Consider the following 72,089-nt stretch of genomic DNA (forward strand, 5'->3'; position numbering starts at 1 on the left):
ATGTCATATTTTCGGTAGCACTAGCCAATACATTTTCTGTCCTTACCTTGCAAATAATCCCATAGAAGAAGGCACCTAGTAGTGTTGTCAATCTCTTTAACCTTCTTAAGACTAAGACCACTTCCTTTCTTGGAAGAGAGACAGTTGATCGGTTCAGATTGGTTCTAATGTTGTTGGAAACATGATAATTGGAATGGCTCCAAGTTTTCTAAAAATCGATTCAATCTGAATATTATGCACCTCTAGCTTTTTTAGTTTTGTATAATAGTTTCATGCACTTTTCAGGAATTGAGCTACTTAATTATTTTCTACCCAGTTAAGTCATGCCAATTTTGGTAGCTCGCTAATTTTCAGAAGATTGTTACCTGAAAGTCTTTTGTTGTTTAGAGCAATGTCGAACAAATTGGCCAGATATTTAATTTTCGAACATATCCAAGTCGAAGAGCTTGATCAAGTTACCAATAGCAGATGGAATGGATTCGAAGATTTTGGGTATGTTTGTGTCGTAGGACAGATGGCTAAAGATTATGGAACCCGTTTTGACCATCAAAAGGTTAAACGGGCAGGTTGACTAGTTTTTTTTTGGATGATTTTGACGAATCCGTTTTTGACTTAGAAAGAGCCCAGTTTGAGCATAAACGGCCCAACTCGCAAAATCGGAGCCAAGTTGTCGAGGTAGAGTGCCTTTTGGCTGAATTCAATCATTTAGGGCTCGGGAATTATGTTTTCCCAATTTTAATATTTCAAGATTTTCGTTAGAAGACTGAATGGATTCAATTCACTTTCCTTTTTTGTATTTAGCTTTCTTTAGTAATTATGTAGGTTTTTTTTCCTTATTTTTTATAGAATTGCGTTGCAAGCTTCCTTACGTTTTTAGGGTTTGTTTTATGTTGTTAGGATTTTTATGTATTTATAAATACATGTATAATAGAAATCTTTGCGAATTCTCTTTTTCTTTGTGGATTCAAGGTACCACCTTGTGGATTTAAGGTAACCCTCGTTCCTTGTGAACATTTATCGTTTTCGCTTTCGTCAGTTTGGTATAGTTTTTTAATTACAGTATTAGGAGCAGGCACAATGTTAGACTAAACAGACAAATGAATCTCTTTCTGCCCAATGCTCTACATTTCGTAACGTTCTAAGTTCGTTTTCCAAAGAATGACAACAAATACTGATGAGCGCTGAAAAGTGCGCATTTAAACCCCTTAAGCTCAGGTATTCTAGGACCTTAATCTATCTTACTTTCCCGTTTTAGACTAATTTCATGTTATTGCCCTTTTTAGGTGGTTATCCCAAAAATAAGCTAATTCAGCCAAATAAGAGCTTAAAAGAAGCTAACTCAAGCTGGATGGAAGAAAGGAGCAAAGTGGAAGCAGATTAAAGCAAAGTGTGAAAATTCAACATGTTCGATTGATCTCAAGAATACTTCGATCGATCGAACTTTGTGGGATCCTTGGATAAGGACAAAAGAGCTTGGATCCATCTTAAAATGTCTAGATCGATAAACTTTCGATTGATTAAAGAATAATTCGATCAATCGAAAATTCATCGATCTAGACATTTCAAGATGGATCCAAGCTCTTTTGTCCTTATCCAAAGATCCCACAAAGTTCGATCGATCCAACAACTCTTAGATCGATCGAAAAGATTCCATCTTATCCTGTTGTACCACCCCACCTACCACTTTTGTCTCTTTCCCCAAAATATCTCAGATCTGTCCTTATCCAAAAAGGCGCCATCATGGGAGGATCGATCCAACCAAAGTTCGATAGATCTCAGCCAAGTTCGATCGATCTTAGCATAAGTTTGATCGATCGAACCCTCTCAAGTGCGAATTAAATCAATTTCCAGCTCATTAAAAGTTGTCTCATGGTGCAATCATTGGAGGAGCCCTTGTGTACGAGCCTAGACCATTGGGTGTGATATTTGAGCTACCTATATAAGGATTATGAGCCACTTTTATGAGGAGTTCTTGGAGAATCCCTAGATACAACATTTGATATAGTCTTATAGAGGAAGAAAAGAGAAGAGGAGGAGCTTAGAGACACATTCTTAGAAGGTTTTCCATCTACTTCAAGAAGAAGAACACTTCTACCATGGAGATAGCCCTTGAGGGTTAGAGGACACCATCCATAAGTGGCTAAACATCCTCTTGAGGCTAGAGTTAACCCTAAGCATGCTTTATTTACCTTGATTTATGTATTTTTTAGGGGATTTGGGTTGTAATACATGTTTTGATATCTTTATATACATAAATCTTATTTATTCAATGATTTGTGTGGTTTAATTCTTCCAATTGATCATTTCATTCTATCCATATGTCTATGTATGCTAGAATAGATGTTCATGTATTTATCTCTATCTCTTGTGTTGTTGATGCATGTCTATGTGTGTTGATGCTATAGATCTAGAGATTGTCAAGACATAGTGCTTAATAGAATGCTCTTGTGGTTTATTTGATGGTTCATACTCATTTCTTGATGGATTGTGCCTCTCCTTTATTTAATTAGTTTAATTTTCATGTCATTAGTTTAGATGTAGTGTCGTTACCTTAGTTGTTAAATGGGAGGACATTCTATGTTTGTTGTTTGATGTTCCATACTTATGAATGCAAGTATTATATATCTCTAATTATGTGATGTGTTTGGATTGTGAGCTTAAAGGAAGGATTAAAGGCATAGTTTGATATATTGTGCTGTTCATTGTGTTGTGTAGATAATATATACTTAATTGGTCATACATGCTTGTTAAAACAACCACACACACTCACTATTGTTACAACATATGTTTTTCCCCTCATTAATTGTGAATTGAGTGTATAAAAAGGTGATGCTTAGTGGTGATCTCTAAGTCCTAAGACCTCTTTATCTTGTTTTCTCTATCCTTTAATTACTTGTTTTATATTGAGCTTGTTTAATCGTAATTGTAGTTTAATCAACCAAACAACCTACCTTTGATCACTCGACCTACTAACCCTAAACATTATTTCCATTACTAGTAGCCCTATAATCCCTTGGGACGATCCCTATTCACCTTTGCTACATTTGTAGAAGTAGTAGTGGTGGTTTTTATAAATTTAAACTTGACCCAAAAGGGTTTTCTTGAACCGTACATTCACTACATTAGTTTGGCGTATAGGAACGGCCACCGTCAAACACATTAAATTTCAGCAACACACTTATTTATGCCCTATATTGTCTTCTTGCTATTATGAAATGAGGTACACATGGTGGCACTTCAATTTGTCTTATGATATGTAATATAATGCAACATATCTTACAATCTATGAAGCACCGGCCGACACGTGGGAATGGGCTATCGTACCGGTGTCAGACACGTGTCCGACACTAACACGAATGTTCGAAGCTTGGGCACGTGTCCAACACCTCAGAGGTGTCTTATTTTTAATTTTTTTTTTTAATGCTGGACATGGCAAAGGACACGCAGGTGACACGGGGTTTAGATTTTTTGTCAAAAAAAAAAAAAAGAAAAAAAAAAAGAGAATGTGTATAGTTGTGTATAATCATAGAAAGACAGATTAAGGAACAAAGATAGAGGAGATGAAAAAGTCGGTTCCAAGAGAAGAGAGAACTTGCATTTTCAGACTTTTGGCCGATGAAAAGTTCTAAAATAGCCAGCTGCTTTACGATTAATTCCTGTTGGAAGCATATGTTTCCCCTCTGCCGTCTCATTCCCCAAAATTTATCCACTTAAAAAAGGTAATAAAAACCCTAGGGAAGAGAGAAGTGATAAGATTGCAATCTTATGTTTTAGAACCAGTTTGGTTATAAGAATAATAATTCTACTTTTAGATACAAATATGTACCTCCTCCTTTATTTATTTATTTTTATATTTTCAAGGTATTTGGGCCTAAACTTTTCAAGAGAATGATAGGCCTAAAAGTTATGTTTATTAAATATAAATTAGAAATTGAGTAAAAATAATATATATATATATATATATATAGATATATATATATATTATAATGTATATTATTATTTTATTACTGTATCATTATCGTGTCTATATCCGTGATCGTGTCCTGATATTTTGAAATTTGCTGTATCGCTGTATCCGTATCGTATCGTATACGTGTCCCGTGTTCGTGCTTTATAGCTTATAATAATCTTGATATCATCCTCACAACACAAGATAAGCAGGGCAATAAAAACTAAAAAGATACAAAAAAGCTCAAGAAACTGATATCAAATAGTTGCCCTATTGTAATCATGTCGAATGGATTTCACAGAGTTGGCCTTCGTTGTGATACCTCTGTGGAGACTTTTCCCATTGTTGGCCATGCAAAAGCTAGCTTAGTGATTGTACACACAAATTTCGTAGTCTGCAAATAAAGAACGAAAGATAGGGCAAATAGTAATTTATTTATTTATAAAAATTGAGTACAATCCTTTGAAATATTCTTTACAAAATAAAGAAAATAACCTCTGATTCGATCACCTATATTGGTTGGATTCAAGGGCTGCTAGAGCTTGATCTTGAATCAGTTTGTTGATAATCTTCTTTAAGTATTTGTAGTTGAGGAAGACCGCCGATGATTTCTAATCGAGGGCTGATGAAGCTTGATCTTGAATAGTATTGTTTGGTGATTCTTCAAACTTGTTAAATCGCAAGAAAAGAACGGCACGATTTTGATGTGTTTATTGTTCTTTGTTAAATTTGAGGAAGAACAACACAATTTGATGTGTTTGTTGTTCTTTGTTGAATTTGAGGAAGAACGACACGACTTTGGATTATATGTGCTTGTTGTTCTTCGTCTTCAGAGAATTTGTGGAAGAAGGGCACGACTTTGGTTGTACTTGTTGTTCTTTGTTGTTAAATTTGGTGAAGAACGGCATGACTTTGGATGTTCTTCTTGTTCTTCACCTTTAGAGAGAATTTATTGAATTTGGTGAAGAATAACACGACTTTGGATGTGCTTGTTGTTTTTCACCTTTAGAGAGAATTTGTTGAATTTGATGAAGAACGGCACGGCTATGTATGTGCTTGTTATTGATCATCATGGAATTTTAATTAAAAATGACTTGATTTGATGTGCTTATTGCTCTTCGTCTCCAGGTTTGGATGTTAGGGATGATTATTGGTAGAATTTATGTATTTCTCTCTGGAATTTTGGATTTTTAGAATTTTCAATTTGTGTCCCTCCGGATTTCTGGCCTTTTGGATTTCTGAGTCTCTCAATTTCTCGACCTTCTAAATTTCTGAGCCTCTAAATTTCTCTCAATTTCTGCCCCCTTCCTCCTTCTCCATGCCTTTATTTATAGGCTTCTTGGATTAATAGGATGATGACATGTGTCCTTTATTGATAAGGACATAATTATAATTAGGCTGTGCTGGTTATATTGTGATAATTATCCGTAAAATAATTATTCCAAATATATTTTATTAAGAATAATTATCTTTTTATTTAATCAGTTGGGCTGGGCTAATTAAATAATTTAAGTTGACCAAATTTTGGCCAATTAAATAATTTAATTAAACATGAGACTCATATTTGATTGGTCAATTTACCAAAACAAAAGTCCATGAAATTTTAGTGTCTACAATGATAAAGACTAATTCCTCAGCCATTTGTTCCATTAGAGGTGAAAGACGTTGATCCAACACATCTTTAAAATTTTAAAAGTATATCCCGGACATGCAATGTCGGTGGTGGTGGTGGTGATGATGGTGATGGTGATGATGTTACTGATGAAGATGATTGAGAGGAGATGAACTCACCCGGATGCTTTCCCATAGTCACTTTCAGCATTAGCACTCCAAAGCTATAAACATCGTCTTTCTCATTCACTTTCATTGTGTAAGCAAGCTCTACAAATCAATAAAAATGGATAAGAAATGTAAAAAGAAACCTGCCAATACTTTTTTTTCTTTCTTTCTTTCTAATAATCATTATTTAAACTGCATAACTATTGAATATAAAAAAGTGAGGATGAAGTTAAGATTAAGGATCAAGAGGTTATTTAGACTCAATTATCTGTTATGAAGGAGAAATTGAAGACAGGAAGGGTGGTTAAATAGAGGAGTGCATCTAGTATATTGTGTGATAAGGAAGGTTCTATAGAACAATTATTAGAATAGTCATTCTTTATTGAACAAAATGTTAAGCAGTAATGAAACAACAGATGCATAAAGTGAATGTGGCAAAAATGTGTTAAGATGGATGTGCATTAAGATAAGAAAGTAGCACCAACTAGAGATGAAATCGGTTATGATGGTTTCGACATGTTCATAAAAGACCTTTTAAGTGCTTCATTAAAAAGAGTGCATGACATGGTTCATATTGAGGGTAATGCTAGCAGAATGGGAAGAGGAAAGTTAACATGGGTAGAGTTAGGCAAGAAGGATATGATAACAGGTGGTTTGGTTTAAGCTTTGTAGTTGCATAGAGTGGAAAGAAAAAAAATTATTCATGTAGTTGAACCCAAATAATTGGCATAAAGGCTATGTTTGTTGTTGCTGTTGTTGTTATTGTTTAACTTTAAAACACAATATTCATTATTGTACATCTAACAAGTGATAAAAGTATACAGAATTAGGACATCGAGAAACTATATAGTACATGTTTAAGCTAAAACAAAATTTCCAGTTTAAAAATATGACGATTATAAACATCTAATGTAAGGCCTTGGTTCATTTAATTAGCTATTTAAAATGAATAGTTTTAACAGAAGATAAAAAAATAAAAAATACCTGGAGCAGCGTACCCAAAGGTCCCCCACAAATGAAGTCCAATTGGAAAAGTATGGATTTAGAAGCCTAGTAGTGTCAAAGTCAAAGATGTGAGCTTCATATTAAGAATCTAATAAAACATTCTTTCTTGATACGTCTCGGTGAACTATAAGAGATAAACAATAATGATGCATATAACACAAAGCATCTGCCACATCTTTAACCACATTCACACTATTAATCCAACCACACTCCTATAAGGTTTATTCTCAGAATGTTTTGCAAACTTCCCCCTTCAAAGTACTTGCATACAAAAAACGAGTATCATGGGTAAACCAGTAAACGGATCAGATTCGGACTGGATCAGGCTTGATCCGACCCGAATCCGATAAGCATTTTAGTCGGTCTGATCCGATCCGATAATCCGACGGATATTTTGTAAGTTAATTTGAATTCAATTTGTAAATAAATCAATATTCGATCCGATAAACTGACCCAATTCGATAAAAATGTAGGTTTTTTATAATAAAAAAAAAAAGAAAAAAAATATAAATTAATGTCAAAAGAGAATAAAAAATACGAGGGTTAAGTGCATTAAACCCCATTCAACTATGAGGTAATTGCAAGAAACCCTCCCAAACTAAAAAATACCCCCAAACTATAAGAGTGTTGCAAGTAGCCCCATAACATCAAAGAATCGTTAGCTACAAAATGAAGTTACCATTCTGCAAATTAACTAACCTACTATCCAAGTCATCATATCTTAATCCAATAATTTTGCTGACATAGCAAAATATATATACATATATATATATATATATATATATATATATTCCCCTCAACACAGCGTATATAGGTAATTAAAGAGGCGCGTGCCCCACCTTCGCTCCCTGTCTCGTACACAGGTACACAATGACTCTATTTTTACTCCCGACGGTCGTCACAACCAGCTGCGGCAACCAGCTGCAGTTTACCTGCGTACGCGTCTAAACTACAACCATGGAATTTACCGGTGAGGACAAACAGCTGTCTTAAAGCTATTTTATTGGTGAGAAGCGGTGAGCTACTTTTACTGGTTAGAAATGGTGAGTTTTATTTCCAACGGATGAGACTGAATTGATCGGCGATGAAACTACTAAATGGTGGGGAAGAGGACGGCGAGATTGTTCAGCCTGAATGGAACGTCCAGTGTGAGGCGGGTTGTGACTGTCGCCATGCTCAGGGGCGGGTCAAGCCTTAGACGAGTTAGGCGGTCGCCTAAGGCCCCAATCAATAAAAAGGCCCCAAAATATTTTAGTTGCCTTATATATATAATATATTGTAATTATTTCCTTATTGAATACTAATTTTAAAAAATTTATCCCCTAAAATAACTCCTTTTTTTTTTCTTTTTTTTTCTTTTTCTCTCTCCTTATCATCATTCACGCATTTTCATTAAATTTTAACCAAGAGAGAAATTATTTATCTCCTAAAATATCTCATTTTTTTTTTTTATCTGCTAAAATATCTCATTAATATTTTATTTCTTTGTCTATCTTATACACGTTTTTTTTTTTTTTTTTTTTTTTTTTTTTTTTTACACCAGCACTATATATATTTAATATTTTTTAGGTAAGTTGAACGATAATAAATATTTAGCTATTGTTTGGGGAAGCCAAAAAACTCTCCATATTCTCTTTTTCTAGATTTTTATTTTATTTATTTATTTTCTTATTCCTATTCCTTACGTTCATTCTGATTTCTCTCCTCTCTTAGCAAGCTCAATAAGTTCCTTATAAGATACCAAACTAAATAAGTTCCTTATAAGATACAAGTCATCTCCCTTCTCAGTCCTCTCTCATTACATCTTTACAATTTTCTTTCTTCTCGACTCAATATTCATTAGTCTCGAATCTCAATTTGAATGCACTCTTCTTTTATTGAAGAATTTGCAACAGCATTGAATTGGGGCTTTCTAAACCAGGTTATATTGTTCTTTTTTCTTTAATTATTTTTTAGTTTTACTAACTTTTGTTATTATAAATTTGTATATATCTATATTTTTCATATATTTGTATATTTGTTTGTGAGTTGTGAGTCTTGTGATTATTTTTACCCATATTTCTTAATATGTCTACTAGAAAGTAAGAATCCGGATTTGAAAAACTTAAAAAAAAAAAAAAAAAAAAAAGCAAAGAAAAAAAAAGAAGAAGAGAAGAATAGATAAACTAATTTAATCTCAAAAGGGAGCTATTGATAAATTTGTTGCAACTAATAATTAAAACCTAGCAAAAATTTAGGTGAAAGTTCAGCAAATGAACAGTCAAATCATCTAAAAGAATTAAAAGATTATACAATAGTGAAAGAAAAAAATACTAGTGACTTGATTCACAATAATAATCAAGAACAACAAAAAGAATTGGAAGAAAGTGAAACAAGTAAACGAAAATCATATCCTAAGACTATTTCCCACAAATATATATGATCCTGGGAAAAATATTGATACAAAGGTAAGAGATTTATTAGCAAAAAAATGGTCCAATTAGATTTAACCACACTTGAATATAAGAATTAGTAAGTTTTCATCGCAAAAAGTAAGAAGGATAATTTTTAATTAATTATTATTTAATAATTAATATATTACATATTATAATATGAAAAGGCCACTTTTTATTTTTCGCCTAAGGCCCTGAGTTACATCGAGCCGCCCCTGGCCATGCTTTAATAGTTCAATGGAGGACGACAGGTTAGCTAACACCTAGTCTCCGGTCACCTCCAACAATCAGCCGCCCTTCTTTTTAGCGAAGGGTGGGCCGTGGATCGTTAACACTAATGTCCATAACGAAGGTGGAGAAGATGGCGGTGGCGGCCTTGAGGTGGTGCATAAACATGTGGCTGTTTTGTTGCTTAATCAATCCAAAACATTTATCTCTCCAGCGCACGCACTTTGGTGACCAATCACGAGTATCGACAACCCAATCACAACACCCTAAATTCTATACTTAAGACCCTATAAAAATCTACAAATTCGGTAGCAAAGTTCGAAAATCCAGTTGTCGTCATGGACAGACGGTGGTGCCATGGACGGATGGTGAAGGTAGTTAGGGAGAAAGGGCGGAAGATGCAGGGAACGTGTGTTTATATATATATATATACACGGAAGAGAGGAACGCTTGTATATATATATATATATTTCTATATAATATTTATTTAATGGTTATAAGGCTATTTTTGTCTTTTAAAATTTTTGTCAAGTTAGAGCATCTCTAACCCACCTCTTATTTGGGCTGCTAATTTAAAATATGGCAGGTGGGCTTAAAGCTAGGCTCTCCAATGCAATGCTATTTGGGCCACTATTTTTTAACTTTGGTATTTTTATGCCAATTGTAGCAAAACAAATAGCAATTGCTAGTTGGGCTGGGCTACAGAAAAGAAGGGACAGCTCCAATTTCGCCTATCTTTGTCTAGGGCAACACAGAGAGAGAGAGAGAGAGAGAGAGAAAGAGAGGAGAACGGTGGCAACAGAAACGGAAGAGACCGACCACCAGCGACAAAAAGTTAATCTCTTCCTCATCGTTGTCTCTTCGATTCGTCGTCGGGTCTCTTCCTCATCGTTGTTAGACTCATAAACCCCCTTTATGGTTAGACTCATTAATCCACCGAAATTGGGGAAACGCAGACCACTCGCCGAACCCCCTCGTGTGCATTTGCAGCGGCAGATCGAGAATAGATAGAAAGCGTTGCTCAACGAATTAGAGGTACCTCTCTCTCTCTCTCTCTCTCTCTCTCTCTCTATACATATACGTGTATATTCCCTAATGTTATTAAACAACGCTCTCTACTTCTGCACATCTTCTACGTTCATTCAATTTCACTGAACCACCATATTGTTATCATTATGTATACTTTATATCAAAATGTTATCTGATATGGGTTGATATCTTTTGGCTCTTCTTATCTTCAGTTTTGTATTTTTTTTTTTAAAGCTTCAAGATTGGCTAGAATAAAAGAGAGAATTTGAAATGATAAGTGATCAGGGGCTAAACCGAATCATAAAGTTTTTAAATTTGCTATTTTCGAGTAACAGATTTGGATTACTTATAACTCAGAAGTTTGATTAGAAATTGTTTATTTTATTTTTTTGTAGTCATGTACTATGAATCTTGGTTTGGTTTTTGGTTTCTGAGATGGGTGTGCTTTTTATAATGGGAAGGTCTGAAACCAATTGCATGAATAATTATAATGGTCAATGTCTTCTCTATATGATGAGGATAGAGAAGAAGAGCATAAGCAAATATAATTTAAATAAAAGCATTTGCATTAGCAATTTAATTTTTGTTTCTTTTAAAATGTTCTTTACAACTTGAAGCTTCCAACACACTATCAACAACTCAGTGATATTAACTGATGGTATGGTGGGAATGGCAGTTGAAAAAGAATAGTGATTGTGTCAAAAAATAGCATTTTGCATGAAATACACCATTGGAGCAGAATTGCTAAAATGTAACATTTTGACACTGTAGCACTGTCAAAATATAAATTTGGCATTCGAATTTAGCATTTTAGGGTTGGAGATGCTCTTAGCCCTTTCTTGGCTGTTAAATTTTGGATGGCCAATTAATAAATTGCAACAAATGAAATAGTTTAGGGGGTTAAGTGTTTTCTTGGGGGTTTTTTGAAAGAGAGGAGCAAGTTTAGGGAAGTTTAATGCACTTAACCCAAAAAATAATGATTATAAGAAAAAGATATAAAACAAAAAATAAGTAAAATATGAAAGTAAAAGAAAAAAAATATATTTACTGTAATATGAAAGGAAAAGAAAAGAAAAACTATTTACTCTGTGTTAATGAATAAAGTGTATGATATTTTTAGTATGTATATTAAGAGAATTATTAGCATGTGGATGATAACACGACACTATTGTATATATAACATGATGATTTTTTTTAGATTTTAGGGTTACCTCTAATACAATTCTAATAGGAGTATTGATATATATATATATATATATATATATATATATATATATATATAATTATTGTTAAATAATTATATATATATAATTTTAAACGGATCGGATTATTATCGGATCAAATCGGATCAGCATAATTCATATCCCGGATCGTAATCGAGTTATCAAATTTTTTGTTTAATCCATATCCGACTAATCGGATCAGATTCAGAATGAATCAGTATTTGGATCCACTCCATTGATAGGTCTAGTCATGGGTGTGAACAAAAACCATAAAGTTTCACAATATTTCGATGGCGTATCTCTGTTAATGTTTAGATTTCACTTGAAAAACCATTCTAATTGATCATTAACTTGTTGACCATCTTTCGGGGCATAAAGTTTCTTTACAACAACAACTTAACCACTAGACAATTGAGCTTTATAAACACTTGCTGATCTTTCTACCCCAACTCAATGATCAAAGATGAAGTCCCTTATCGCTTCAATGATGTTCTCATACACCATTTTTCCATCGTAGCTTTATATTGCAAACAAATTCTCATTTTCAACGCTGCCTACTTTTGGGTAAAGAAGATAGAAAATCCAAACAACCATGAATGGAAGAAGCAAAATGCCTGAAAGAAGAATTATAATCAAAATCATAAGTTTGTTCCCATTCTCTTCCTTATTAACATCATTGTTCATTGTGGTGGCACAAGCCTTCAAACCAGTGGCATTGCCGCACAAACCTTTATTATTTGTGAATGCACTAAATGTACGGAGCCTTTTGGAAAGCTTTATTTTTCGGAACAGGACCTTCTAATTGATTATATGATACATTAACAAAAGTCAAACTTAACATACCATAAAAAAATGAATGGAATAGAACCAGAGAGCTAGATTATTATGGGAGAGATTCAATGCTTCTAACTTCCAATTGTCCAAGTTGGTGTGGTATTGCCCATTTTAGTAAATTATGGTTGAAGTTAAGATTTTCAAGAGAGTGTAAATTGCATATGCGAAAAGAAAATTCAGGTACAAGAGTTTGACGCACTCCCCTAATCGTTAAGACGTCTCAAGGATGAAGGCGTATATTACCAATTGAGATGGGTAGCTGAATTAGGGATGTGTGTGCTCTGGTAGAAGGAGGACTCGTGACCACCTTTGTGTGCGATTTACATGAGATACCCACTACACGGTTGAGTCTGCTTTAATTCGATGAGAGTCTTTAGTGAGTATATTTATATATACTTATCAACTATGTAGCTATTGCATGAGTTAGCTATACATGTGTAGCTTCTTCAAGTCTCTATTTGGGTTGTCGTAGAAACGACTTGCTGTGGGTTTTGACCCATCATTGTTATATTTTTCAGGTTCTCGTTAGTAGCAGGATTAGCAGTTGTTCGTGTAGATCAAAGACTTGACATGATCACTCTTTCGGTGTAATCGACGTATGATTTTATCTTCTGAATAGTTATTTCAGTTTTTAGACATTTATTATTTTCAGTTCTGGGATTTTATTAGGGGTTTATGTTTGAGGAATCCCGAGTTATATTCTATGGATTTTATTATTTTTCTTTGAGGATTAAAAGATTTTATTCACAGAGGATTTATTCATTTAATTATTTAGTTTCCGTTCAACGATATTATTTCTTTATTTACTTATCTTTTTGTATTCCGTGTTCATTTATTACTTTAATTGTTTGATATCCCTTGGTCTCATGCGCGGACCTGATCAACCAGTGTCCCGGAATCGGGGGAAATCACAGTTGATATCAGAGCACTCCAGATTCAAGTATCTCTAGGATTCTTTTGTTATAAGACTTTCCCATTTTGTACTCTTTTACTTAGAGCTTAAGTTTATAATTCATTGTATTCCTTTATAGTTCGTTATAATTGTATTAACTTCTATCTTTCTATGTTAATATAATGGTTAACGCTGGAAGTAGACGAGAAATGCAAAGAACAAGGCTGCAAAGGAGAGCGACACGTAGGCAATGAAATCTCCTACGACGTTAGTGGGTTGTAGAGGAATGACAACGACCCTTGTTTTGGGAGGAAGAGGAAGAGGAAGAGGTTCCTATAATTCAGGAGGAGGAACAACAGACTCAGGAGTCTTAGGATCAAGGCTATAACGAAAGAAGGGATCCAGAGTATTCTCCTTAGATGGCTGATATCATTGCTCAGTCTATAGAAGCAGGTGTAGCAGCTACACTTCAGAATCAGCTACATATTAAGCAGGCACCTGTACCAGTACCAGTGGTTCAGACTAATAATTGGGAGAAGGCTATGAGTTATTTCACAAAGGGGAGCCCACCTAAATTTTCAGGCTCCACTGATGTGCAAGTAGCTCATCGTTCATCTACACCTCGTGCAAAAATAATAAAAACCTGCAAATTCTTAATAAAAATGATATAGTAATTAGCAGGGTCGAATCACTCTCAAACTAGATTCCGAACATAGTTTCAAAACATCAATTAAAAGGGATGGCAAAGAATTTTTTTAAAACAATTTTTGAATGCTTGAATAATGAAAATAAAATAAAACAAATAATAATAAGATTAAATAATTTTTTTTTTTCAAATAATGGGAAATGCCTCGAGGAATGAGAATCCATCGCCACAAATCCATAAAAACAAATTTCTTTTATTCTTGTCAATTTTCCTTTTATAACCAATTCACTTCATCAATCCAATTACAACTTGGAAAGATAAAGGAAAATATAAAATTAAACAATACTTGCTTATATAAGAGAGAACATTTTTATTTAATCTGGTAAATGTTTAGTAAATAGAAGTAGACATTCTCCAAATTACCATTAATTGGCAAACACAAAGAATCTTCCCTTTGATGTTTTTTCATAAATCGTTGGAAACCATTTTACAAAACCTTTTCGAATAAAATCTTTCAAAACTTTCACATCAATTTTTTTTCGTTAGTCATTGGAAACCATTTTAAACATCCTTTCTAACCCACGAACCCAACCAATCATTAACATATTTGAAGGAAATTAATATATAACATCATCATCATAACATGCTTTAAAGCAAATACATCAAATCATTACATTTATTGCATGAATTATGTAAGGCACAATCATTTCAAGAACATCAAATTGGAAATAACAAAACCTTAACATATATCATGCTTTTCAACAAATACACAAAATAGAAAACTCACAAAAATTAAAGAAATTGCAATTTATACTTCCCTACCTCAAAAGACGAAATCCAAGCTCAAGATTCATATCCAAAATCCCACCAAAATGATGCACGTAGGTTTTTTTTTTTTTTTTTATTTATTAATTTTTTTTATGGGTTTTCACATAAAGCGATTTTTATATCTTTTCTTGTTCTTGAGAGGGGCCTCTTGCTTGAATTTATATTTTAATTTTTACAAATCCTAAGAACCTTTTTCCAATTCCAAAACATCATATAAATTTAATAACAAATCCAACACAATAAATCTGAACATTTACTATACTATTTTTTTCCCCTTAAAGTGAAAATTTTTATTAAACAAAAACAATAAAAATACATCAAGGCAAGACTAATAACTCTAAAAAACAAAATAAAGGAAAAAAAAAAAAAGAGAGAAAACAATTTTTTAGATAGTCAATCTCAACGTTTTTTGGTTCTTAGATATTGGTGATTTAAAGTCATTTTTTTAGTTGATTTTTTTTGGTTCTTCAATGCTTGAGTTTGAATATTAATGATTTGTTCTCTTTTTGCAATCTTTACTACTTGTCTTAGATATCGAAAATTTAGAGTCAATTTTTTAGTTGAGTTTTTTTGGTTGGCTGGGCTTCTACGAAATTGTCCTCTCTCTTTTTTTATTTTTCATTTTTTCTTTTTTCATTTGTGTTGTTTTTTAGAGTTCTGTTGCTCTTCCCTTATTGTACTTTATTGTCTTTGTTTAATAAAAATTTTCCCATTTAGGGGGGAAAAAATTAGCAGAGTAAAAGATCAGATTAATTGTGTTGGATTTGTTATTAAATTTATATGATGTTTTTGAATTGAAATAACATTTTGAGGATTTGTAAAAATTAAAATATAAATTCTGGATGGGTGGATTTTAATTTTATTGAAGAAGATGCGTAAGACTTAAAGAGGCAACATGGTTATGGGGGTATTATTGGCATTAATTTAACAAGGGGCCGTACAATCATTGCAAGTTTGTAACAATCTATAAAGGAGAAGAAGTTGGCTTTCTCAGCCAATAGGAGACTCGACTGTCAAACAACAGTTGCTTGGGCGGTTAGCAAAACCCATAATATTATTTATCCTACATCTTTGGATATGATGGTATGTAATCACCATCTTATCCAGTTACGATTTTACGCAAAATAAAAGATGAGACATATATTTAAAAACATGACATTTTTTTCTCTCTTTTTTTTTTTTTTTTTTTTTTTTTTTTTTTTTTTTTTTTGGTAAGCTCTATTTCACTCGTCCAAAAATATTTCGAATTTAGTGTCATGTTGATTAAAAATTTTAAGTTGGTTTATCAATCTCATCTTCTCATATAATATAACACAGAACTATTCCGTAGCAACATAGGACATGGATATATAAACTTGGCTAAAGTAGAAAGGGTAACACCAAACATTCATGTTTCAAAAATAATATTGAGAAGAAAAATGAAAGTTCTCCAAATAATAAAGAAATATTCCAATTTTGAGAAAATACGATTAGAATGCAGTGACTGAACTAAATAAGTGGTGTTACTATTTCTAGCATTCTTTTCATTTTAAATACTAATTGAATTTTCAACAATGAGTATGTGACACATAAGTGAAAAAAAGGTGATTGACAATAACTTAAAGTTGACACATTTACTTATGTGTTGTTTTATGATTGACCTGAGATCAATAGTTCCGAAATCATGTAATAACTTCTTAACTCGTTGAGTTTGAAAAATTAACTAATGATTCAATCTCAACTTGAGAAAACAAGATTATGTGCCACTTTGTGATTGATCGGGATAGTTGAGTCTCGTGTTTTTTTTTTTTTTTTTTTTTTCCTTCTTCAAGTCGGGGAAGTTTAGAGAGTGAAAAATGAGAGTTTTAGAAAGAGATAGTGAGAGGAAGAAGACCTAAGAAGTATTTTTATAATTTTATAATAATTATATATTTTTAATTTAGCATTAATAATAAGGTCAATTTTTTTTTTTTTTTTTTTTCACAATTTAATTAACGGATATGGGCCAAGGTGATGAAAATTTTTAATTTAGCGAGAGATTTAATTTTAGTTGGATATTTTAGTCAATTTTTTATTTTAAATTTTACAGGAACGTGCTTGGCACACGCCTAAAGGAAGTACGAGTTAAGGATTCTGTTGGGTAAGGGGTTTATGTTGAATGTGCCAGCTCAGCACAAGTACTCATTTTGACCGTTGGGGGAAAGGTGAAGCTAGAGTGAGAAACAAAATATAGAGAGAGAAAGTAAAGAAATAAAAGTACTCCGTACGTAAGAAACAGATAGAGAGAGAGAGAGAGAGACGGACAGAGACAAGCAAGGTTTATCTCTGATGTGAATTCGAAGCTAGGGTTTTAGAATTGAATTTCGATTCGGATAGTTTCTACTTCTTCTCAAGAACCGGGTTTTGCGATGAGAGTAGCGGAGAGAGGATTTTATGTCTTCGGCGTTACGATTTTGTGCCCGATTTGAATTATTGTTGACTGGGGGCTCTCTCTCTTCGGCGTTCTTCGCTCTCTGAAGATTTTGGGGTTTATGCCTTTTTGTTGGGGGTTTTGATTCCAGGACGGATTTGGGTTTTTTGGGGGTTTCCACATCAAGCGATTTTGATATCTTTTCGTGTTCTTGAGAGGGGCTTCTTGCCTGACAAATCCCTGATCGGTCTGCTTTCCTTTCCTTTCTTGTGTTCCAAAGTCGATATTTTGAGATGGTGTTTTCTGAGATTTCTGATAATCGAAGACTGAAATCGAGGAAAAGGAAAATAAGGGTTTTTTGTTACGATGAGGATGGCACCGACTCTTCTAATGATGAAAGTCTTGACGAGCCCAAGCGTTTTATTAGAGAAATTTATCTCCCACTTGGTGGTATTCAGCAGAAAACAGATGGCTGCAAAAACCCTAAAAAGAGGGTTTTGATCAATACTTCGAACCAACAGGGACAATCTGGCTTGAAATACAGAGGCGTACGACGGCGGAAATGGGGCCGATGGGCTGCTGAAATCCGGGATCCCTTCCAAGGAAAGAAGGTTTGGTTGGGTACTTTTAATACTGCTGAAGAAGCTTCAAATGCTTATGATAAGAAGCGGCTTGAATTTGATTCTTTAAAGGCCATTTCTTTCCCCAAGAAGAGTTGCAATCAATCTTCTTCGATGGCCTTCTCAAATTATCAAAAGCCCACTTTTTCTGAGGAGTCTTATAGTACAATGTCGCAGACAACTTCTCCGTTGTCTGTCCTTGAGATGGAGTCTTCAAGTACAGCCCCTGCAGTGAAAGATGCTTGTGTTAGCACCATTCTTGCTGAACAGAAAGATTTGGCTTCGCACATCAACGGTATTGGCACCAATGTTCAGCAAGAAGAGAAAGCTTTGGCTTTGAATATGAATGGCAGATGCTGCAATGATACATCGAAATATGTTGGAATTGGCACCATAGCTGGTGAGCAGCAAGTGCCCAATTTGGTTTCTGAGGATGCCCCATTGATGTCTCTTCCAATTGGGGAGGGCCTGGACTTAGCACTGGAGCTAGAGTCAATCTTTGCTGACAACGGTTTTGGCCAGTATTTAAGTGACAATCTTGACTATATTGGAGGACCCATTGAACTTCCAGATTGTTATTTCGAGTTGGACGGTGACCAGCTGGATCAAGAAAAGTTTGCTTGGGTGGATGGATTTTTTGATATGGAGAAACCCCTCAATATGCCATGTCCACAACTTTGGCAGCAAGTAGGGAGCTAGTGTATTTACAGTATCATTAGAATAGTCCCAAGTTTTGCAGATTCTGTCTTTGTTTAGAAGGGTGTGTGTATGGATAGTGAGTGATTCCCTTGGTTTTCCTGTGCTATTAGAGCCGTCCAAGGGTTTGATTATAAGAGGCAATTACTGTGATTGAAGCGATTGAAGGAAACCGCCTGATCAACGTGATTGAAGTGCTAATTCATCGGAGTCCTCCTCCTGTCACCAGAATGTATGGTAGTATTAACGGTTACCATTTGTAACGTTGAGCTCATCAATTGGGCTATTTCTGAGGCCTGTACCTTGGGCTGTTGTACGTTCTTATACTATGGGCCCATTGGTTAGCTATTGCTAGCCTTGTATTTTCTCATTTTTTAATCAAATTTAACTTTCAAAACAAATGAGGCAATTACTGTTGCAGTGTCTTTATATCACCCCTTTATTGTTTCAAGCTTATTATGTGATTTGGCCAAAAGTGTGTGCGCATGAATGTGACAATTGACCCCCAAAAAAAATAATGTATGAATGTGGCATGTCTTTTGGGTTGATTATGTGCTCTGTTTAGAATGAATAGCACATGATTGTTTCTGCTTTGTTCATACATATGATTTTTTTACATTACTTGATCTAATATTCATTGCACTCACATTGGACACTGTCTTAGTCTATCCACATATAATTAAATTCAAATCGAAAATATTGATGGAAAATATTCACGACAGCTAATAAGAATTGTAATTCTACCACATTAATATGAACTCTGCCCTATAATATTCCCTCGCAAGTTGTGACAGATGTTAGAAAATCTGTAGTTAGAAACCCCTAATAACATATAATATAAGTATTTCTTGAAATGCGGCTGGAAATATAAAATCACTGTTGACAGTATTTTCGACAAAATGTCTCTATAATGTTTCACTTTGGTATTTCTGTATTGCTTGGCACTTGATATAATATATGTAATATATGTTTTGTTATTTTTTCAATTTTTTCATTTTTTTGCACACCAATCTGCTTTGTCACCGTTGGCTATTGATTCTTGAATTGGATATCTATGTCTCAAAATGTATGGAGATTGGATTGCCACAGCTCATATTTCTAGTTATTTTTTCCTAGGTAATGTTTAATTGTGTATTGCTTTTCATTGCAATAGTCTAGGTTTCGATCTTTATACTTCTTTTTTTTTCTCCTACATTAGAATCCTAAATCATCTTAAGCAGATTGGTGTTGTATCTCATCAGTGTCACACATCTTAATGTTTTCAGTTTATACCTCATCTAATGAGTGGGGAGAGGCATGTCTTTGACCGCTTTGCTGTTATATTCTCGGTGGTGAATGTTTGTATTTATGCTCACCTACTTACTGTGGGTGGGGCATGTAAGAACGCACCTATGAAAACTCAATTAAGCTGCCGAACAGATCGTGTGGACTTATAGGTGCTGCTCCATGGTAAGGCTAGTTGTTTATCTTCTAATTGATGTTTATGATTCCTGTTATGATGCTTTATGTGATCATGTGTTCAAGACACATTCTTGTAGAGGTATTGTGCTTGTTAGTTGAAGCCTGAGATACATCATTAGACATTTGGATTGTTTCTCAGGGAACCATCAACTAGTCACTTCATATTGTTGTCTCCTGTTTTGTATCCGTTGCCGTATTTATGTGCTTGTGTCATGTTTAGTTTCTCTTCTTATGTAGCCGGTCCCATTCCCTAGATTGGAGGTTGGTTACGTTAGGTAGCTTGATAGTTAGCATGAAGCAGTAAAACTTTTGTTTATGGGTTGAGTTGTTTCTGCAAAATTTGTATGAAATATCTTATCCAAAGTTGTATTGACTTTTGAAGTAGGCACTCTATTACAGAATCTTTTTGATATTTCTATTGCAACACTTTCCGCCCTATTAATGGCATAAACCCTCACTTTTCTACATCTATCTTCTAACCTTATTACGAACCTAAGTAATATAATACTTGTATTCTATCTCCATGCAATTTTTTGTGTTTCTTAACCATTCTCCAAGTAGAGTTCACATTGCCTAGTTCATTTCCGGATTCTTTTACTTACACATATAAATATTTTCATTGTTGTTTTAAGTATGAAGAGTTTGATGCTTTCATAATTGGCATTTTGTACTTTGCATAGCCACATCGATTCACTGGTTTCTTTGGCAGTTTTTAATGTGGATAGCTTCGCAAATTTATTGATCTCTTATGTACTTTTGAAATGTCAACAGTCCACTGGTGCCTTCATTGCTGTGTCAAGGCATGCAAGTGCAAGTCCTTTGCCCCCTTCTATTCTTAGTCGCGGTGTTGGTTGGCAGGTAAAATTGACTTAGTGATAATTTTGCCTGTATAAGCCCTCATTAACACCTCAATGGTAAGCCTAAAAAACTCTAGATATGGCACAATTTTCCACTCAATTTTTACATGGGCTGCTTCCAAAATGAATAATTAGAATTAATGGCCTACTCAATATCGTTGAACCTCCCCCCAACTAAAAAGAATGGCATCATCTGGCATAGTAGTGGCATTTAACTAAAAAGATGGTTTTTTGTCTTGAAATGATGGGAAACTAATCTGCCATGTCACTTTGAATGCGATTCTTTTGGTCATGAATTCTGTTCATAAAGTACTTCTCCAAATTTGACTCTGTAATTGTTAATGTCCTGTGTGTTCTAATCATCTTAATTCAGTTCTTTATCGAAGGGAGTGGCGGGCATATTGTTCTCTGGAATAATTGGAACTGGGATTGGATCCTCAGTATCAGTGTAAGATTCTTGTGCAATAAATTTGTAAATTGTGTTGCAAATTTTCTTTCTTAATCAGCAGGGGAATAAAACTTGATTTTTCCTCCCATTCTATAGTGAAAATGCTGGTTTGTTAGCATTGACACGTGTCGGCAGCGGAAGAGTTATGAAGATATCCACTGGTTTCATGATTTTCTTTTCCATACTTTCTTAAGTTAGGTGTTATGATGTCCGAATAATGCTAATAATCCATAGTTTAAGTGTTTAACCCATAGTAAATAAACCTTCATTTCCAAGTACATTTGTTAACCATAATTTACTATTCAGGGAAATTAAAAGATGTCTTTGCCTCAATCCCAGCACCAATCATTGCAGCTCTGTATTGCATTTTCTTCGCCTACGTGGGTACGTGTTACCAAATGAAGAAGTCCCTATTTTATTCTAAATTTTCTTCTCAAATCATGAAGCAGTTCAAGTTCAATAATTTTTCTTTAATTGTGAATGAGTAAGTTAGTTTCCTCCCGTTTTGCAATTTAAACAGCTTTAGAACGAAGTTCATTTTAGGCTTCTCGGTTTTCATGGGCTTATCAATACCAATGTATTTCAACGAGTATATAGCAGTTAACAGTTATGGTCCTGTCCACACCAGAGCAAGATGGGTATATGCAACTACCTCTGTCCTCTCCATAACCTTAAATCAGCTTCTTATTTCTCTATTAATTTGGTCCCATCTAAGGTTAGACTTCTTATTTGACAGTTCAATGACATGATCAATGTGCCTTTCTTGTCGGAAGCATTTGTTGCCGGCATGTTGGCACTTTTCCTAGATATCATACTACATCGCAAAGACACTGCTACTAGGAAAGACCGGGGCATGCATTGGTGGGACAGGTTCTGGTCATTCAAGATGGATACGAGGAGCGAAGAGTTCTATTCCCTGCCCTTCAATCTCAGCAAGTTTTTCCCATCAATGTGATTCTTGGGTTGTAGTTTTTGAGGCAGTGTGATCCAAGTCATGAGCTAGCCGCCAATAGCTCATTCTGGGTAATTTTACTTTGATCATCAATTTCTTTACTATATTACTTCACCTCTTTTTCATTTTAGTCTTAATACAAAAAAACCATGTTTAGTATAGATGAATCTCTTGTTCTCACAGCATTATTTGGTGAGCAGTTTTTTTTCTGATATTCCCCTTTTAATCTCCTGAAACAAACAGAAACAAAGACATATATCTATCTATCTATATATGCTAATACTTTTTCTTAGGAATCTGGAAATGGATGATTTCGTTTATGTACCAGCATTTTCGAGAAGGTACATCCTGCTTTTACTGTTTGGCCAGAACCTGAAACTCCATGAAGTTTCTCTTTCTTCTAATCACTTCCTGATGCTCCAACTTTTTGGCTTTTCTGATGAGTCTTTATAATGTCATATTTTCTTTAGCACTAGCCAATACATTTTCTGTCCTTACCTTGCAAATAATCTCATAGAAGAAGGCACCTAGTAGTGTCGTCAATCTCTTTAACCTTCTTAAGACCAAAACCACTTCCTTCTTGGAAGAGAGACAGTTGATCGGTTCAGATTGGTTCTAATGTTGTTGGAAACATGATAATTGGAATGGCTCCAAGTTTTCTAAAAATCGATTCAATCTGAATATTGTGCACCTCTAGCTTTTTTAGTTTTGTATAATAGTTTCATGCACTTTTTAGGAACTGAGCTACTTAATTATTTTCTGCCAAGTTAAGTCATGCCAATTTTGGTAGCTCGCTAATTTTCAGAAGATTGTTACCTGAAAGTCTTTTGTTGTTTAGAGCAATGTCGAACAAATTGGCCAGATATTTAATTTTCGAACATATCTAAGTCGAAGAGCTTGATCAAGTTACCAATCGCGGATGGAATGGATTCGAAGATTTTGGGTATGTTTGTGTCGTAGGACAGATGGCTAAAGATTTTGGAACCCGTTTTGACCATCAAAAGGTTAAATGGGCAGGTTGACTAGTTTTTTTTTGGATGATTTTGACGAATCCGTTTTTGACCTAGAAAGAGCCCAGTTTGAGCATAAACGGCCCAACTCGCAAAATCGGCGGCAAAGTTGTCGAGGTAGAGTGCTTTTTGGCCGAATTCAATCATTTAGGGCTCGGGAATTGTGTTTTCCCAATTTTTAATATTTCAAGATTTTCGTTAGAAGACTGAATGGATTCAATTCACTTTCCTTTTTGTATTTAGCTTTCTTTAGTAATTATGTAGGTTTTTTTTTCCTTATTTTTTACAGAATTGCGTTGCAAGCTTCCTTACGTTTTTAGGGTTTGTTTTATGTTGTTCGGATTTTTATGTATTTATAAATACATGTATAATAGAAATCTCTGTGAATTCTCTTTTTCTTTGTGGATTCAAGGTACCACCTTGTGCATTTAAGGTAACCCTCATTCCTTGTGAACATTTATCGTTTTCGCTTTCGTCAGTTTGGTATAGTTTTTTAATTACAGTATTAGGAGCAGGCACAATGTTAGACTAAACAGACAAATGAATCTCTTTTTGCCCAATACTCTACATTTCGTAACGTTCTAAGTTCGTTTTCCAAGAATAACAACAAATACTGATGAGCGCTGAAAAGTGCGCATTTAAACCCCTTAAGTTCAGGTATTCTAGGACCTTAATCTATCTTACTTTCCCGTTTTAGAATAATTTCATGTTATTGACCCTTTTAGGTGGTTATCCCAAATATAAGCTAATTTAGCCCAATAAGAGCTTAAAAGAATCTAACTCAAGCTGGATGGAAGAAAGGAGCAAAGTGGAAGCAGATTAAAGCAAAGTGTGGAAATTCAACATGTTCGATTGATCTCAAGAATACTTCGATCGATCGAACTTTGTGGGATCCTTGGATAAGGACAAAAGAGCTTGGATCCATCTTGAAATGTCAAGATCGATAAACTTTCGATTGATCAAAGAATACTTCGATCAATCGAAAATTCATCGATCTAGACATTTCAAGATGGATCCAAGCTCTTTTGTCCTTATCCAAAGATCCCACAATGTTCGATCGATCCAACAATTCTCAGATCGATCGAAAAGATTCCATCTTATCCTATTGTACCACCCCACCTACCACTTTTGTCTCTTTCTGTAATAACCCTTATTTTAAAAAGGATAAAATTGGATAAAATTAGAATTTCAATTATTTTTATTACATTTTTTTTTTATGTGACTAGTTATTTAGGTGTGTAATTGTTTTACTTTGTTAATTGATTTAATTGTAGTTATGTGTGTTTTGTTTGTTTAATGTTTAAATTGTTTTAAATTGAATATGTATTTATATATGTTTTTATTTGGATTAATGTTAATTGAATTATTTGTAAATTTAAGTTTTATTGATTAATGGAAGTTGGGTTTGGATAGTAGTGATGGACCAACCGTTTGGGTCTCATGGATTATTCGGATAAGAGGGGGATGGGTACAGTATTACCCATGGAAGTATATACATGTATATTTGAGTATATCTGTATATAGGGTTAGTTTAATTGTTAGTATTTATTAATAATTAAACTGGTGTTATCAATCCTAATTTAATATGTATTATAATTTTAGGGTTTTGTTTTATTCTCACGAGTTTTTCCGGCTCCTTTCAGAATTTCAGAATTCTATTTAGTTTTTCCTTAAACCTCTATAAATACATCATTATATTTTCTTAGGGTTTTTGGAAAAATAAACACAAACCCTATTTTCAAACCCTATTCACGTACAGTGAAAATATAGAGAGTTGTAGAGTGCAAACAGAGAGAGGGTTTGAGGAAAACAGAGTAACCTAGGTGAGGGTTTTGGTTGCGGTTTAGGGTTTGAACTTAGGGGAAGGGAAGGCTGAGCAATAGAGGGTGGAGTTGACAGTACTCGGACATCGTCGGAAAGCTTAGGAGACGGCGACATGGTTTTGAATCCAAAACTGTAAAGGCAAGTTCTATCTTCCTCTTTCCCTTTGGGCCGTGTTCTGTGCACCTAGATGATCTCTAGGGAATAACTAATCAATGATTGAAACCTACATGTTTATTATATGCTTGGGTGATAGTCTGTTTTTTTTAAAATCCAATATATTTACAGTTCGTGTATATTTGTTTCAGTATCCTGTACGTTAAGTATATTGATTCTGTTGTAAATTTAGTCTCTATATTTGATTGCAACTTTTGTAAACACAATATAGGAACACTACTGGGGTTATACAAAGCTTATAGGGATGCTATTATTCTATTTTAAATACGTGTTGCAATCCGTTCCGTTTCAATTTGCATATGGTTCCAGTGTTCATACTAACAGCATGTTAAGTTGGGTAGCAAACTTAAGCTTTGTAATTGATTTAAATTGCTATAATCAAAACTTGGGGATGCTATCAGGAGGGTGTTAGATCCTTTAGATCAGTTTAAGAAACAAGCAGAGGGGTAGGAATTGATCGGAGAAGGAGCAGATTGACGGAAACGGAGCAGAGATGAACTAGAGGCTCTCAAAAGGGAGAGAGCCGGCTCTAGAAAGTCAAGAGCCGGCTCCCCTTCAGCAAGAGCCGGCTCCTAGGGAATTGGAGCCGGCTTCAATAGGGGAAGAGCAGGCTCTTCCATTCCAAGAGCCGGCTCCAATTTGTTTTACGTCCAGAAAGTGTTTTCTAGGGCTCTATTTGGTGTTTTGAGACTGTTTGAGCTTCTGAGTGATTCTAATGAACTGTAGGGACTTAACAGAGGATCTAAGTAGTTAATTCTAAGTGTTATTAAACTTATTTTTGCATAGTTTAAGTCTCTAAGACAAAGGATGTAGCAGTGTAAAAATATACAACGGTGTATGCTACTAACAAAAGAAAGGAACTAAATGGCTTGATTAAATTTTAGAAATTTAATGAGACTTCACGGAGGGATTAAATAGTTAATTTTTTGGGTGTTATTAAGACCCTAAATTGATTTAAGGTTAATTCTAAATTAACGGATCAAACTGTATAACACTTATGTACATTGTATACGGTTAGTGGATAGATGAAGTTTTAAATACTTAAGCTTATTTTTAAGCATTCCAATGGAATTTAATATATTTATAAAATGGTTTTAAATATATTATAGGGTCATTGATGTGTTAGATGTGATCTATGCAGGCTCTGGATGTTAGTTGTTGATTTATTAAATCATCTCCTGCAACTATATGGTTAATTGTTTGGATTTAAATTGCTGAAACATTTAAAAATCTTCTGTAATTAATTGGATATTGGTTTTGGATTTTAAATTGCTGTACTATCATTCATAGTCTGTAATTTACATGGTTTTGGTTTTAAGTTGTTGAAATACTAAATACTATTCTGCAACGATGTGGATGGTTGGTTTTGGACTACAAATTACGCGCTTATTATTTATGCCTTGTAATTTACCTGGATATGGGGGATTGTATGCACCAGTATGGGACGGTGGCATACTAGGTATGGTTTAGCTCAAAATGCTAATTCCTACCTTATGGATTTTAATTGGTGAACAGCTTTGCCTGTTCTATCAATTATATGGATTTTGTGGATTGTATGTATCGGTATGGAATGGTGACATACTAGGGACAGACTGATTCAAAATACTCAGTCCTACCTATTTTGGGAAGAAGGGTACGAATTATAAAAACATAATTCTCCTTATATTTAAGTCTGTGTAGTTGAATAAACTGAACGACTTACTGGATCTCTTATATAAATCTGTGCAGCTGAATAAGCTGAACGATTTATTGGAGTTCCTATGGATGGATTTGAATGGACTTTAAATATATGGTTATGGTACCACGAGATGAGCTTGAGTCTCAGACTCGTTGGTTAGGACGCGTATATGCAGTAGATGCGTAGCTAGCTATAGTAGGTTGAGGTGTACCCTATTAGGTCTAGGTACTCATGCCTACCTTTGGGTACGTTTTCGCATGTTACCTTCTATTCAGGTTGAGACCCCTATTGTAGTTCAGTGAATGTCCCATAGTGTGGATATATATATGTATGGACTAGATAGATATTGTGAGGTATCTACGGTGTATCTGCGTATCGGGTCACTGTATGGATTGCAGTTAGATTAGAACTTGCTCGTGGGCCTGACCCACTATTCTATTATTCTTTACAGGTGTTCGTTAGTTCCAGGCTGCAGAGCTTGATCGTGCTGAGCAGATATAGTTGTTCACTCCACCGATGACATAGGAGTATATTTTGTGTGTAGACTTGGGTTTTGTTTCCCGTCTTTTGAGTTCAGTGGGTTATTATAAGGGTCCACTAGATGGATTCCCGAGTTGTACTGGAGAACGATATGTGTTCGTGGTGAATCAGTTGTATCTGAAATATCTTATTTATCAATGGAGTTATTTTTCTGAGGTTTTCAAATATTGGATTACTCTTTTAGTTTTCATTTCAGCAAATTTTATTTATCTCTTTTGATATAATTATTCTGTGTTCGATTATTACTAATTGTTTTGATATCCTCGGGTAATCAGGTGTGGGCCTGGCCAACACGCATCCGGAAATCTGGGGGTGTCACACTTTCCCCAAAATATCTCAGATCTGTCCTTATCCAAAAAGGTGCCATCATGGGAGGATCGATCCAACCAAAGTTCGATAGATCTCAGCCAAGTTAGATCGATCTTAGCATAAGTTTGATCGATCGAACCCTCTTAAGTGCGAATTAAATCAATTTCCAGCTCATTAAAAGTTGTCTCATAGTGCAATCATTGGAGGAGCCCTTGTGTACGAGCCTAGACCATTGGGTGTGATATTTGAGCTACCTATATAAGGATTATGAGCCACTTATGAGGAGTTCTTGGAGAATCCCTAGATACAACATTTGATATTGTCTTATAGAGGAAGAAAAGAGAAGAGGAGGAGCTTAGAGACACATTATTGGAAGGTTTTCCATCTACTTCAAGAAGAAGAACACTTCTACCATGGAGATAGCCCTTGAGGGTTAGAGGACACCATCCATAAGTGGCTAAACATCCTCTTGGGGCTAGAGTTAACCCTAAGCATGCTTTATTTACCTTAATTTATGTATTTTTTAGGGGATTTGGGTTGTAATACATGTTTTGACATCTTTATATACATAGATCTTGTTTATTCAATGATTTGTGTGGTTTAATTCTTCCAATTGATCATTTTATTCTATCCATATGTCTATGTATGCTAGAATAGATGTTCATGTGTTTATCTCTATCTCTTGTATTGTTGATGCATGTCTATGTGTGTTGATGCTATAGATCTAGAGATTGTCAAGAGGTTCATACTCATTTCTTGATGGATTGTGCCTCTCCTTTGTTTAATTAGTTTAATTTTCATGTCATTAGTTTAGATGTAGTGTAGTTACCTTAGTTGTTAAATGGGAGGACATTCTATGCTTGCTGTTTGATGTTCCATACTTATGAATGCAAGTATTATATATCTCTAATTATGTGATGTGTTTGGATTGTAAGCTTAAAGGAAGGATTAAAGGCATAGTTTGATATATTGTGCTATTCATTGTGTTGTGTAGATAATATATACTTAATTGGTCATCCATGCTTGTTAAAACAACCACACACACTCACTATTGTTACAACATATGTTTTTCCCCTCATTAATTGTGAATTGAGTGTATAGAAAGGTGATGCTTAGTGGTGATCTCTAAGTCCTAAGACCTTTTTCTCTTGTTTTCTCTATCCTTTAATTACTTGTTTTATATTGAACTTGTTTAATCGTAATTGTAGTTTAATCAACCAAACAACCTACCTTTGATCACTCGACCTACTAACCCTAAACATTATTTCCATTACTAGTAGCCCTATAATCCCTTGGGACGATCCCTATTCACCCTTGCTACATTTGTAGTAGTAGTAGTGGTGGTTTTTATAAATTTAAACCTGACCCAAAAGGCTTTTCTTGAACCGTACATTCACTACATTAGTTTGGTGTATAGGAACGGCCACCGTCAAACACATTAAATTTCAGCAACACACTTATTTATGCCCTATATTGTCTTCTTGCTATTATGAAATGAGGTACACATGGAGGCACTTCAATTTGTCTTATGATATGTAATATAATGCAACATATCTTACAATCTATGAAGCACCAACCGACACGTGGGAATGGGCTATCGTACCGGTGTCAGACACGTGTCCGACACTAACACGAATGTCCGAAGCTTGGGCACGTGTCCAACACCTCAGAGGTTTCTTATTTTTAATTTTTTTTTTTAATGCCGAACATGGCAAAGGACACGCAGGCGACACGGGGTTCAGATTTTTTGTCAAAAAAAAAAAAAAAAAGAGAACGTGTATAGTTGTGTATATTCATAGAAAGACAGATTGAGGAACAAAGATAGAGGAGATGAAAAAGTCAGTTCCAAGAGAAGAGAGAACTTGCATTTTCAGACTTTTGGCTGATGAAAAGTTCTAAAATAGCCAGCTGCTTTACGATTAATTCCTGTTGGAAGCATATGTTCCCCCTCTGCCGTCTCATTCCCTAAATATATCCACTTAAAAAAGGTAATAAAAACCCTAGGGAAGAGAGAAGTGATAAGATTGCAATCTTATGTTTTAGAACCAGTTTGGTTATAAGAATAATAATTCTACTTTTAGATACAAATATGTACCTCCTCCTTTATTTATTTATTTTTATATTTTCAAGGTATTTGGGCCTAAACTTTTCAAGAGAATGATGGGCCTAAAAGTTATGTTTATTAAATATAAATTAGAAATTGAGTAAAAATAATATATATATATATATATATAGATACATATATATTATAATGTATATTAATATTTTATTACTGTATCATTATCGTGTCTATATCCGTGATCGTGTCCTGATATTTTGAAATTTGTTGTATCGCTGTATCCGTATCGTATCGTATACGGGTCCTGTGTTCGAGCTTCATAGCTTATAATAATCTTGATATCATCCTCACAACACAAGATAAGCAGGGTAATAAAAACAAAAAAGATACAAAAAAGCTCAAGAAACTGATATCAAATAGTTGTCCTATTGTAATCATGTCGAATGGATTTCACAGAGTTGGCCTTCGTTGTGATACCTCTGTGGAGACTTTTCCCATTGTTGGCCATGCAAAAGCTAGCTTAGTGATTGTACACACAAATTTCGTAGTCTGCAAATAAAGAACGAAAGATAGGGCAAATAGTAATTTATTTATTTATAAAAATTGAGTACAATCCTTTGAGATATTCTTTACAAAATAAAGAAAATAACCTCTGATTCGATTACCTATATTGGTTGGATTCAAGGGTTGCTAGAGCTTGATCTTGAATCGGTTTGTTGACAATCTTTTTTAAGTATTTGTAGTTGAGGAAGACCGCCGATGATTTCTAATCGAGGGCTGATGAAGCTTGATCTCGAATAGTATTGTTTGGTGATTCTTCAAACTTATTAAATCGCAAGAAAAGAACGGCACGATTTTGTTGTGTTCGTTGTTCTTGGTTAAATTTGAGGAAGAACAACACAATTTGATGTGTTTGTTGTTCTTTGTTGAATTTGAGGAAGAACGACACGACTTTGGATTATATGTGCTTGTTGTTCTTCGTCTTCAGAGAATTTGTGGAAGAAGGGCACGACTTTGGTTGTACTTGTTGTTCTTTGTTGTTAAATTTGGTGAAGAACGGCATGACTTTGGATGTTCTTCTTGTTCTTCACCTTTAGAGAGAATTTATTGAATTTGGTGAAGAATAACACGACTTTGGATGTGCTTGTTGTTTTTCACCTTTAGAGAGAATTTGTTGAATTTGATGAAGAACGGCATGGCTATGTATGTGCTTGTTATTGATCATCGTGGAATTTTAATTAAAAATGACTTGATTTGATGTGCTTATTGCTCTTCGTCTCCAGGTTTGGATGTTGGGGATGAGTATTGGTATAATTTATGTATTTCTCTCTGGAATTTTGGATTTTTAGAATTTTCAATTTGTGTCCCTCTGGATTTCTAGCCTTTTGGATTTCTGAGTCTCTCAATTTCTGGACCTTCTAAATTTCTGAGCCTCTAAATTTCTCTCAATTTCTGCCCCCTTCCTCCTTCTCCATGCCTTTATTTATAGGCTTCTTGGATTAATAGGATGATGACATGTGTCCTTTATTGATAAGGACATAATTATAATTAGGCTGTGCTAGTTATATTGTGATAATTATCCGTAAAATAATTATTCCAAATATATTTTATTAAGAATAATTATCTTTTTATTTAATCAGTTGGGCTGGGCTAATTAAATAATTTAAGTTGACCAAATTTTGGCCAATTAAATTATTTAATTAAACATGAGACTCATATTTGATTGGTCAATTTGCCAAAACAAAAGTCCATTAAATTTTAGTGTCTACAATGATAAAGACTAATTCCTCAACCATTTATTCCATTAGAGGTGAAAGACGTTGATCCAACACATCTTTAAAATTTTAAAAGTATAACCTGGACATGCAATGTCGGTGGTGGTGGTGGTGATGATGATGATGATGATGATGTTACTGATGAAGATGATTGAGAGGAGATGAACTCACCCGGATGCTTTCCCATAGTCACTTTCAGCATTAGCACTCCAAAGCTATAAACATCGTCTTTCTCATTCACTTTCATTGTGTAAGCAAGCTCTACAAATCAATAAAAATGGATAAGAAAAGTAAAAAGAAACCTGCCAATACATTTTTTTTTTCTTTCTTTCTAATAATCATTATTTAAACTGTATAACTATTGAATATAAAAAAGTGAGGATGAAGTTAAGATTAAGGATCAAGAGGTTATGTAGACTCAATTATCTGTTATGAAGGAGAAATTGAAGACAGGAAGGGTGGTTAAATAGAGGAGTGCATCTAGTATATTGTGTGATAAGGAAGGTTCTATAGAACAATTATTATAATAGTCATTCTTTATGGAACAAAATGTTAAGCAGTAATGAAACAACAGATGCATAAAGTGAATGTGGCAAAAATGCGTTAAGATGGATCTGCATTAAGATAAGAAAGTAGCACCAACTAGAGATGAAATCGGTTATGATGGTTTCGACATGTTCATAAAAGACCTTTTAAGTGCTTCATTAAGAAGAGTGCATGACATGGTCCATATTGAGGGTAATGCTAGCAGAATGGGAAGACGAAAGTTAACATGGGTAGAGTTAGGCAAGAAGGATATGATAACAGGTGGTTTGGTTTAAGCTTTGTCGTTGCATAGAGTGGAAAGAAAAAAAATTATTCATGTAGTTGAACCCAAATAATTGGCATAAAGGCTATGTTTGTTGTTGCTGTTGTTGTTATTGTTTAACTTTAGAACACAATATTCATTATTGTACATCTAACAAGTGATAAAAGTATACAAAATTAGGACATCAAGAAACTATATAGTACATGTTTAAGCCAAAACAAAATTTCCAGTTTAAAAATATGAAGATTATAAACATCTAATGTATGGCCTTGGTTCATTTAATCAGCTATTTAAAATGAATAGTTTTAACAGAAGATAAAAAAATAAAAAATACCTGGAGCAGCGTACCCAAAGGTCCCCCACAAATGAAGTCCAATTGGAAAAGTATGGATTTAGAAGCCTAGTAGTGTCAAAGTCAAATATGTGAGCTACATATTAAGAATCTAATAAAACATTCTTTCTTGATATGTCTCGGTGAACTATAAGAGATGAACAATAATGATGCATATAACACAAAGCATCTGCCATATCTTTAACCACATTCACTCTATTAATCCAACCACACTCTTATAAGGTTTATTCGCAGAATGTTTTGCAAACTTCCCCCTTCAAAGTACTCGCATACAAAAAACGAGTATCATGGGTAAACCAGTAAACGGATCAGATTCGGACTGGATCAGGCTTGATCCGACCCGAATCCGATAAGCATTTTAGTCGATCTGATCCGATCCAATAATATGACGGATATTTTGTAAGTTAATTTGAATACAATTTGTAAATAAATGGATATTCGATCCGATAATCCGACCCAATTCGATAAAAATGTAGGTTTTTTATATTAAAAAAATAAAAGAAAAAAAGTATAAATTAATGTCAAAAGAGAATAAAAAATACAAGGGTTAAGTGCATTAAACCCCATTCAACTATGAGGTAATTGCAAGAAACCCTCCCAAACTAAAAAAAACTCCCAAACTATAAGAGTGTTGCAAGTAGCCCCATAACATCAAAGAATCGTTAGCTACAAAATGAAGTTACCATTCTGCAAATTAACTAACCTACTATCCAATTCATCATATCTTAATCCAATAATTTTGCTGACATAGCAAAATATATATATATATATATATATATATATATTCCCCTCAACACAGCGTATATAGGTAATTAAAGAGGCGCGTGCCCCACCTTCGCTCCCTGTCTCGTACACAGGTACACAATGACTCTATTTTTACTCCCTACGGTCGTCACAACCAGCTGCGACAACCAGCTGCAGTTTACCTGTGTACGCGTCTAAACTACAACCATGGAATTTACCGGTGAGGACGAACGGCTGTCTTAAAGCTATTTTATTGGTGAGAAGCGGCGAGCTGCTTTTACTGGTTAGAAATGGTGAGTTTTATTTCCAACAGATGAGACTGAATTGATCGGCGATGAAACTACTAAATGGTGGGGAAGAGGACGGCGAGATTGTTCAGCCTAAATGGAACGTCCAGTGTGAGGCGGGTTGTGACTGTCGCCATGCTCAGGGGCGGGTCAAGCCTTAGACGAGTTAGGCGGTCGCCTAAGGCCCCAATCAATAAAAAGTCCCCAAAATATTATAGTTGCCTTATATATATAATATATTGTAATTATTTCCTTATTGAACACTAATTTTAAAAAATTTATCCCCTAAAATAACTCCTTTTTTTTCCTTTTTTTTCTTTTTTCTCTCTCCTTATCATCATTCATGCATTTTCATTAAATTTTAACCAAGAGAGAAATTATTTATCTCCTAAAATATCTCTTTTTTTTTTTTTTTTTTATCTGCTAAAATATCTCATTAATATTTTATTTCTTTGTCTATCTTATACACGTTTTTTTTTTTTTTTTTTTTTTTTTTTTTTTTTTTTTTTTTTTTTTTTTTTGTTTACACCAGCACTATATATATTTAATATTTTTTAGGTAAGTTGAACGATAATAAATATTTAGCTATTGTATGGGGAAGCCAAAAAACTCTCCATATTCTCCTTTTCTAGATTTTTATTTTATTTATTTATTTATTTATTTTCTTATTCCTATTCCTCGCGTTCATTCTGATTTCTCTCCTCTCTTAGCAAACTCAATAAGTTCCTTATAAGATACAAAACTCAATAAGTTTCTTATAAGATACAAATCATCTCCCTTCTCAGTCCTCTCTCATTCCATCTTTACAATTTTCTTTCTTCTCGACTCAATATTCATTAGTCTCGAATCTCAATTTGAATGCACTCTTCTTTTATTGAAGAATTTGCAGCAGCATTGAATTGGGGCTTTCTAAACCAGGTTATATTATTCTTTTTTCTTTAATTATTTTTTAGTTTTACTAACTTTTGTTATTATAAATTTGTATATATCTATATTTTTCATATATTTGTATATTTGTTTATGAGTTGTGAGTCTTGTGATTATTTTTACCCATATTTCTTAATATGTCTACTAGAAAGTAAGAATCCGGATTTGAAAAACTTAAAAAAAAAAAAGAAGAAGAAGAAGAAAAGAAAAAAAAAGAAGAAGAGAAGAATAGATAAACTAATTTAATCTCAAAAGGGAGCTACTGATAAATTTGTTGCAACTAATAATTAAAACCTAGAAAAACTTTAGGTGAAAGTTCAGCAAATGAACAATCAAATCATCTAAAAGAATTAAAAGATTGTACAATAGTGAAAGAAAAAAATACTAGCGACTTGATTCACAATAATAATCAAGAACAACAAAAAGAATTGGAAGAAAGTGAAACAAGTAAATGAAAATCATATCCTAAGACTATTTCCCACAAATATATATGATCCTGGGAAAAATATTGATACAAAAGTAAGAGATTTATTAGCAAAAAATGGTCCAATTAGATTTAACCACACTTGAATATAAGAATTAGTAAGTTTTCATCGCAAAAAGTAAGAAGGATAATTTTTAATTAATTATTATTTAATAATTAATGAATTACATATTATAATATGAAAAGGCCACTTTTTTATTTTTCGCCTAAGGCCCTGAGTTACATTGAGCCGCCCCTGGCCATGCTTTAATAGTTCAATGGAGGACGACAGGTTAGCTAACACCTAGTCTCCGGTCACCTCCAACAATCTGCCGCCCTTCTTTTTAGCGAAGGGTGGGCCATGGATCGTTAACACTAATGTCCTTATTGAAGGTGGAGAAGATGGCGGTGGCGGCCTTGAGGTGGTGCATAAACATGTGGCTGTTTTGTTGCTTAATCAATCCAAAACATTTATCTCTCCAGCGCACGCTCTTTGGTGACCAATCACGAGTATCGACAACCCAATCACAACACCCTAAATTCTAGACTTAAGACCTTATAAAAATCTACAAATTCGGTAGCAAAGTTCGAAAATCCAGTTGTCGTCATGGACAGATGGTGGTGCCATGGACGGATGGTGAAGGTAGTTGGGGAGAGAGGGCGGCAGATGCAGGGAACGTGTGTTTATATATATATATACACGGAAGAGAGGAACGCTTGTATATATATATATATATATATATATATATATATATATATTTCTATATAATATTTATTTAATGGTCATAAGGCTATTTTTGTCTTTTAAAATTTTTGTCAAGTTAGAGCATCTCTAACCCACCTCTTATTTGGGCTGCTAATTTAAAATAATGCAGGTGGGCTTAAAGCTAGGCTCTCCAATGCAATGCTATTTGGGCTGCTATTTTTTAACTTTGGTATTTTTATGCCAATTGTAGCAAAACAAACAGCAATTGCTAGTTGGGCTGGGCTACAGAAAAGAAGGGACGGCTCCAATTTCGCCTGTCTTTGCCTAGGGCAACACAGAGAGAGAGAGAGAGAGAGAGAGGAAAACGGTGGCAATAGAAACGGAAGAGACCGGCCACCAGCGACAAAAAGTTAATCTCTTCCTCATCGTTGTCTCTCCGATTCGTCGTCGGGTCACCGTCAATCCATTGCTCTTCCTCATCATTGTTAGACTCATAAACCCCCTTTATGGTTAGACTCATTAATCCACCGAAATTGGGGAAACGCAGACCACTCGCCGAACCCCCTCGTGTGCATTTGCAGCGATAGATCGAGAACAGATAGAGAGCGTTGCTCAACGAATTAGAGGTACCTCTTTCTCTCTCTCTCTCTCTCTCTCTATACATATACGTGTATATTCCCTAATGTTTTTAAACAACGCTCTTTACTTCTGCACATCTTCTACGTTCATTCAATTTCACTGAACCACCATATTGTTATCAGTATATATACTTTATATCAAAATGTTATCTGATATGGGTTGATATCTTTTGGATCTTCTTATCTTCAGTTCTGTATTTTTTTTTTTAGAGCTTCAAGATTGGCTAGAACAAAAGAGAGAATTTGAAATGATAAGTGATCAGGGGCTGAACCGAATCATAAAGTTTTTAAATTTGCTGTTTTCGAGTAACATATTTGGATTACTTATAACTCAGAATTCTGATTAGAAATTGTTTATTTTATTTTTTTGTAGTCATGTACTATGAATCTTGGTTTGGTTTTTGGTTTCTGAGATGGGTGTGCATTTTATAATGGGAAGGTCTGAAACCAGTTGCATGAATAATTATAATGGTCAATGTCTTCTCTGTATGATGAGGATAGAGAAGAAGAGCATAAGCAAATATAATTTAAATAAAAGCATTTGCATTAGCAGTTTAATTTTTGTTTCTTTTAAAATGTTCTTTACAACTTGAAGCTTCCAATACACTATCAACAACTCAGTGATATTAACTGATGGTATGGTGAGAATGGTAGTTGAAAAAGAATAGTGATTGTGTCAAAAAATAGCATTTTGCATGAAATACACCATTGGAGCAGAATTGTTAAAATGTAATATTTTGACACTGTAGCACTGTCAAAATATAAATTTGGCATGCGAATTTAGCATTTTAGGGTTGGAGATGCTCTTAGCCCTTTCTTGGCTGTTAAATTTTGGATGGCCAATTAATAAATTGCAACAAATGAAACAGTTTAGGGAGTTAAGTGTTTTCTTGGGGGTTTTTTGAAAGAGAGGAGAAAGTTTAGGGGAGTTTAATGCACTTAACCCAAAAAATAATGATTATAAGAAAAATATATAAAACAAAAAATAAGTAAAATATGAAAGTAAAAGAAAAAAAATATATTTACTATAATATGAAAGGAAAAGAAAAGAAAAACTATTTACTCTGTGTTAATGAATAAAGAGTATGATATTTTTAGTATGTATATTAAGAGAATTATTAGCATGTGGAAGATAACACGACACTATTGTATATATAACATGATGATTTTTTTTGGATTTTATGGTTACCTCAAATACAATTCTAATAGGAGTATAGATATATATATATATATATATATATATATATATATATATATATATATAGATATATATAAAATTATTGATAAATAATTATATATATATAATTTTAATCGGATCGGATTATTATCGGATCAAATCGGATCAGCATAATTCATATCAAATTTGTTAAGTTAACGGATTATCGGATTCGGATCGTAATCGAGTTATCAAATTTTTTGTTTAATCCATATCCGACTAATCGGATCAGATTCAGAATGAATCAGTATTTGGATCCGCTCCATTGATAGGTCTAGTCATGGGTGTGAACAAAAACCATAAAGTTTCACAATATTTCGATGGCGTATCTCTGTTAATGTTTAGATTTCACTTGAAAAACCATTCTAATCGATCATTAACTTGTTGACCATCTTTCGGGGCATAAAGTTTCTTTACAACAACTTAACCACTAGACAATTGAGCTTTATAAATACTTGCTGATCTTTCTACCCTAACTCAATGATCAAAGATGAAGTCCCTTATCGCTTCAATGATGTTCTCATACATCATTTTTCCATCGTAGCTTTATATTGCAAACAAATTCTCATTTTCAACGCTGCCTACTTTTGGGTAAAGAAGATAGAAAATCCCAACAACCATGAATGGAAGAAGCAAAATGCCTGAAAGAAGAATTATAATCAAAATCATAAGTTTGTTCCCATTCTCTTCCTTATTAACATCATTGTTCATTGTAGTGGCACAAGCCTTCAAACCAGTGGCATTGCCGCACAAACCTTTATTATTTGTGAATGCACTAAATGTACGGAGCCTTTTGGAAGGCTTTATTTTTCGAAACAGGACCTTCTAATTGATTATATGATACATTAACAAAAGTCAAACTTAACATATCATAAAAAAAATGAATGGAATAGAACCAGAGAGCTAGATTATTATGGGAGAGATTCAATGCTTTTAACTTCCAATTGTCCAAGTTGGTGAGGTATTGCCCATTTTAGTAAATTATGGCTGAAGTTAAGATTTTCAAGAGAGTTTAAATTGCATATGCGAAAAGAAAATTCAGGTACAAGAGTTTGACGCACTCCCCTAATCGTTAAGACATCTCAAGGATGAAGGCATATATTACCAATTGAGATGGGTAGCTGAATTAGGAATGTGTGTGCTCTGGTAGAAGGAGGACTCGTGACCACCTTTGTGTGCGATTTACATGAGATACCCACTACACGGTTGAGTCTGCTTTAATTCGATGAGAGTCTTTAGTGAGTATATTTATATATACTTATCAACTATGTAGCTATTGCATGAGTTAGCTATACATGTGTAGCTTCTTCAAGTCTCTATTTGGGTTGTCATAGAAACGACTTGCTGTGGGTTTTGACCCATCATTGTTATATTTTTCAGGTTCTCGTTAGTAGCAGGATTAGCAGTTGTTCGTATAGATCAAAGACTTGACATGATCACTCTTTCGGTGTAATCGACGTATGATTTTATCTTCTGAATAGTTATTTCAGTTTTTAGACATTTATTATTTTCAGTTCTGGGATTTTATTAGGGGTTTATGTTTGAGGAATCCCGAGTTATATTCTATGGATTTTATTATTTATCTTTGAGGATTAAAAGATTTTATTCACAGAGGATTTATTCATTTAATTATTTAGTTTCCGTTCAACGATATTATTTCTTTATTTACTTATCTTTTTGTATTCCATGTTCGTTTATTACTTTAATTGTTTGATATCACTCGGTCTCATGCGCGAACCTGATCAACCAGTGTCCCGGAATCGAGGGAAATCACAGTTGGTATCAGAGCACTCCAGATTCAAGTGTCTCTAGGATTCTTTCGTTATAAGACTTTCGCATTGTGTACTCTTTTACTTAGAGCTTAAGTTTATAATTCATTGTATTCCTTTACGGTTCGTTATAATTGTATTAACTTCTATCTTTCTATGTTAATATAATGGTTAACGCTGGAAGTAGACGGGAAATGCAAAGAACTAGGCTGCAAAGGAGAGCGACACGTAGGCAATGAAATCTCCTACGACGTTAGTGGGTTGTAGAGGAACGACAACGACCCTTGTTTTGGGAGGAAGAGGAAGAGGAAGAGGTTCCTATAATTCAGGAGGAGGAACAACAGACTCAGGAGTCTTAGGATCAGGGCTATAACGAAAGAAGGGATCCAGAGTATTCTCCTTAGATGGCTGATATCATTGCTCAGTCTATAGAAGCAGGTGTAGCAGCTACACTTCAGAATCAGCTACATATTAAGCAGTCACCTATACCAGTACCAGTGGTTCAGACTAATCATTGGGAGAAGACTATGAGTTATTTCACAAAGGGCAGCCCACCTAAATTTTCAGGCTCCACTGATGTGCAAGTAGCTCATCGTTCATCTACACCTCGTGCAAAAATAATAAAAACCTTCAAATTCTTAATCAAAATGATATAGTAATTAGCAGGGTCGAATCACTCCCAAACTAGATTCCGAACATAGTTTCAAAACATCAATTAAAAGGGATGGCAAAGAATTTTTTTAAAACAATTTTTGAATACTTGAATAATGAAAATAAAATAAAACAAATAATAATAAGATTAAATAATTTTTTTTTTTCAAATAATGGGAAATGTCTCGAGGAATGAGTATCCATCACCACAAATCCATATAAACAAATTTCTTTTATTCTTGTCAATTTTCCTTTTATAACCAATTCACTTCATCAATCCAATTACAACTTGGAAAGATAAAGGAAAATATAAAATTAAACATTACTTGCTTATATAAGAGAGAACATTTTTATTTAATCTGGTAAATGTTTAGTAAATAGAAGTAGACATTCTCCGAATTACCATTAATTGGCAAACACAAAGAATCTTCCCTTTGATGTTTTTTCATAAATCGTTGGAAACCATTTTACAAAACCTTTTCGAATAAAATCTTTCAAAACTTTCACATCAATTTTTTTTCGTTAGTCATTGGAAACCATTTTAAACATCCTTTCTAACCCACGAACCCAACCAATCATTAACATATTTCAAGGAAATTAATATATAACATCATCATCATAACATGCTTTAAAGCAAATACGTCAAATCATTACATTTATTGCATGAATTGTGTAAGGCACAATCATTTCAAGAACATCAAATTGCAAATAACAAAACCTTAACATATATCATGCTTTTCAACAAATACACAAAATAGATAACTCACAAAAATCAAAGAAATTGCAATTTATACTTCCCTACCTCAAAAGACGAAATCCAAGCTCAAGATTCATATCCAAAATCCCACCAAAATGATGCACGTAGGTTTTTTTTTTATTTTTATTTATTTATTAATTTTTTTTATGGGTTTTCACATAAAGCGATTTTTATATCTTTTCTTGTTCTTGAGAGGGGCCTCTTGCTTGAATTTATATTTTAATTTTTACAAATCCTAAGAACCTCATATAAATTTAATAACAAATCCAACACAATAAATCTGAACATTTACTATACTATTTTTTTCCCCTTAAAGTGAAAATTTTTATTAAACAAAAACAATAAAAATACATCAAGGCAAGACTAATAACTCTAAAAAACAAAATAAAGGAAAAAAAAAAAAAAAAGAGAAAACAATTTTTTAGATAGTCAATCTCAACGTTTTTTGGTTCTTAGATATTGGTGATTTAAAGTCATTTTTTTAGTTGATTTTTTTAGGTTCTTCAATGCTTGAGTTTGAATATTAATGATTTGTTCTCTTTTTGCAATCTTTACTACTTGTCTTAGATATCGAAAATTTAGAGCCAATTTTTTAGTTGAGTTTTTTTGGTTGGCTGGGCTTCTACGAAATTGTCCTCTCTCTTTTTTTATTTTTCATTTTTTATTTTTTCATTTGTGTTGTTTTTTAGAGTTCTGTTGCGCTTGCCTTATTGTACTTTATTGTTTTTGTTTAATAAAAATTTTCCCATTTAGGGGGGAAAAATTAGCAGAGTAAAAGATCAGATTAATTGTGTTGGATTTGTTATTAAATTTATATGATGTTTTTGAATTGAAATAACATTTTGAGGATTTGTAAAAATTAAAATATAAATTCTGGTTGGGTGGATTTTAATTTTATTGAAGAAGAAGCGTAAGACTTAAAGAGGCAACATGGTTGTGGGGGTATTATTGGCATTAATTTAACAAGGGGCCGTACAATCATTGCAAGTTTGTAACAATTTATAAAGGAGAAGAAGTTGGCTTTCTCAGCCAATAGGAGACTCGACTGTCAAACAACAGTTGCTTGGGCGGTTAGCAAAACCCATAATATTATTTATCCTACATCTTTGGATATGATGGTATGTAATCACCATCTTATCCTGTTACGATTCTACGCAAAATAAAAGATGAGACATATATTAAAAAACATGACATTTTTTTCTCTCTCTCTCTCTCTTTTTTTTTTTTTTTTTTTTTTGTTCTATTTCACTTGTCTAAAAATATTTCGAATTTAGTGTCATCTACTCATATAATATAACACAGAACTATTCAGTAGCAACATAGGACATGGATATATAAACTTGGCTAAAGTAGAAAGGGTAACACCAAACATTCATGTTTCAAAAATAATATTGAGAAGAAAAATGAAAGTTCTCCAAATAATAAAGAAATATTCCAATTTTTAGCATTCTTTTCATTTTAAATACTAATTGAATTTTCAACAATGAGTACGTGACACATAAGTGAAAAAAAGGTGATTGACAATAACTTAAAGTTGACACATTTACTTATGTGTTGTTTTATGATTGACCTGAGACCAATAGTTCCGAAATCATGTAATAACTTCTTAACTCGTTGAGTTTGAAAAATTAACTAATGATTCAATCTCAACTTGAGAAAACAAGATTATGTGCCACTTTGTGATTGATCGGGATAGTTGAGTCTCGTGTTTTTTTTTTTTTTTTTTTTTTTTCAAGTCGGGGAAGTTTAGAGAGTGAAAAATGAGAGTTTTAGAAAGAGATAGTGAGAGGAAGAAGACCTAAGAAGTATTTTTATAATTTTATAATAATTAAATATTTTTAATTTAGCATTAATAATAAGGTCAATTTTTTTTTTTTTTTTCACAATTTAATTAACGGATATGGGCCAAGGTGATGAAAATTTTTAATTTAGCGAGAGATTTAATTTTAGTTGGATATTTTAGTCAATTTTTTTATTTTAAATTTTACAGGAAAGTGCTTGGCACACGCCTAAAGGAAGTACGAGTTAAGGATTCTGTTGGGTAAGGGGTTTATGTTGAATGTGCCAGCTCAGCACAAGTACTCATTTTGAGCGTTGGGGGAAAGGTGAAGCTAGAGTGAGAAACAAAATATAGAGAGAGAAAGTAAAGAAATAAAAGTAGTCCGTACGTAAGAAACAGATAGAGAGAGAGACGGACAGAGACAAGCAAGGTTTATCTCTGATGTGAATTCGAAGCTAGGGTTTTAGAATTGAATTTCGATTCGGATAGTTTCTACTTCTTCTCAAGAACGGGTTTTGCGAAGAGAGTAGCGGAGAGAGGATTTTATGTCTTCGGCGTTACGATTTTGTGCCCCGATTTGAATTATTGTTGACTGGGGGCTCTCTCTCTTCGGCGTTCTTCGCTCTCTGAAGATTTTGGGGTTTATGCCTTTTTGTTGGGGGTTTTGATTCCAGGACGGATTTGGGTTTTTTGGGGGTTTCCACATCAAGCGATTTTGATATCTTTTCGTGTTCTTGAGAGGGGCTTCTTGCCTGACAAATCCCTGATCGGTCTGTTTTCCTTTCCTTTCTTGTGTTCCAAAGTCGATATTTTGAGATGGGGTTTTCTGAGATTTCTGATAATCGAAGACTGAAATCGAGGAAAAGGAAAATAAGGGTTTTTTGTTACGATGAGGATGGCACCGACTCTTCTAATGATGAAAGTCTTGACGAGCCCAAGCGTTTTATTAGAGAAATTTATCTCCCACTTGGTGGTATTCAGCAGAAAACAGATGGCTGCAAAAACCCTAAAAAGAGGGTTTTGACCAATACTTCGAACCAACAGGGACAATCTGGCTTGAAATACAGAGGCGTACGACGGCGGAAATGGGGCCGATGGGCTGCTGAAATCCGGGATCCCTTCCAAGGAAAGAAGGTTTGGTTGGGTACTTTTAATACTGCTGAAGAAGCTTCAAATGCTTATGATAAGAAGCGGCTTGAATTTGATTCTTTAAAGGCCATTTCTTTCCCCAAGAAGAGTTGCAATCAATCTTCTTCGATGGCCTTCTCAAATTATCAAAAGCCCACTTTTTCTGAGGAGTCTTATAGTACAATGTCGCAGACAACTTCTCCGTTGTCTGTCCTTGAGATGGAGTCTTCAAGTACAGCCCCTGCAGTGAAAGATGCTTGTGTTAGCACCATTCTTGCTGAACAGAAAGATTTGGCTTCGCACATCAACGGTATTGGCACCAATGTTCAGCAAGAAGAGAAAGCTTTGGCTTTGAATATGAATGGCAGATGCTGCAATGATACAACGAAATATGTTGGTATTGGCACCATAGCTGGTGAGCAGCAAGTGCCCAATTTGGTTTCTGAGGATGCCCCATTGATGTCTCTTCCAATTGGGGAGGGCCTGGACTTAGCACTGGAGCTAGAGTCAATCTTTGCTGACAACGGTTTTGGCCAGTATTTAAGTGACAATCTTGACTATATTGGAGGACCCATTGAACTTCCAGATTGTTATTTCGAGTTGGACGGTGACCAGCTGGATCAAGAAAAGTTTGCTTGGGTGGATGGATTTTTTGATATGGAGAAACCCCTCAATATGCCATGTCCACAACTTTGGCAGCAAGTAGGGAGCTAGTGTATTTACAGTATCATTAGAATAGTCCCAAGTTTTGCAGATTCTGTCTTTGTTTAGAAGGGTGTGTGTATGGATAGTGAGTGATTCCCTTGGTTTTCCTGTGCTATTAGAGCCGTCCAAGGGTTTGATTATAAGAGGCAATTACTGTGATTGAAGCGATTGAAGGAAACCGGCTGATCAACGTGATTGAAGTGCTAATTCATCGGAGTCCTCCTCCTGTCACCAGAATGTATGGTAGTATTAACGGTTACCATTTGTAACGTTGAGCTCATCAATTGGGCTATTTCTGAGGCCTGTACCTTGGGCTGTTGTACGTTCTTATACTATGGGCCCATTGGTTAGCTATTGCTAGCCTTGTATTTTCTCATTTTTTAATCAAATTTAACTTTCAAAACAAATGAGGCAATTACTGTTGCAGTGTCTTTATATCATCCCTTTATTGTTTCAAGCTTATTATGTGATTTGGTCAAAAGTGTGTGCGCATGAATGTGACAATTGACCCCCAAAAAAAATAATGTATCAATGTGGCATGTCTTTTGGGTTGATTATGTGCTCTGTTTAGAATGAATAGCACATGATTGTTTCTGCTTTGTTCATACATATGATTTTTTTACATTACTTGATCTAATATTCATTGCACTCACATTGGAAACTGTCTTAGTCTATCCACATATAATTAAATTCAAATCGAAAATATTGATGGAAAATATTCACGACAGCTAATAAGAATTGTAATTCTACCACATTAATATGAACTCTGCCCTATAATATTCCCTCGCAAGTTGTGACAGATGTTAGAAAATCTGTAGTTAGAAACCCCTAATAACATATAATATAAGTATTTCTTGAAATGCGGCTGGAAATATAAAATCACTGTTGACAGTATTTTCGACAAAATGTCTCTATAATGTTTCACTTTGGTATTTCTGTATTGCTTGGCATTTGATATAATATATGTAATATATGTTTTGTTATTTTTTCAATTTTTTCATTTTTTTGCACACCAATCTGCTTTGTCACCGTTGGCTATTGATTCTTGAATTGGATATCTATGTCGCAAAATGTATGGAGATTGGATTGCCACAGCTCATATTTCTAGTTATTTTTTCCTAGGTAATGTTTAATTGTGTATTGCTTTTCATTGCAATAGTCTAGGTTTCGATCTTTATACTTCTTTTTTTTTCTCCTACATTAGAATCCTAAATCATCTTAAGCAGATTGGTGTTGTATCTCATCAGTGTCACACATCTTAATGTTTTCAGTTTATACCTCATCTAATGAGTGGGGAGAGGCAAGTCTTTGACCGCTTTGCTGTTCTATTCTCGGTGGTGAATGTTTGGATTTATGCTCACCTACTTACTGTGGGTGGGGCATATAAGAACGCACCTATGAAAACTCAATTAAGCTGCCGAACAGATCGTGTGGACTTATAGGTGCTACTCCATGGTAAGGCTAGTTGTTTATCTTCTAATTGATGTTTATGATTCCTGTTATGATGCTTTATGTGATCATGTGTTCGAGACAATATACTATAAAAGTATACTCAAATAGGAAAAATCCATGCTAGTTAGCCTACTTTATGCAATAAGCTAGAATAAAGACTCTGGTGAATGCAAGGTTTAGTTGTTCTCCTGATAACTTAAGGATGCATGGAAAACCATTGTGGGGTGTCATTGTTGATAGCTGTGACTTATTTTTCTTCTGGACATTTTCAGGATTAGAGTCCCATATCCATTTCAATTGGGAGCTCCCACATTCTTGTAGAGGTATTGTGCTTGTTAGTTGAAGCCTGAGATACATCATTAGACATTTGGATTGTTTCTCAAGGAACCATCAACTAGTCACTTCATATTGTTGTCTCCTGTTTTGTATCCGTTGCCGTATTTATGTGCTTGTGTCATGTTTAGTTTCTCTTCTTATGTAGCCGGTCCCATTCCCTAGATTGGAGGTTGGTTACGTTAGGTAGCTTGATAGTTAGCATGAAGCAGTAAAACTTTTGTTTATGGGTTGAGTTGTTTCTGCAAAATTTGTATGAAATATCTTATCCAAAGTTGTATTGACTTTTGAAGTAGGCACACTATTACAGAATCTTTTTGATATTTCTATTGCAACACTTTCCGCCCTATTAATGGCATAAACCCTCACTTTTCTACATCTATCTTCTAACCTTATTACGAACCTAAGTAATATAATACTTGTATTCTATCTCCATGCAATTTTTTGTGTTTCTTAACCATTCTCCAAGTAGAGTTCACATTGCCTAGTTCATTTCCGGATTCTTTTACTTACACATATATATATTTTCATTGTTGTTTTAAGTATGAAGAGTTTGATGCTTTCATAATTGGCATTTTGTACTTTGCATAGCCACATCGATTCACTGGTTTCTTTGGCAGTTTTTAATGTGGATAGCTTCGCAAATTTATTGATCTCTTATGCACTTTTGAAATGTCAACAATCCACTGGTGCCTTCATTGCTGTGTCAAGGCATGCAAGTGCAAGTCCTTTGCCACCTTCTATTCTTATTCGCGGTGTTGGTTGGCAGGTAAAATTGACTTAGTGATAATTTTGCCTGTATAAACCTTCATTAACACCTCAATGCTAAGCCTAAAAAACTCTAGATATGGCACAATTTTCCACTCAATTTTTACATGGGCCGCTTCCAAAATTAATAATTAGAATTAATGGCCTACTCAATATCGTTGAACCTCCCCCCAACTACAAAAAATGGTATCATCTGGCATAGTAGTGGCATTTAACTAAAAAGATGGCTCTGTCTTGAAATGATGGGAAACTAATCTGCCATGTCACTTTGAATGCGATTCTTTTGGTCATGAATTCTGTTTATATAGTACTTCTCCAAATTTGACTCTGTAATTGTTAATGTCCTGTGTGTTCTAATCATCTTAATTCTGTTCTTTATCGAAGGGAGTGGCGGGCATATTATTCTCTGGAATAATTGGAACTGGGATTGGATCCTCAGTATCAGTGTAAGATTCTTGTGCAATAAATTTGTAAATTGTGTTGCAAATTTTCTTTCTTAATCAGAAGGGGAATAAATCTTGATTTTTCCTCCCATTCTACAGTGAAAATGCTGGTTTGTTAGCATTGACACGTGTTGGCAGTGGAAGAGTTATGAAGATATCCGCTGGTTTCATGATTTTCTTTTCCATACTTTCTTAAGTTTGGTGTTATGATGTCCAAATAATGCTAATAATCCATAGTTTAAGTGTTTAACCCATAGTAAATAAACCTTCATTTCCAAGTACATTTGTTAACCATAATTTACTATTCAAGGAAATTAAAAGCTGTCTTTGCCTCAATCCCAGCACCAATCATTGCAGCTCTGTATTGCCTTTTCTTCGCCTACGTGGGTACGTGTTACCAAATGAAGAAGTCCCTATTTTATTCTAATTTTTCTTCTCAAATCATGAAGCAGTTCAAGTTCAATAATTTTTCTTTAATTGTGAATGAGTAGGTTCAGCAGGTCTCAGTTTTCTCTAGTTTTGCAATTTAAACAGCTTTAGAACGAAGTTCATCTTAGGCTTCTTGGTTTTCATGGGCTTATCAATACCAATGTATTTCAACGAGTATATAGCAGTTAACAGTTATAGTCCTGTCCACACTGGAGCAAGATGGGTATATGCAACTACCTCTGTCCTCTCCATAACCTTAAATCAGCTTCTTATTTCTCTATTAATTTGGTCCCATCTAAGGTTAGACTTCTTATTTGATAGTTCAATGACATGATCAATGTGCCTTTCTTGTCGGAAGCATTTGTTGCCGGCATGTTGGCACTTTTCCTAGATGTCACACTGCATCGCAAAGACACTGCTACTAGGAAAGACCGGGGCATGCATTGGTGGGACAGGTTCTGGTCATTCAAGATGGATACGAGGAGCGAAGAGTTCCATTCCCTGCCCTTCAATCTCAGCAAGTTTTCCCATCAATGTGATTCTTGGGTTGTAGTTTTTGAGGCAGTGTGATCCAAGTCATGAGCTAGCCGCCAATAGCTCATTGTGGGTAATTTTACTTTGATCATCAATTTCTTTACTATATTACTTCACCTCTTTTTCATTTTAGTCTTTAATACAAAAAAACCATGTTTAGTATAGATGAATCTCTTGTTCTCACAGCATTATCTGGTGAGCAGTTTTTTTCTGATATTCCCGTTTTAATCTCCTGAAACAAACAGAAATAAAGACATATATCTATCTATCTATATATGCTAATACTTTTTCTTAGGAATCTGGAAATGGATGATTTCGTTTATGTACCAGTATTTTCGAGAAGGTACATCCTGCTTTTACTGTTTGGCCAGAACCTGAAACTCCATGAAGTTTCTCTTTCTTCTAATCACTTCCTGATGCTTCAACTTTTTGGCTTTTCTGATGAGTCTTTATAATGTCATACAATACCTTTGTGATTAATAAATAGCTATTTAATCATGGTCATGGGCTCTATAGTGATCATAAATTAATATATTTGTTTAATAATACATTTTGAAGTAGTCTCCTATGTGGTTATATTTGTTAATTAACAAGATAATATTTTAACAGGATGTTGTGAAATGATATAAAATAACTAGACTACTACCTTTGGCATACGATTAAACATAAAGATGGGGTTTTAAATCATAAAACCCCTCTCTAGTTCTCCCAATAAGAATATCAAGCAGATCCTCAAGGCCTATCGCACTTCAATTCAAACATTGATAGGAGCCACCCCGTATTTGTTGATATATGGGATGGAGGCAGTTCTACCGATATAAGTAGAGATTCCCTCACTCAGAATTCTTTTGGAAGCCCAGCTCGAAGACGCAAAATGGGTGCAGTCCTGGTATGATCAACTCTGCCTGATAGACGAGAAGCGACTTAGAGCTATCTATCATAGCCAGTGCTACCAACGACACATTTTCTGAGCATACAATAAGAAGGTCAAGCACCGCCATTTCAAGGAGGGAGTATAGTCCTCAAAAAGATATTCACATGTCAAGATGAAGCCAAAGGAAAATTTGCCATTCGTTGTGAAACGAGTCTTAACTGGAGGAGCCCTCATTCTTTGAGAAATGGATGAAGAAGAATTTCCACGACCCATCGACTCAGATGCTGTCAGGCGTTACTACGTATAAGGAGAATATTATTATTGAAGTCTCATGAGAATTTCATTTTCGTTCTGTTATAATTTCTAAAAGGCTCTTCATGAAATCTATATACTTAGTTTTTTCAGCATATAGCATATAGTTATATTCCATTCAATAGTCATCAATACTTAGTTACCACTTGTTAAATGCTAATTTTGATCCCTTTGGAATAAAGATATAACCATCTTTATGAGATTAATTTTTTTTTTTTTTTAATAATTTAATAGTCTGATTTTGTAGTTTGTTTAGTCCACAAAAGTATCATTTTTTATTAGTCTAATTTTATAATTTGAGACTCTCTAAAGATTCTATTTATGTTTGCTTTAACTTTTAATTTCTATTGCTAAATGAGATCTGATTTTCTAGTAAATCATCACCTAGTAACAATGCCTAATTTTATTTATATTAATTAATGAGAACTGATTTTCTAGTAAATCACCTAGTAACAATGCTTAATTTCTTTAATTTCAGATGTCAACTGCTCGAGATACTTTAAATCAAAGCAGTGATGCTCTTCCTGATACTGCCAACAATGTTTCCACCTCTCCATCTCAAATGAAGGTACGCACTTTTAAGGAAAATGCCTTTCAATCTGATGTTTGGGGATCACTTTACTAAAATTAATGAGGAAGGGAAGCCTGACAGTGCCGAGTGCAATTACGGTAATGTAATTTATGTGCAAGAGAGTATAAACGATACTAGTATGTTAGAAAAACATTTTACTAGGTGTCCCAAGTATCCATACCATCAAGACATAAAACAAAAGCTCCATTCATTTCAAATAGTAACCATCTTTGTAAATTTGACCAACAGTTGTGTAGGTATGCACTTGCTAAGATGATTGTAATAGATAAATTGCCTTTTAAGTTTTTGGAGAATGAACGATTCCGTAATTTTTGTTTTATGCCTTGATGATCAATCTAGGTGGAACTCCACATTCTTAATGTTAGAAGCTGCAAACTTCAAATGGCATTTGAGAGGTTAAAGGAGGAAGATCCACATTATAAGTTAGAACTTAGTAATGAACTTCCATCGAAGAGTGATTCGGGATGATGATAAAGTTTTAGCTAAATTCTTGCAAAAATTTTATGATACGACTGTACACTTGCCCTCCTGTTTATATGCCATTTCAAATTCCTATTTTCAAGGAGTAATTTGAATTGAACGTCTTTTATCTGAGTGGGCAATAAGTTCAGATACTGATTTAAGTAGTTCTATGGCCTTACAAATGAAGAGCAAATTTGACATGTATTGTTGGAACATTGAAAAAATGAACTCAATATTGTTGGTTGCTCTTGCGTTGGATCCTTGTTTCAAAATGGAGTATGTGAGGTTTTGTTGTGCTAAACTTTATCCTCTTCGCAAGGTGGATGAGCTAATGCAGAGGGTAAAAGAGGCTATGAGTTGTATTTTTGTTGAGTACCAATTTGTATGACTCAATTCATCTTCGGCTAGCTTGACTCAAAAATCAAATGGCATGGCGGTTGATGAACCAGAAGCATGTGAGCAAGAAAACTCCCTTTGATCTAGATAGTGAAAGTACTTGAAAGAAAAAGATGTTTTGTGAGTTGCAAATATGAGGTGGATAGGTATTTGGAGGAATCTTGTGAGGAGTATGTCCCTAATTTTGAAATATTGACTTGGTGGAATTTGAATTGCTCCTGGTATAGAGTGTTGGCTCAAGTTGCTAAAGACTTTTTGGCTATCTCTGTGTCCATTGTTGCCTCTGAATCCACTTTTTGCACCTGAGGTCGTGTTCTTGATGAATTCCGTAGTTCTCTAATGCCCAAGCTTGTGGAGTGCTTGATATGTGCACAAGATTGATTACGGGCTTCACCACTCCCAATTGAAATTGAAGAAACTATGCAAGAAATTGAAAAACATGAATTAGGTAACTAAAAATTGTTAGTTATTTACTTGTTAACAACTCTATAACTATGCAATCTTGATCATATTTATTCTTTTGCAGTCATAGCTGAGGCTTGAGGAATTTCTGAGTTCTAAGTTTAGATCTTAAAGTGTTAAAGCTTCAATTTTTAAACGTAAGTAAATTTAGTAGATGTTTAGTCCATATTTATTACTTATATTATATTTAAGCTACTGTAGATGCTCAGTTCATATATACTTTCTATTATCACATAGTTGTGCTTTGAAATTGATGAATGGCTTTGTATTGGTATTTTGGAGAGAGTACTGGAGAGCATCAACATCTCTCAAAATGTGGTTGAGATGATTTTTTGTTTATCATCATAGATCGAACCCCATTCTGGGTGTGCCTCATTCTTGACTCGTGTCTTGCACACTTGGGTCACCTTCTGGGATATTCAAAATTGGTCCCAAGGACAAATCATTGTCACTCATAATTTTGTCCAACAGTATCATGACTTATGTTTAGCAGAATATAGAAAGGGCAAACTTTTATTCCCTTAAGGCTTTGTTTGGTTGTTGAGTTAGTGATTTTGTTGTTGGAGCTTTAAAATTGTCATAGATTTCCTTTTCATTTCCTCTTGTATGTGTCAACTCACAAGACAAATAGCTCATTTGTAATTACGGAGGTTCAAATGCACGATAACTATTTGGTTTATGTTAATTTAGATTGCCTTGAAATGACACAGAGAGGAGCAGTCACCCTATGCCCATTTCCCACTCTGAATTCCAAATGTGACAGGACGTGAACCCTTACATTGAGTAATTGAATCCACAGAGGGAATGAGAAAATTTCTGAAATGAATTCCACAGAGAGCATTTTGCAGCATATTTTCTTTTGCACCAGCCAATACATTTTATGTCCTTACCTTGCAAATAATTCCATAGAAGAAGGCACTTAGTAGTGTCGTCAATCTCTTTAACCTTCTTAAGACTAAAACCACCTCCTTTCTTGGAAGAGAGACAGTTGATCGGTTCAGATTGGTTCTAATTTTGTTGGAACCATGATAATTGGAATGGCTCCAAGTTTACTAAAAATTGATTCAATATGAATATTGTGCACCTCTAGCTTTTTTAGTTTTGTATAATAGTTTCATGCAATTTTGAGGAACTAAGCTACTTAATTATTTTCAGTCATGCCAATTTTGGTAGCTCGCTAATTTTCAGAAGAATGTTACCTGAAAGTCTTTTGTTGTTTAGAGCAATGTCAAACAAATTGGCCAAATATTTAATTTTCAAACATATCCAAGTCAAAGAGCTTGATCAAGTTACCAATACCGGATGGAATGGATCCGAAGATTTTGGGTATGTTTGTGCCGTAGGATAGATGGCTAAAGATTTTGGAACCCGCTTTGACCATCAAAAGGTTAAACGGGCAGGTTGACTAGTTTTTTTTGGATGATTTTGCAAATCCGTTTTTGACCTAGAAAGAACCCAGTTTGATCATAAACGACCCAACTCGCAAAAATCGGCTGCAAAGTTGTCGAGGAAGAGTGCCTTTTGGCCGAATTCATTTGTTTAGGGCTTGGGAATTGTGTTTTCCTAATTTTGAATATTTCAAGATTTTCGTTAGAAGACTGAATGGATTCGATTCACTTTCCGTTTCTGTATTTAGCTTTCTTTAGTAATTATGTAGGTTTCTTTCCTTATTTTTACAGAATTGCATTGCAAGCTTCCTTACATTTTTAGGGTTTGTTTTATGTTGTTAGGATATTTATATATTTAGGGCTCGGGAATTGTGTTTTCCTAATTTTGAATATTTCAAGATTTTCGTTAGAAGACTGAATGGATTCGATTCACTTTCCGTTTCTGTATTTAGCTTTCTTTAGTAATTATGTAGGTTTCTTTCCTTATTTTTACAGAATTGCATTGCAAGCTTCCTTACATTTTTAGGGTTTGTTTTATGTTGTTTGGATTTTTATATATTTATAAATACATGTATAATAGAAATCTCTGCAAAATCTTTTTTTCTTTGTGGATTCAAGGTACCACCTTGTGGATTTAAGGTAACCCTCGTTCCTTGTGAACATTTATCGTTTCCGCTTTCGTCAGTTTAGTATAGTTTTTTAATTACAGTATTTGGAGCAGGCACAATGTTAGACTAAACAGACAAATGAATCTCTTTCTGCCCAATACTCTACATTTCATAACGTTCTAAGTTTGTTTTCTAAAGAATGACAACAAATACTAATGAGCGCTGAAGAGTGCGCATTTAAACCCCTTAAGCTCAGGTATTCTAGGACCTTTATCTATCTTACTTTCCCGTTTTAAACTAATTTCGTGTTATTGCCCTTTTTAGGTGCTTATCCCCAAAATAAGCTAATTCAGCCAAATAAGAACATAAAAGAAGCTAACTCAAGCTGGATGGAAGAAAGGAGCAAAGTCGAAGCAGATTAAAGCAAAGTGTGGAAATTCAGCATGTTCGATCGATCTCAAGAATACTTCGATCGATCAAAAGTTCATCGATCTAGACATTTCAAGATGGATCTAAGCTATTTTATCCTTATCCAAAGATCTCACAAAGTTCGATCGATCCAACAATTCTCAGATCGATCGAAAAGATTCCATCTTATCCTGTTGTACTACCCCACCTACCAATTTTGTCTCTTTCCCCAAAATATCTCAGATCTGTCCTTATCCAAAAAGGAGCTATCATGGGAGGATCGATCCAACCAAAGCTTGATAGATCTCAGCCAAGTTCGATCGATCTTAGCATAGGTTCGATCGATCGAACTCTCTCAAGTATGAATTAAATCAATTTCCAGCTCATTAAAAGTTGTCTCATGGTGCAATCATTGGAGGAGCCCTTATGTACGAGCCTAGACCATTGGGTGTGATATTTGAGCTACCTATATAAGGATTATGAGCCACTTTTATGAGGAGTTCTTGGAGAATCCCTAGATACAACATTTGATATTGTCTTATAGAGGAAGAAAGGGAAGATAAGGAGCTCTGAGACACATTCTTGGAAGGTTTTCCATCTACTTCAAGAAGAAGAATACTTCTACCATGGAGATAGCCCTTGAGGGTTAGAGGACACCATCCATGAGTAACTAGACATCCTCTTGGGGCTAGAGTTAACCCTAAGCATGCTTTATTTACCTTGATTTATGTATTTTTTAGGGGATTTGTGTTGTAATACATGTTTTGACATCTTTATATACATAAATCTTGTTTATTCAATGATTTGAGTGGTTTAATTCTTCTAATTGATCATTTCATTCTATCCATATGTCTATGTATACTAGAATAGATGTTCATGTGTTTATCTCTATCTCTTGTGTTGTTGATGCATGTCTATGTGTGTTGATGCTATAGATCTAGAGATTGTTAAGACATAGTGCTTAATAGAATGCTCTTGTGGTTTATTTGATGGTTCATACTCATTTCTTGATGGATTGTGCCTCTCCCTTGGTTTAATTAGTTTAATTTTCATGTCATTAGCTTAGATGTTGTGTAATTGCCTTAGTTGTTAAATGGGAGGATAATCTATGCTTGTTGTTTGATGTTCCATACTTATGAGTGCAAGTAGTACATTTCTCTAATTATGTGATGTGTTTGGATTGTGAGCTTAAAGGAAGGATTAATGGCTTGGTTTGATATATTGTGCTATTTATTATGTTGTGTAGACAATATATACTTAATTGGTCATCCATACTTGTTAAAACAACCACACACACTCACTATTGTTAAAACATATGTTTTTCCCCTCATTAATTGTGCATTGAGTGTATAGAAAGGTGATGATTAGTGGTGATCTCTAAGTCCTAAGACCTCTTTCTCTTGTTTTCTCTATCATTTAATTACTTGTTTTATATTGAGTTTGTTTAATCTTAATTGTAGTTTAATCAACCAAACAACCTATCTTTGATCACTCGACCTACTAACCCTAAGTATCATTTCTATTACTAGTATCCCTCTAATCCCTTAAGACGATCCCTATTCACCCTTGCTATATTAGTAGTAGTGGTAGTGGTGGTTTTTATAAATTTAAACTTGACCCAAAAGGCTTTTCTTGAACCATACATTCACTATATTAGTTTGGCGTATAGGAACGGCCACCGTCAAAAACATTAAATTTCAGCAACACACTTATTTATGCCCTATATTGTCTTCTTGCTGCTATAAAAGGAGGTACACATGGAGGCACTTAAATTTGTCTTATGATATGTAATATAATGCAACATATCCTACAATCTATGAAGCACCGGCTGACACGTGGGAATGGGCTATCGTACCGGTGTCAGACACGTGTCCGACACTAACACGCATGTCCGAAGCTTGGGCACGTGTCTAACACCTCAGAGGTGTCTTATTTGTATTTTTATTTTTAATGCCGGATGCGGCAAAGGACACGTCGGCGACACGGGTTCAGATTTTTTGTCAAAAAAAAAAAAAAAAAAAAACGTGTATAGTTGTGTATATTCATAGAAGGACAGATTGAGGGAGAGAGATGGAGGAGATGAAAAAGTCGGTTCCAAGAGAAGAGAGAACTTGCATTTTCAGACTTTTGGCTGATGAAAAGTTCTAAAATAGGTTGTTGCTTTACGATCAATTCTTGTTAGAAGCATATGCTTCCCCTCTGCTGTCTCGTTCCCTAAATATATCCGCTTAAAAAAGGTAATAAAAACCCTAGGGAAGAGAGAAGTGATAAGATTGCAATCTTATGTTTTAGAACCAGTTTGGTTATAAGAATAATAATTCTTCTTTTAGATACAAATATGTACCTCCTCCTTTATTTATTTATTTTTATATTTTCAAGGTATTTGGGCCTATATTTTTCAAGAGAATGATGGGCCTAAAAGTTATGTTTATTAAATATAAATTAGAAATTAAGTAAAAATAATATATATATATATATATATATATATATATAAAATATAATGTATATTATTATTATTTTATTACTGTATCATTATCGTGTCTATATCCGTGATCGTGTCCTGATTTTTTAAAATTTGCCGTATCACTGTATCCGTATCGTATCGCATCCGTGTCCCGTGTTTGTGCTTCATAGCTTATAATAATCTTGATATCATCCTCACAACACAAGATAAGCAGGGCAATAAAAACTAAAAAGATGCAAAAAAGCTCAAGAAACTGATATCAAACAGTTACCCTATTGTAATCATGTCGAATGGATTTCACAGAGTTGGCCTTCGTTGTGATACCTCTGTGGAGACTTTTCCCATTGTTGGCCATGCAAAAGCTAGCTTGGTGATTGTACACACAAATTTCGTAGTCTGCAAATAAAGAACGAAAGATAGGGCAAATAGTAATTTATTTATTTATAAAAATTGAGTACAATCCTTTGAGATATTCTTTACAAAATAAAGAAAATAATCTCTGATTCGATCACCTTTATTGGTTGGATTAAGGGCTGCTGGAGCTTGATTTTGAATCGGTTTGTTGACAATCTTCTTTAAGTATTTGTAGTTGAGGAAGATCGCCGATGATTTCTAATCGAGGGCTGATGATGCTTGATCTCGAACAGTATTGTTTGGTGATTCTTCAAACTTGTTAAATCGCAAGAAAAGAACGGCACGATTTTGATGTGCTACTTGTTCTTTGTTATTTTTGAGGAAGAACAACACAATTTGATGTGTTTGTTGTTCTTTGTTGAATTTGAGGAAGAACGGCACGACTTTGGATTATATGTGTTTGTTGTTCTTCGTCTTCAGAGAATTTGTGGAAGAGCGGCACGATTTTGGTTGTACTTGTTGTTCTTTGTTGTTAAATTTGGTGAAGAACGACATGACTTTGGATGTTCTTCTTGTTCTTCACCTTTAGAGAGGATTTATTGAATTTGGTGAAGAATAACACGACTTTGGATGTGCTTGTTGTTCTTCACCTTTAGAGAGAATTTGTTGAATTTGATGAAGAACGGCACGGCTATGTATGTGCTTATTGTTGATTATCGTGGAATTTTAATAAAGAACGACATGATTTGATGTGCTTATTGCTCTTCGTCTTCAGGTTTGGATGTTGGGGATGAGTATTGGTAGAATTTATGTATTTCTCTCTGGAATTTTGGATTTTTACAATTTTTAATTTGTGTCCCTTTGGATTTCTGGCCTTTTGGATTTCTGAGTTTCTCAATTTCTGGACCTTCTAAATTTCTGAGTCTCGAAATTTCTCTCAATTTCTGCCCCCTTCCTCATTCCTCCATGCCTTTATTTATAGGCTTCTTGGATTAATAGGATGATAACATATGTCCTTTATTGATAAGGACATAATTATAACTGGGCTGGGCTGGTTATATTGTGATAATTATCCATAAAATAATTATTCCAAATATATTTTATTAAGAATAATTATCTTTTTTTTTTAATCACTTGGGCTGGGCTAATTAAATAATTTAAGTTGACCAAATTTTGGCCAATTAAATAATTTAATTAAGCATGAGACTCATATTTGATTGGTCAATTTTCCAAAACAAAAGTCTATGAAATTTTAGTGTCTACAGTGATAAAGACTAATTCCTCAGCCATTTGTTCCATTAGAGGTGAAAGACGTTGATCCAACACATCTTTAAATATTTAAAAGTATATCCAGAACATGCAATGTCAGTGGTGGTGGTGGTGATGATGATGATGATGATGATGTTGCTGATGAAGATGATAGAGAGGAGATGAACTCGCCCGGATGCTTTCCCTTGATCGCTTTCAGCGTTAGCACTCCAAAGCTATAAACATCGTCTTTCTCATTCACTTTCATTGTGTAAGCAAGCTCTACAAATCAATAAAAATGGATAAGAAAAGTAAAAAGAAACCTGCAAATACTTTTTTTTCCTTTCTTTCTAATAATCATTATTTAAACTGCATAACTATTGAATATAAAAAAGTGAGGATGAAGTTAATATTAAGGTTCAAGAGGTTATTTAGACTCAATTAACTATTATGAAGGAGAAATTGAAGACAGAAAGGGTGGTTAAATAGAGGAGTGCATCTAGTATATTGTGTGATAAGGAAGGTTCTATAGAACAACTATTAGAACAGTCGTTCTTTATGGAACAAAATGTTAAGCAGTAATGAAATAACAGATGCATAAAGTGAATGTGGCGAAAACGTGTTAAGATGGATGTGCATTAAGATAAGAAAGTAGCACTAACTAGAGATGAAATCGGTTATGATGGTTTCGACATGTTCACAAAAGACCTTTTAAGTGCTTCATTAAGAAGAGTGCATGACATGGTCCATATTGAGGGTAATTCTCGCAGAATGGGAAGACGAAAGTTAATATGGGTAGAGTTAGGCAAGAAGGATATGATGACAGGTGGTTTGGTTTAAGCTTTGTCGTTGCATAGAATGGAAAGAAAAAAATTTATTCATGTAGTTAAACCCAAATAATTGGCATAAAGGCTATGTTTGTTGTTGTTGTTGTTGTTATTGTTTAACATTAGAACACAATATTCATTATTGTACATCTAACAAGTGATAAAAGTATACAGAATTAGGACATCGAGAAATACCTGGAGCAGCGTACCCAAAGGTCCCTCACAAATGAAGTCCAATTGGAAGGGTATGGATTTAGAAGCCTAGTAGTGTCAAAGTCAAAGATGTGAGCTACATATTAAGAATCTAATAAAACATTCTTGATATGTCTCGGTGAACTATAAGAGATGAACAATAATGATGCATAGAACACAAAGCATCTGCCACATCTTTAACCACATTCACTCTATTAATCCAACCACACTCCTATAAGGTTTGTTCTCAGAATGTTTTGCAAACTTCCCCATTCAAAGTACTCGTATACAAAAAACGAGTATCATGGGTAAACCAGTAAACGGATCAGATTCGGACCGGATCAGGCTTGATCCGACCCGAATCCGATAAGCATTTTAGTCGATCTGATCCGATCCGATAATCCGACGGATATTTTGTAAGTTAATTCAAATACAATTTGTAAATAAATGGATATTCGATCCGATAATCCGACCCAATTCGATTAAAATGTAGGTTTTTTATATTAAAAAAAAAAGAAAAAAAATATAAATTAATGTCAAAAGAGAATAAAAAATACAAGGGTTAAGTGCATTAAACCCCCTTCAACTATGAGGTAATTGCAAGAAACCCTCCCAAACTAAAAAATATCCCTAAACTATAAGAGTGTTGCAAGTAGCCCCATAACATCAAAGAACTGTTAGCTACAAAATGAAGTTACCATTCTGCCCATTAACTAACCTACTATCCAACTTTAGTGGTTGATGTGGTGCTTGTAATCTCTTATGTCCAATGAATACTTGACAAGTCATCATATCTTAATCCAATAATTTTGCTGACATAGAAATATATATATATATATATATATATATTTATTCCCCTCAACACAGCGTATATAGGTAATTAAAGAGGCGCGTGCCCCACCTTCGCTCCCTTTCTCGTACACAGGTACACAATGACTCTATTTTTACTCCCGACGGTCGCCACAACCAGCTGCTGCAACCAGCTGTAGTTTACCTGTATACACGTCTAAACTACAGCCATGGAATTTACCGGTGAGGACGAACAGCTGTCTTAAAGCTATTTTATTGGTGAGAAGCGGCGAGCTGCTTTTACCAGTTAGAAACGGTGAGTTTTATTTCCAACGGACAAGACTGAATTGATCAGCGATGAAACTACTAAATGGTGGGGAAGAGGACGGCGAGATTGTTCGGCTTGAATGGAACATCCAGTGTGAGGCGGGTTGTGACTATCGCCATGCTTCAATAGTTCAATGGAGGACGACATGTTAGCTAACACTTAGTCTCCGGTCACCTCCAACAATCTGCCGCCCTTCTTTTTAGCGAAGGGTAGGCCATGGATCGTTAACACTAATGTCCTTGTCGGAGGTGGAGAAGATGGAAGTGGCACATAAGCCGACGACGGTGGCGGCCTTGAGGTGGTGCATAAACATGTGGCTGTTTTGTTGCTTAATCAATCCAAAACATTTATCTCTCCAACGCACGCTTTTTGGTGACCGATCACGAGTATCGACAACCCAATCACAACACCCTAAATTCTAGCCTTAAGACCCTATAAAAATCTACAAATTCGGTAGCAAAGTCCGAAAAATCAGTTGTCGTCATGGACAGACAGTGGTGCCATGGACGGATAGTGAAGGTAGTTGGGGAAAGAGGGCGTCAGATGCAGGGAACGTGTGTTTATATCAAGGTTGTGAAAATCAGGATTCTACGCGGAATCGTTTTGGACTTTGTAGAATCGGAATCGTAAGATTCTACCAAACTAATAAAAATATAACTCAGACCTGCTTTGTAAACAAAAATTATCTTTAAAATACATAGAGAATAAGCCAAAGCACAATATATATATATATATATATATATATAAAAGGGATAAGTTCATATAAAAAATATTCAAACAGTTTCTTTTAAATTCATAATTTAAAATTTAATTTTTTTATTTTCCTTTGCAGGTTAAAATATGATTGGTTGCATAATAGTTATAATAGACACTGCAACATAACATAGTGCCTTAAATATATCAAGAAGGGTAATACGGTAAGTTTAAAGATTTTAGGTCAAGTATACAATATACATCTTTTGTCTATCTGTATGGTCCGAGTCTAGGAAATCAGCCGACATCCAAAGATAAGCGGCATCTCCTCAGGTAAGGTCACTTAGTCTCGAACTCTCGATCTCATCTCCTCTCTCTCCTCCTCCTCTGCTTCTTCCTCTTCTTCTTCTTCACCCGAAACCTTAGCAACTTTTTTTTTCCTCAGGCATCTTATCTCTTCATCGGAGTTGCTTTATCGATCATGAAAGAGAAAAACCGTAAAGTCTATAATAAATCTAGGGCTTCTTATACCCAAAACAAGACCACAAATATGGAATAATTCAGAATTGTTGGGATCGTGTAAAATCGTACGATTCTACGATTCTAACAACGATTCTACCGATTCTATCCCGATTCTACCAACTGAGCGATTTTGTTAAGATTTAGATCAATTTTGAGTTCTAAGTCGTAGAATCGTGCGATTCTACGACTCAGAATCGCGATTTTGATAACTATGGTTTATATATATATATATATATATATTTACACGGAAGAGAGGAACGCTTGTATATATATATATATATATATATATATATATATTTCTATATAATATTTATTTAATGGTCATAAGGCTATTTTTGTCTTTTTAAATTTTTGTCAAGTTAACCCTTTCTTGACTGTTAAATTTTGGACGGCCAATTAATAAATTGCAACAAATGAAATAGTTTAGGGGGTTAAGTGTTTTCTTGGGGGTTTTTTTGAAAGAGAGGAGAAAGTTTATGGGAGTTTAATGCATTTAACCCAAAAAATAATGATTATAAGAAAAAGATATAAAACAAAAAATAAGTAAAATATGAAAGTAAAAGAAAAAAAAATATATTTACTCTAATATGAAAGGAAAAGAAAAGAAAAACTATTTACTCTGTGTTAATGAATAAAGAGTATGATATTTTTAGTATGTATATTAAGAGAATTATTAGCATGTGGATGATAACACGACACTATTCTATATATAACATGATGATTTTTTTTTTTTTTGGATTTTAGGGTTACCTCTAATACAATTCTAATAGGAGTATTGATATATAAATATATATATATATATATATATATATATATATAAATATATATATATATATATACATATATATAATTTTAATCGGATCGGATTATTATCGGATTGAATCGGATCAGCATAATCCATATCCAATTTGTTAAGTTAACAGATTATCGGATTCGAATCATAATCGAGTTATCAAATTTTTTGTTTAATCCATATCTAACTAATCGGATCAGATTCAAAATGAATCTGTATTTGGATCCGCTCCATTGATCGGTCTAGTCATGGGTGTGAACAAAAACTATAAAGTTTCACAATATTTCGATGGCGTATCTCTGTTAATGTTTAGATTTCACTTGAAAAACCATTCTAATCGATCATTAATTTGTTGACCATCTTTCGGGGCATGAAGTTTCTTTACAACAACAACTTAACCACTAGACAAGTGAGCTTTATAAACACTTGCTGATCTTTCTACCCCAACTCAATGATCAAAGATGAAGTCCCTTATCGCTTCAATGATGTTCTCATACACCATTTTTCCATCTTATATTGCAAACAAATTCTCATTTTCTAAGCTGCCTACTTTTGGGTAAAGAAGATAGAAAATCCCAACAACCATGAATGGAGGAAGCAAAATGCCTGAAAGAAGAATTATAATCAAAATCATAAGTTTGTTCCCATTATCTTCCTTATGAACATCATTGTTCATTGTGGTGGCGCAAGCCTTCAAACCAGTGGCATTGCCGCACAAACCTTTATTATTTGTGAATGCACTCAATGTACGGAGCCTTTTGGAAGGCTTTATTTTTCGGAACAGGACCTTCTAATTGATTATATGATACATTAACAAAAGTCAAACTTAACATACCATAAAAAATGAATGGAATAGAACCAGAGAGCTATATTATTATGGGAGAGATTCAATGCTTCTAACTTCCAATTGTCCAAGTTGGCGTGGTATTGCCCATTTTAGTAAATTATGGCTGAAGTTAAGATTTTCAAGAGAGTGTAAATTGCATATGCGATAAGAAAATTCAAGTATAAGAGTTTGACGCACTCCACTAATCGTTAAGACGTCTCAAGGATGGAGGCTTATATTACCAATTGAGATGGGTAGCTGAATTAGGGATGTGTGTGCCCTGGTAGAAGGAGGACTCGTGACCACCTTTGAGTGCGATTTACATGAGATACCCACTACATGGTTGAGTCTGCTTTAATTCAATGAGAGTCTTTAGTGAGTATAATTATATATACTTATCAACTATGTAGCTATTGCATGAGTTAGCTATAGATGTGTAGCTTCTTTAGGTCTCTATTTGGGTTGTCGTAGAAATGACTTGCTGTGGGTTTTGACCCATCATTGTTATATTTTTCAGGTTCTCGTTAGTAGCAGGATTAGCAGTTGTTCGTGCAGATCAAAGACTTGACATGATCACTCTTTCGGTGTAATCAACGTAGGATTTTATCTTCTGATTAGTTATTTCAGTTTTTAGACATTTATTAATTTCAGTTCTGGGATTTTATTAGGGGTTTATGTTTGAGGAATCCCGAGTTGTATTCTATGGATTTTATTATTTATCTTTAAGGAATAAAAGATTTTATTCACGGAGGATTTATTCATTTAATTATTTAGTTTCTGTTCAACGATATTATTTCTTTATTTACTTATCTTTTTGTATTCCATGTTCATTTTTTACTTTAATTGTTTTATATCCCTCGGTCTCATGCGCGGACCTGATCAACCCGTGTTCTGGAATCGAGGGAAATCACAGTTGGTATCAGAGCACTCTAGATTCAAGTGTCTCTAGGATTCTTTTGTTATAAGACTTTCGCGTTATGTACTCTTTTACTTAGAGCTTAAGTTTATGATTCATTGTATTCCTTTACGGTTCGTTATAAATGTATTAACTTTTATCTTTCTATGTTAATATAATGGTTAACGCTGGAAATAGACGGGAAATGCAGAGAACAAGGCTGCAAAGGAGAGCGGCACGTAGGCAATGAAATCTCCTACGACGTTAGTGGGTTGCAGAGGAACGACAACGACCTTTGTTTTGGGAGGAGGAGGAAGAGGTTCCTATAATTCAGGAGGAGGAACAACAGACTCAGGAGTTTTAGGATCAGGGCCATAACCAAAGTAGGGATCCAGAGTATTCTCCTTAGATGGCTAATATCATTGCTCAGTCTATAGCAGCAGGTGTAGCAGCTACACTTCAGAATCATCCACATATTAAGCAGGCACCAGTACCAGTACCAGTGGTTCAGACTAATTATTGGGAGAAGGCTCGGAGTTATTTCACAAAAGGGAGCCCACCTAAATTTTCAGGCTCCACTAATGTGAAAGTAGCTCATCGTTCATCTACATCTTGTGCAAAAATAATAAAAACCTGCAAAAACTTAATAAAAATGATATAGTAATTAGCAGGTCGAATCACTCTCAAACTAGATTCCGAACGTAGTTTCAAAACATCCATTAAAAGGGATGGCAAAGAATTTTTTTAAAACAATTTTTGAATGCTTGAATAATGAAAATAAAATAAAACAAATAATAATAAGATTAAATAATTTTTTTTTTTCAAATAATGGGAAATGTCTCGAGGAATGAGAATCCACCACCACAAATCCATATAAACAAATTTCTTTTATTCTTATCAATTTTCCTTTTATAACCAATTCACTTCATCAATCCAATTACAACTTGGAAAGATAAAGGAAAATATAAAATAAAACAATACTTGCTTATATAAGAGAGAACATTTTAATTTAATCTGGTAAATGTTTAGTAAATAGAAGTAGACATTCTCTGAATTACCATTAATTGGCAAACACGAAGAATCTTCCCTTTGATGTTTTATCATAAATCGTTGGAAACCATTTTACAAAACCTTTTTGAGTAAAATCTTTCAAAACTTTCACATCAATTTTTTTCGTAAGTCATTGGAAACCATTTTAAACATCCTTTCTAACCCACGAACCCAACCAATTATTGACATATCTCAAGGGAATTAATATATAACATCGTCATCATAACATGCTTTAAAGCAAATATGTCAAATCATCACATGTATTGCTTGAATTATGTAAGGCACAGTTATTTTAATAACAACACCTTAACATATATTATGCTTTTCAACAAATACACAAAATAGAAAACTCACAAAAATCAAAGAAATTGCAATTTATACTTCCCTACCTCAAAAGATGAAATCCAAGCTCAAGATTCATATCCAAAATCCCACCAAAATGATGCACGTAGGTTTTTATTTATTTATTTATTTATTTTATTATTATTATTTTTTATAGGTTTTCACATAAAGCGATTTTTATATCTTTTCTTGTTCTTGAGAGGGGACTCTTGCTTGAATTTATATTTTAATTTTTACAAATCCTAAGAACCTTTTTCCAATTCCAAAACATCATATAAATTTAATAACAAATCCAACACAATAAATCTGAACATTTACTATACTATTTTTTTCCCCTTAAAGTGAAAATTTTTATTAAACAAAAACAATAAAAATACATCAAGGCAAGACTAATAACTCTAAAAAACAAAATAAAGGAAAAAAAAAAAAAGAGAAAACAATTTTTTAGATATTCAATCTCAACGTTTTTTGGTTCTTAGATATTGATGATTTAAAGTCATTTTTTTAGTTGATTTTTTTTGGTTCTTCAATGCTTGAGTTTGAATATTAATGATTTGTTCTCTTTTCGCAATCTTTACTACTTGTCTTAGATATTGAAAATTTAGAGTCCATTTTTTAGTTGAGTTTTTTTGGTTGGCTGGGCTTCTACGAAATTGTCCTCTCTCTTTTTTTATTTTTTATTTTTTCTTTTTTCTTTTTTCATTCGTGTTGTTTTTTAGAGTTCTGTTGTTCTTGCCTTAATGTTCTTTATTGTTTTTGTTTAATAAAAAATTTCCCATTTAGGGGGGGGGGGGGGGGGGGGGGAAATTAGCAGAGTAAAAGATCAGATTTATTGTGTTGGATTTGTTATTAAATTTATATGATGTTTCTGAATTGAAATAAGATTTTTAGGATTTGTAAAAATTAAAATATAAATTCTGGTTGGGTGGATTTTAATTTTATTGAAGAAGAAGCGTAAGACTTAAAGAGGCAACATGGTTGTGGGGGTATTATTGGCATTAATTTAGCAAGTGGCCATATAATCATTGCAAGTTTGTAACAATTTATAAAGAAGAAGAAGTTCGCTCTCACAGCCAATAGGAAACTCGACTATCAAACAACAGTTGTTGGGCGGTTAGCAAAACCCATAATATTATTTATCCTACATCTTTGGATATGATGGTATGTAATTACCATCTTATGCTGTTACAATTCTTCGCAAAATAAAAGATGAGACATATAAACTTGGCTAAAGTAGAAAGGGTAACACCAAACATTCATGTTTCAAAAATAATATTTAGAAGAAAAATGAAAGTTCTCCAAATAATAAAGAAATACTCCAATTTTGAAAAAATACGATTAGAATGCAGTGACTGAACTAAATAAGTAGTGTTACTATTTCTAGTATTCTTTTCATTTTAAATACTAATTGAATTTTCAACAATGAGTCTGTGACACATAAGTGAAAAAAAGGTGATTGACAATAACTTAAAGTTGACACATTTACTTATGTATTGTTTTATAATTGACTAGAGACCAATAGTTCCGAAATCATGTAATTATTTCTTGACTCGTTGGGTTTGAAAAATTAACTAATGATTCAATCTCAACTTGAAAAAACAAGATTATGTGTCACTTTGTGATTGATCGGGATAATTGAGTCTCGTTGCCCTTTTTTTTTTTTTTTTTTTTTTTTTTCAATTCAGGGAAGTTTAGAGAGTGAAAAATGAGAGTTTTAGAAAGAGATAGTGAGAGGAAGAAGACCTGAGAAGTATTTTTATAATTTTATAATAATTATATATTTTTAATTTAACATTAATAATAAGGTCAATTTGTTTTTTTTTTTTCACAATTTAATTAACGGATATGGGACAAGGTGATAAAGATTTTTAATTTAGGGAGAGATTTAATTTTAGTTGGTTATTTTAGTCAATTTTTTTATTTTAAATTTTACAGGAAAGTGCTTGGCACACTCCTAAAGGAAGTACGAGTTAAGGATTCTGTCAGCACTATTACTCATTTTGACCGTTGGGGGAAAGGTGAAGCTGGAGTGAGAAACAAAATATAGAGAGAGAAAGTAAAGAAATAAAGTACTCCGTACGTAAGAAACAGATAGAGAGAGAGACGGACAGAGACAAGCAAGGTAGTACGGAGTATAACATTTGTTTTTTCGATATATATATATATATATATATATATATATATATTTGTTTTATCTCTGATGTGAATTCGAAACTAGGGTTTTAGAATTGAATTTCGATTCTTCTACTTCTTCTCAAGAACCGGGTTTTGCGAAGAGAGTAGCGGAGAGAGGATTTTATGTCTTCGGCGTTACGATTTTGTGCCCCGATTTGAATTATTTTTGACTTGGGGCTCTCTCTCTTCGGCGTTCTTCGCTCTCTGAAGATTTTGGGGTTTTTGCCTTTTTGTTGGGGGTTTTGATTCCGGGACGGATTTGGGTTTTTTGGGGGTTTCCACATCAAGCGATTTTTATATCTTTTCGTGTTATTGAGGGGGGCTTCTTGCTTGACAAATCCCTGATCGGTCTGTTTTCCTTTCCTTTCCTGTGTTCCAGAGTCGATATTTTGAGATGGTGTTTTCTGTGATTTCTGATAATCGAAGGCTGAAATCGAGGAAAAGGAAAATAGGGGTTTTTTGTTATGATGAAAGTCATGACCAGCCCAAGCGTTTTATTAGGGAAATTTATCTCCCAATTGGTGGTAATGAGCAGAAAACAGATGGCTGCAAAAACCCTAAAAAGAGGGTTTTGATCAATACTTCGAACCAACAGGGACAATCTGGCTTGAAATACAGAGGCGTACGACAGCGGAAATGGGGCCGATGGGCTGCTGAAATCGGGGATCCCTTCCAAGGAAAGAAGGTTTGCTGAAGAAGCTTCAAAAGCTTATGATAAGAAGCGGCTTGAATTTGATTCTTTAATGGCCATTTCCAAGTAGAGTTGCAATCAATGTTCTTCGATGGTATTCTCAAATTCTCAAAAGCCCACTTTTTCTGAGGACTCTTATAGTACAATGTCGCAGACAACTTCTCCGTTGTCTGTCCTTGAGATTGAGTCTTCAATTACAGCCTCTGCAGTGAAAGATGCTTGTGTTAGCACCATTCTTGCTGAACAGAAAGATTTGGCTTCGCACATCAACGGTGTTGGCACCAATGTTCAGCAAGAAGAGAAAGCTTTGGCTTTGAACATGAATGGCAGATGCTGCAATGATACAACGAAAGATGCCAGTATTGGCACCAATACTGGTGAGCAGCAAGTGCCCAATTTGGTTTCTGAGGATGCCCCATTGATGTCTCTTCCAATTGGGGAGGGCCTGGACTTGGCACTGGAGCTAGAGTCAATCTTTGCTGAACTTCCAGATTGTTATTTCGAGTTGGACGGTGACCAGCTGGATCAAGAAAAGTTTGCTTGGGTGGATGAATTTTTTGATATGGAGAAACCCCTCAAGATGCCATGTCCACAACTTTTGCAGCAAGTAGGGAGCTAATCTATTGAGGTTTACTCTGAGTGTCATTAGAATAGTCTCAAGTTTTGCAGAGTTTGTCTCTTTGTTTATAAGTGTGTGTGTATGGATAGTGAGTGATTCCCTTGGTTTTCCTGCGCTATTAGAGCCGTCCAAGGTTTTGATTATAAGAGGCAATTAATGTGATTGAAGCGATTGAAGGAAACCGCCTGATCAACGTGATTGAAGTGCTAATTCGTCGCAGTCCTCCTCCTGTCACCAGAATGTATGGTAGTATTAACGGTTACCATATGTAATGTTGAGCTCATCAATTGGGCTATTTCTGAGGCCTGTACTTTGGGCTGTTGTATGTTCTTATATTATGGGCCCATTGGTTAGCTATTGCTAGCCTTGTATTTTCTCATTTTTTAATCAAATTTAACTTTCAAAACAAAAGAGGCAATTACTGTTGCAGTGTCTTTATATCACCCCTTTATTGTTTCAAGCTTATTATGCGATTTGGCCAAAAGTGTGTGCGCATGAATGTGACAATTGACCCCCAAAAAAAATAATGAATGAATGTGGCATGTCTTTTGGGTTGATTATGTGCTCTGTTTAGAATGAATAGCACATGATTGTTTCTGCTTTGTTCATACATATGATTCTTTTACATTACTTGATCTAATATTCATTGCACTCACATTGGAAACTGTCTTAGTTTATCCGCATATAATTAAATTCAAATCAATAATATTGATGGAAAATATTCACGACAGCTAATAAGAATTGTAATTTTACCACATTAATATGAACTCTGCCCTATAATATTCCCTTGAAAGTTGCGACAGATGTTAGAAAATCTGTTGTTAGAAACCCTCAATAACATATAATATAAGTATTTCTAAAATGCGGCTGGAAATAGAAAATCACTGTTGATAGTATTTTCGACAAAATGTCTCTATAATATTTCACTTTGGTATTTCTGTATTGCTTGGCACTTGATATAATATATGTAATATATGTGTTGTTATTTTTTCAATTTTTTCATTTTTTTCCACACCAATCTGCTTTGTCACCGTTGGCTATTGATTCTTGAATTGGATATCTATGTCGCAAAATGTATGGAGATTGGATTGCCACAGCTCATATTTCTAGTTATTTTTTCACAGGTAATGTTTAATTGTGTATTGCTTTTTATTGCAATGGTATAGGTTTCGAGCTTTATACTTTTCTTTTTCTCCTTCATTAGAATCCTAAATCATCTTAAGGAAATTGGTGTTGTATCTCAACAGCGTCACACATCTGAATGTTTTCAGTTTATACCTCGTCTAATGAGTGGGGAAAGGCATGTCTTTGACCACTTTGCTGTTATATTCTCGGTGGTGATTGTTTGGATTTATGCTCACCTACTTACTGTGGGTGGGTGGGGCATATAAGAACACTGACAAGATGCGGCCGTTCCTACACGCCAAATTGATGTAGTGAATGTGTGGTTCAAGAAAAGCCTTTAAGGTCAAATTTAAATTTATAAAAACAATTACCAACACTACAACTAAAGTAGCAAGAGTGAGTAGGGATCGTCCTAAGGGATTGGAGTCGTACTTGATTGTGGAATCACAATTAGGGTTAGTAGGTCGAGTGATCAAACAAATGGTTGGTTGGTTAATTAAACTAGAGAACAACTAAATTAAACTAAGTAATTGAATGTAACAAAGAGTAAGTAAGAGAGAGAAATTTTGGGGTTTAGAGGTCACCACCAAGCATATTTTTCTACACTTCTAACTAGTGACTAATGAGGTAATGTGTGTTGCAATATTGGTGTGTGTGTGTGTTTGGTTGATTCAATTAGTAAGGGTGACCAATTAAGCATACATTGTCTAATCAACATGTGAAAAACACAATATATCTAGCAATTAAGTATATATTGTCTAAATAGCATGTGAAAAACACAATATATCTAGCAAGTCATTAATCCTTTCATTAAGCTCACAAGCCAAAAACACCACAAGGTTAGAGACATATGCTACTTGCATTCAAAAATATGGAACATCAAACAACCAGCATGGATTGTTCTCTCATCTAACAACTATGCTATCACTATACTACAATTAAGCTAATGACATGAAATTAAACTAATTAAGCTAAGGGAGAGGCAAAATCCATCAAGAAATGAGTAAGGATCATCTAGAAAATCACAAGAGCATTCTTTTAAGCACAATATTTTGACAATCTCTAAATCTATAGCATTAATACACATAGACATGCATCAATAACTTAAGAAATAGAGACAAACACATGAACATTTATTCTAGCATACATAGACATATGGATAGAATGAAATGATCAATTGGAAGCATTAAACCACATAAATCATTGAATAAACAAGATTTATATATATCAAAGTGTCAAAACATTAATTATAACACTAATCCCTCAATAATACACAAGATTAAGATATAGAAAGCATGCTTGGGGCTAATTCTAGCTCTAAGAGGATGTCTAGCCACTTATGGTGATGATGCTCCAACCCTCAAGGGCTAATTCCATGGTTGAAATCTGCTCCTTGTTGATGAAGAACTCCAATGGTGTCTCTAGCCTCCTCCTCTACAAGCTTGCTCTCCAAGATATGATATGAAAAATGATATTGGCTCTTTTTGTAAAAAACAACCCTTATCCTTATATAGGTAGGTCAAAATGACACCCAAAATGAGCCGGGGTCGTGCACACAATATTCCCTAATGATTGGATAAAGGACAACTTTCAATGAGATGGAAATTTAACTTTTTCGCATTGGAGGAAGTTCGATTGATCGAACCTTAGACTTGGATCGATCAAATTGGCTAAGATCTATTGAACTTAGGTTGGATCAATCCAACTGGCTGAGCTTTTTGGGAAAAGACAAATCCGAGATATTTTGGGAGATATCAATGGGAAAAGGATAAAAGTAGTTAGTGGGTTGTACAGCTGTGGATAGGATCAATCATTTGAATAAGGACAAAAGTATTCGATCGATCGAAGAGTGGTGTTGGATCGATCGAACTTTTGGACTTGATGCTTTTGGGCTAAGGCTTGGATCTATCTTGAAGTGCTGAGATCGATCATTGTTCGATTGATCGAACCTTGAACTTGGATCGATCGAACTTTGTTGTTTCCCACCTTTGGTTTCATTTGATTTCTTCTTTCTCCACTTTGCTCCTTTCGTTGTTTAATCCCAGAATTGCTTCAATTAAGCTCGTTTTTTGCTAAGTTAGCTTATTTTCGGGATAAGTGCCTAAAAATGGAAATAATACGAAATCA

At 34.2% G+C, this 72,089-nt stretch overlaps 1 protein-coding gene and 2 pseudogenes across 1 annotated transcript; all 3 read left to right on the forward strand.

Moving 5' to 3' along the window:
• The first annotated feature begins 37,362 nt into the window (after positions 1 to 37,362).
• Positions 37,363 to 48,563, forward strand: LOC132296509 (nucleobase-ascorbate transporter 7-like; annotated as a pseudogene).
• Positions 43,062 to 44,902, forward strand: LOC132295431 (ethylene-responsive transcription factor WIN1-like). The gene has a single exon (XM_059793705.1). The coding sequence runs from the start codon at positions 43,552 to 43,554 to the stop codon at positions 44,575 to 44,577; it is 1,026 nt and encodes a 341-aa protein (XP_059649688.1). The 5' UTR covers positions 43,062 to 43,551; the 3' UTR covers positions 44,578 to 44,902.
• A 21,148-nt stretch (positions 48,564 to 69,711) lies between the features above and the next one.
• Positions 69,712 to 72,089, forward strand: part of LOC132295432 (nucleobase-ascorbate transporter 6-like) — a 17,042-nt pseudogene continuing 14,664 nt past the window's right edge.

The sequence above is a fragment of the Cornus florida genome, unplaced genomic scaffold (genome assembly GCF_030987335.1).
Source record: "Cornus florida cultivar Cherokee Brave unplaced genomic scaffold, ASM3098733v1 CherokeeBrave_3.0.0_Hap2_Chr02, whole genome shotgun sequence".
Classification (NCBI taxonomy): domain Eukaryota; kingdom Viridiplantae; phylum Streptophyta; class Magnoliopsida; order Cornales; family Cornaceae; genus Cornus; species Cornus florida.

Bases quoted from the DNA above. Each gene is read 5' to 3' on its own strand.
- LOC132295431 (XM_059793705.1), top strand. From the start codon at position 43,552: ATGGGGTTTTCTGAGATTTCTGATAATCGAAGACTGAAATCGAGGAAA.